Here is a 72,089-nt window from a genome sequence, read left to right on the forward strand (position 1 = left end):
TCACAGTTTTGATTGATTGAAGCTTTTATTAGTAGATTGCACAGTACAGTACATATTCAGTACAATTGACCACTAAATGGTAACACCCGAAGAAGTTTTTCAACTTGTTTAAGTCCGGGTCCACGTAAATCAATTCATGTTACGTGTTAAAAACAACGTTGAAAATATAAAACATTCTCATGCATTTTAATCCGTCCATCCATTTTCTACCCTACCAGTTCAAGAAGTCGCATTAAGAAGTATTTTATTTATTATTGGTTAGCTTCAGAATAACAATGTTATTAAAAAAAATAAGAGACTTATTATACTCTAAAAATGCACGCATTTAGTTCTATTCAGTGTTAAAAAATATTATATGGCTCTCAAAGGAATACATTTTAAAATATTTTGCTTTCGAGGCTCTCTCAGCCAAAAGGTTCCCGACCCCTGTCCTACATAAACAATGTATGAATACATTAAATATCTATATATCTTACGGACCTATAGACCAGAAGTTCTCAAATGGGGGTACTTGAAGGTATCCTAAGGGGTACATTATATATTTTTTTAAATATTCTAAAAATAGCAACAATTCAAAATCTTTTATAAATATATTTATTGAAAAATACTTCAACAAAATATGAATGTAAATTCATAAACTGTGAAAAGAAATGCAACAATGCAATATTCAGTGTTGACAGCTAGATTTTTTGTGGACATGTTCCATAAATATTGATGTTAAAAATTTATTTTTTGTGAAGAAATGTTTAGAATGAAGTTGATGAATCCAGATGGATTTCTATTACAATCCCCAAAGAGGGCACTTTAAGTTGATGATTACTTCTATGTGTAGAAATATTTATTTATAATTGAATCACTTGTTTATTTTTCAACAAGTTTTTACTTATTTTTACATCTTTTTTTTTTCAAATAGTTCAAGAAAGACCACTACAAATTAGCAATATGTTGCACTGTTGTACAATTTAATAAATCAGAAACTGATGACATAGTGCTGTATTTTACTTCTTTATCTCTTTTTTCAACTAAAAAATTCTTAGCTCTGACTAGGGGGTACTTGAATTAAAAAAATGTTCACAGGGGGTATATTACTGAAAAAAGGTTGAGTACCACTGTTATAGACTTTATCTCTGTTGCTGCAGCAGCAGAGAGCTTATTCTCTCTTGACACTTTGTATTGATATTTTCTATTACATTCTTCCTTTAAATGATCATGTTTACAGTGATTGTTTTATATGTATTTTTCATGTATGTTGCTTTGTATAAAAGTGTCTGCCAAATACTTAAACATATATAAACACCTGAAAGTCTTTATTTCAGCTAAAACCACCAATCTGTTTCACTGGATTCAGGATAAAAACAAATTCTGTCTTACCCAACAAAGTTAGTATTTGAATATTGTTACTTGAATACTTATCTGTGGTTACAATAAAATGAGAATGCATCATAATCAATGGCGGCTGGTGAATTTTGTTTTAGGTGGGCCCTTAAAGTTTGTAAACCAAATACCTGTAGGGGGGTCATCCTCCCCCAGAAGATTTCTTTGTGATTTTCACATACAAATATTGTAGTTCTTTGCTCCTGCTTAACTCTGTGGTAATATTCTTTTCACAAAATACAACCAATAATATGTTAATGTAAATTCTTACTCGTGAAAAGTAATCCTCCAATTCTTATTTTCAACAGTCCACTCATTTGAGCAGGAAAACGCTGAATACCAGCTCAGTATCTTTGTTTTCTACCTGTCAACTGTCAGTTTAGGCTGTTTGCCGGCTCCTCATCACCACTTCAAGATGGCGGCCAAATTGCTTGCGTCACAGCAGCCAATTCTGCGTCTACTTATAAGATGTCTACGGTTATAACGTCATTGTAACACGGCAATCTGTTGCGTCCACTGCAGTTCGCTACCTTATTCATACTTTTTGTCAAGTGCTTCTTTTTTTAAGCAGGGTTGCATGAGGTACCTACACACAACGTTACGTTGGTGAATGCATCACACACAGTAACGTAACATTAGACGGCGGTCAGCAGCACCGCGTATTTTAGCCACCTACAAAAAGACAAACATAGTCAAATAAAGGTCAGTTAAAATGTATACTATATTAAGAATATGTGTTCATATTCCATAGAGACCTGACATCTAAAAAGTACAGCACTGTTCATTGTTATGTTCATGTATTTGTTATGTTTTTCATGTGTATGTACACATAAACACATATATGGTGTGAGATGAGATCAATGAGATAAGGTGACAACATGATATAAACTGCTGTGGAACTAGTTACGATGCAATATTCCATGGAAATACAATGTTAACACTTTTGTGCAAATAAGTACAGTTGCACTTGTTTTTTCAAATGTGTTTATACTGTAAAGGAATGAGTTAAATGTTTAGAATAACTGATTAATAGTGCTATTATGAAGTGCAATGTCGGCACTATTTTTTTTAATAATAAATACATACAGTGTTTTAAAAGCATACACAATTTGTGTACATATATTAGTCTGTGGTTAAAAAGACTTGAAATGACTCGAAACTCAAAATGCAGGACTTGGGACTTGACTTGAGACTTTCCAGCATTGACTTTGGACTTGACTCGGGACTTGCCTGTCTTGACTCGGGACTTGACTCGAGACTTGAGGGCAAAGACTTGAGACTTACTTGTGACTTGCAAAACAATGACTTGGTCCCACCTCAGGTGTCGCAGTGTGACTGCAGCCAGGCACGTAAGAAAACTTTAGTCTCCATGGCAACGTCTTTGTCACTTTCACTCATTTGCCGCTTTTCCACTAACGCAGGGGTAGGCAGCCCAGAACGTTGAAAGAGCCATTTTGGACCCAAATGACACAACGCTGTCAAGCACCATTCATATAAAACTCGCGGGCCGCACTAACATTAAACTTTCATATTAAGGTGGGGGCCGCACATTTACGTCTCACGGGCCGCATGTCTGAGACCCCTGCTCTACAGTTTGCATATCATCCCCATGTAGGAGTGGATGATGCTGTTATCTAGCTGCTGCATCATGCTCTCTCTTCACCAGGATGGTGGGAGGGGCTCTGTGAGGATCATGTTTTTTGATTCCTCCCGTGCATTCAACACCATTCAGCCGATTCTGATGAGTGATAAGTTGCTCAGGATGGGTGTCCGTTCATCCATTGTTTCCTGGCTCACTGATTACTTCTCTGATAGGGCCCAGTTTATTTGACTGGGGAGCTCCCTGTCGGATACGGTGGTCAGTGGTGTATGTCTTGTCTCCTTTCCTGTTCCCTCTGTATACCTCAGACTTCCAGTATAGTTCCAGGTCCTGCCACCTGCAGAAATACTCTGATGACTGCTGTGATTGGGTGTATCGGATAAGGACAGTAATTGGAGTACAGGACACTGATCACTGACTTAGTGGAGTGGTCTCAGGCGGACCATCTGCTCCTTAATGTGGAAAAGACCAAGGAGCTGGTCATCGACTTCAAAAAGAGAATGACCCCTGTGAAGCTCATCAAGATCCAGGGCTGGGAGGTGGCACTAGTGGGGAAGTACAGGTACCTGGGAGTCCACTTGAACAGCAGACAAGGCAAATGCAAAGCTTTTTACAAGAAGGGCATGAGAATACTCTTTTTCCTAAGGAAGCTTCGGTCCTTTAATGTGTGCAGCAAGCTGTTGGAGATCTTTTATCAGTCTGTTGTGGCCAGTGCCCTGTACGTTGCAGTGGTCTGTTGGGGGACCAGCACCAGCAAAAGGGACTTAAACCGGATTGACATACTGATCCGGAAAGCAGGCCAAACTATTGGCACGCAGTTGGAGGTGTTTGTGTCAGTGAGGGACAGGAGGACACTGGACAAACTGCTGGCCATCATGGACAATCCTGCCCACTCAGTCCACCAGACAATTGAGGGAACAGCGGAACTTATAATCCAACAGGCTCCTTCAACTTCGTTTCCACAGTGTGCGATTCAAGAACTCCTTCATTCCGCACTCCATCCAGCTGTATAATCACTCGCCATACAGCAAAAGATGATATCTATTACCTCACCGCTTCTATGTTAGCTACCTCTCTTTGTTTATAATATCTATTTTCTGCTGGAACTACTCTATTTTATGCTGCAGCTGTTATATATACTGTAATATTGTACATGGTAATTGGGATTTGTTATATATTATATACAAATATAAAAAAATATATCAGTATATATTATATACTTTAATGCTATATGTAAATATTACATATATGTTATATTTTATATTGCTACTGTGTTACATTTTTGTTTTCGCCCTCTTTTTGTGCCCTTGTGTGCATTATCCTTTCCATCCTTTTTAACTGAGCTACTGTGTGGAGCAATTTTTCTTGTGGATCAATAGTTTGTCTAAATCTAAGAGCCACGGAAATCTTTTTAATGCTTTTTTCCTTATGCCGCTGGACCAGCTGATGACATTCATGTTCACAAAGTAAATGTAGTTGTACCCAATCCTTAACCTGTGGTGGAATAGTTGATTTAAGTAGTGTGCTCCCCTCACCCATATTCAAACACAGTGTTACTGTTCAAACTGTAATGATATAGTTGCCCAAAATATTAACATATACTTGAATAAAACATCTTTGTTTTTATTGAATACTTAGGCCTATTACGCTGCTGTATTCTAATGTTGGTCATTATGGGGGTACGATCCAAGTGTTTTCTGAGGTGGTACTTTGTGAAAAAAGTTGTAGAACCATTGTTTTAACTAATGCTTACTACTGTACTTTTATTTTTGTCATTACCAAGTGAGAGCAAAAAAATGGGACACATTCTGTAGACACAGCGCCCTCATATGGTCACTTCAGTAAAAATGTTGTAGCTGTGTGCACTTCTCTGGCATTATTGTTAAGGGGAATGTTCTCTGTAATTGCTGAAAATTTATATTTTAGATAGAAATATTTCATGTGAATTCCAAAATATGTTAAAACAGTTGAAACGTTCTTGTTTGCATGGCTTGGTTTCACTGAGCAATCAAGAGGATGCAGTACTTTTGGACATCTTTATTGAACATTTGTCAAGCTTTGCACAAAAAGATTGAGAGCGCACAACAGCCTGTGCTCTGCTGTAATATTCTGTCTGCGGTAGGAGCGTAACATCACATATCACATTCAGCCAATGACATAAGAGAACACGTGGAAATCCTGGCACTACAGAAGTGAGACGTGATGATTTTCTCCATGAGCTGTCTTCTACCCTCCTAAAAGCACACCAATTAGTTAAAGACACCCAGGAAAGTCTAAAGTCTAGAAAGAAATGATTGGTGAAAGAAAATCTGTGACGAAACATACGACAAGAGTGCTCAGCCTAACCTGACAAAATAGGATGCAGCATCGCCAATAATAACAACAATAATAATAATAATAATGGTGATAATAATATGTTTGCTGACTATATTCCAAAAAAAATTGCTTTGGTCAAGTAAAAAAACAAATGAAATCAAATTAAAGTGACTTCTTCCTCTGAGCAGTCTTATGTCTCACGGTCCACCAGCTTCTTGGCTCTCTAAGGCTGCGAAGGAGGTGTCAAGGCAATATGGTTATGGTGCCCCTTAGCACTCCATGCTGCAGCATGCTGGGAGTCGAACAAGAAGGACAGGAGTGGGGCGGAGGTGTCCTGGCCGACGGGTCCTCCTCAGACGGCGGGCGACGGTCCATCGAGGTCCGGCTCGTTACTGTAGTTGTGGCTGTAATGGTTCCCGCTGGGCGGGTGGTTGGGCAGGATGTCCAGTTCGTCCACCTGGGGTCCCGGGTGCATGACCACCAGCTGGTCCTGGGGGATGTCTGCTGCTGCCGCTGCCAGGTTGGTGATGGATTTGGATTTGACACACTGGAAGTCCACATGGCGACTCTTGCCCTCTTCTTTCTCCCACGACATACGGATGAAGGGCCTCTGGACGTAGTTGTAAATGACCTCCGGGCGACCTCCTGGGCGTTTCTTCACCTTCTCTTTATATGTGGGGTAACCTGGAATATGGTTACATGCATGTTGAACAACACATTTACACACACTGTGTATTCCTGCATAATGGTTTGATTTCATATCCATCCATGCAGTCAGTCTTTACAGTTTATATGGAGGTTCATTTGTGTCTTTATTACAAATACTTTTTTGGACACTGAATTTTTTTCCGTTTAAATTTTGTAAACTGAATTTTTAAAAAAATCTAATTATGCCGACAATTTCATTGAAAACACATTTGTAAGCAGAACGTGTGTTTAAAAATTCAGTGTCAAAACATTGGCTGCTTAAAAAAGCAAGACCCACTTCCAGTAAATCAGACTGAAGCAATTGATCCTGTTTCTGAACAAGCCAACGAGGTGTTAAGTTTGAAGTCACTTGACACGGGTATTGCAAAACAACATAAAAAAGGCAGTTAACTGGGCTACCTGGTCATAAAACTAAATAACCAACATTTCAGTGCAGCCCGCTGAATAATTTCAAAACTATAGAAATTATTCCAATTGTTAGAATCTACACTTTTGAGTGATATACGAAGCTCTGCTTCATACCGACCGGGCACAAACAGAGTGGGCGAGGCTTGCTTATTTAGCAAAAAGCCTGATAGCGAAATGTCAGACAGAGGCAGATTTCTACAGCAAACCTCCACAGAACAGTGGTATTATATTGAATATGTGGATTTTTATTGGGTTATAGATAGCAGCAGTGCAGACTTTTGTTTCGCACAGAGAGCTGTTTTTAATGTTTTCTACCTCTGAATAAGGTAACCAAAATATTATACACAGTACACTCAACTACAATGCTCCCTTAGAACAACGGTGGACGAAACTATCTGTCTTTACAGTGGAACCTCGATTTCAACCACTCATTTTACAAACTTTTTGATATAGGAACTACATACCAAATAATATGCTTTGGTGTATGAACCTTGTCTCCATGTACATGCAGTCATTCATTTCATCCACTGTTACGTTCCCAGATGGCTCTGGGACTAGGGATCGTAGGAGAAGGCAACATAAAAGTGGATAAAATAAATGGAGGTGTATAATAGAGACAACTAAGCTAAAAATTGAAAACAAAATTAGTGTTATTGAAAGGAAACCATGGAGGGGGGGTGTACAAGACACAACACTAGCCTAGCTCGGGCATACAGGTGCTGTTAAAGGAATGAACAAAACATACCAAAAGACACCTCTGACAAAAACAGGTAAGCTTACTAACTAAAGCTATTTAATTAGCAGAAACCGAAAACCTACCTAACTACTTTAGCCAAAGAGGGAGTCCAAAACCTACAAAGGTGACAGCCACCATTAAGCCTGGTGTCTCCATTCATAAAATTGATTCCATCTGCGATTCCGATGACGCGTAAATTTATAATTTGGTTTCCTTCCGCGTTCCCAGAAGTGGGGCGATAAGACCGACTCAGATTTGCTGTTTGCAGCAGCACCTTAATAAATGTGTCGGCTCACGTGTCATAATTACGACGGATAAAAAAAAAGAAAAAGTATTGATAGCAATATCATTAGTCCAGAGGTTTCACAGTCCGCTCGGACCGACCCAATTAGGAATCGGTACCTAAAAATATCGGTACTCGGTATATATCCCTACCCATGTGTGATGTTTGTAGAAGTGTTTTCATGAATATTTGTCGTGCTATCTTAATGTAATGATGCCAGCGTTGTTAGCATGAGCTAATATAACACATTTACAAGTGTCTGTTAGTATTATTACCTTACAACAGCATTCGTTTTGTATTGTTTCCTCAGAAAAACCACAAAGACGTCAACGTGAAGTTATTGAGTCTGTTTATCTGATTGGAGAGCTAGCTTTCGCAGTTAGTGGGTCCATTACAATGACATGTTTTGTTTGATCAGCCACTTTACTGCCGTGTTACAATCACCGATTGGAAACAATTAAGGTATGTAAATGAACATTTACAAAATATTTTGTATCGTATACTGTATTTTTCGGACTATGAGTTGCAGTTTTTGTTCATAGTTTGGCCGGGGGTGCGACTTATACTTAGGAGCGGCATGTGTGTGAAATTATTAACACATTACCGTAAAATATCAAATTATATTATTTAGCTCATTCATGTAAGAGACTAGACGTATAAGATTTCATGGGATTTAGCAATTAGAAGTGACAGATTGTTTGGTAAACGTATAGCATGTTCTATATGTTATAGTTATTTGAATGACCCTTACCATAATGTTACGTTAACATAACAGGCACCTTCTCAGCTGGTTATTTATGCATCATATAACATACACTTATTCAGCCTGTTGTTCACTATTCTTTATTTATTTTAAATTGCTTTCAAATGTCTATCCTTGGTGTTGGGTATTATCAAATACATTTCTCCCAAAAATGCGATTTATACTCCAGTGCGACTTATATATGTTTTTTTCCTTCTTTATTATGCATTTTTGGCAGGTGCGACTTATACTCCGGAGCGACTTATACTCCGAAAAATATGGTATATAATTGTGACTAATAGTCCGTTGCGGCTAATATGGAAAACTTTTTTATTTTATTTCAAAATTTAGTGGGCGCGGCTTATAACCCGGTGCACTCTATAGTCTGGAAAATACAGTATATATGATACAGATTTCCCTAAAGAGCTTTGCGCAACTCCACCCTTTTAGTTTGTGCTGTACTGAATAAGCTCTTACTTGTTGTGTTCAAGAACATATTAGGTTGGTAAATTGAGATTCCACTGTATATGGCAAGGAATAATACTTGGTAAGATAAACAACACATACCATCACTATATCCCAGATGAACCGCAGGATTTCTTCCAGCCAAGAAAGGTTGACAAGTACATAATGAAGTATACACAGGTTTATTATACACAATAGTGTTTAATTAAGTTGCATAAAACGGGTTAAAGTATGCAATGGGAGGTTTTCAATTATATCACAAGCTGCTTGATAAAAAATATTTTATGACTGACATATGACGGTAAGTTTCAAACGCACATGAAGCAGCACTCCAGCTTTGCTCACATAAGGCATCTACACCAGAGTATTTCTGTGAACATACCTTCAATGCCCAGCCTTATTTTCTTCAATCCCCTTTCCTTCAACACCGATTTGGCTACATCTCTATTCTCGATGTATTTGAAGAATCTGTAGAGCTTTGTACTGTAGATGACTGCAATGTCAAGAGCAAACGGAACAATACTCACACACCTGTTACACGGACATAAAGCACAGAGCCGTACTTAACATTATCACTATACTCACTTTGAGAGTACTCCTCTCCCATCTGTGGCGGGTATTCTTCATCCCAGTCCACTACGTCGTCGTCGGTGAGGACGACGATGTGACACTCTCTCTCGCCGCTCTGGGCACTCGCCACCATCAGAGGTAGAACCATTTCTTCAAGGTAAAATTCAAACTGTTGCCGAGCGCCATCGTTGGAGAGCTCGTGCATGAGAGCACCTGAAGACAAGCAGTCACTATGGTCATACATCTTGCTGGATGAACTTATAGACAGTGAATGCAAAATGTCATTCACCTTCTTACACCCCAAGTTTTTTTTACAGGTGAAAGCAATAGAAACATTTAGATGAATGGCAGAAAATACAAATAAATGTGTTAAGTGTCAAAAAAAGAATGATTCATCCTGAAAACACTCACTGAGGTCTCTGCATTTGATGGTGCTGTAGTCAAAAGAGATGCATAGATAGTCACACGCCTCACGTAACTCAGGGATAGAGATTCCATCAGGACAACGAATGATGCCCGATTTGTAATAATCCTGCCAATTAGACACAAAGCAAAGTCAGTTGAGTGTTTGTGTAAAAATCAACACGTCTGGACAAATCTTAAAGAGTCATCTTAGTTAAAACTACCTCTAAAAGATCATTAATACACTGTTAGTACATCAAGCACTTTTTGTGCCAATTGTCCCGTCTGTGAGCAACATGAAAAGAAAACCAAAGAATCTTGCTAAGCCGGAAACACAAGGTCAATGAACCCGCACGAAAGTGATAAAAAACACCTCATGTTAGTGAGACTTAGATACTTCCTGGTTAATAGTTAGCCAAGCAAAACATTTTTCTCCCCTCATTCAGTTATTTGTTTTCATGTGGCTTGTTTGCAATTAATTTTGAGTAGCGCTCAACAACTTTTCTTAAAAGTGATTTCTGATAACACATTATTTGGAAATATTCATACTGTACTCAAAATCGAGCTGCCAATCACACCAAATAAAAACTGTATTAATAGAAAACATAACATAAAATAATTTCTTATCATACAATACAAACATTACATTATTGGAAAACACAAGTGCAATGTAAAAAACAAAAAATTCACTGACCAGAATTGCTCTGAAAACTGTTGAGCTAATTCCTTCAGCAACTTCAAACTCTCCCTTCTCATTGGGCCGTGTGAAATTATGCTCTCGTCCCGATCCAAACATCCTGAAATAAAGAAGTTTTAGTTGACTTTCAACATTGACATAAAATACACATACATTAAAGGACTTTTTAGTAGGGATGTGCCAATTGATCTGCCACCGATCAGTGTATTATGAAAATGTATGTCATTCCCATGCTTGATAATGCCTTTTAATGTTGATCAGAAACGCTGATCTTCTCTGGCTGACAAGCAGCGAACAGCAAATGATGTGTCTCCATACAGTGTGGCGCAGCTGCCCTTAAATAATAATAATCCTCTCCATTATGGCAAATAAACTGCATTTCTTAATATTTTCATTATCATTATCTATTACTGTGGTTTTTGCTGATGACACACATGTTTTGCTCTGGGGAGGACTTGCAGCAGCACTTGGAAGCAATAAGAAAATTAATTATTAAAGTAAAACATTGGTCTGATAAAAATACATAGTGACTAAACTTGAACAAAACCAAATTAATGGTTTAGAAAAACTGCAAAGTACAAATAAATGTAAAAAAATCGAAATTAATAACAGAGATTTAAAGAACATATGAAAGTACATTTTTGGTTGTGGTATTAGATCACAAGCTGGGGCGTAAAACTCAAATCAAATATATGACTGTTAAAATAGTAAAAAGTATTGGAATCCCAGGAAAAACAAAACACACCCTGAACAATAAAAACTTGAATAGTCTATATAAGGGTTCGCCAAAACACACCCTGAACAATAAAAGCTTGAATAGTCTAAATCAGGGTTCGCCAACCTGCCAATCGCGATTGACCAGTGCATCTTTGAGACCCTAACGGTCGATTGCTAAAATATTAGAAACAAAAAAGATATTTATAGGACATCAGTTTCACACCCACCCTGAACACGCATCGCCTTTCTTCCTTCAGCTTCACATCTCACGGCTCTCGATACAGCAGCCACAACCCCCCCAGGTCCAGCCCCACACTTTACCCGCTCGTCTCGCAAACGCGCATTTTTTGACATGCATAAAAGTCTTGCAGCTGCAACAATGCATTAAGGCTGATTGTTGCACTGCATTGGAAATTTCCTAGCATCCAACATTAAACATCTTTTCCCTCAACCACGACCATCATCGCTAGCCTTCGACAGGAAGCTAACAAGCCAAATATTAGAGTCTGTGAGCATTGCTCCAAAGTATGAATTTTGTGTTGATTTAGTGTCCATACAAAAGTAAACATTGACATGTGCAAAGGTAGTAAAGTATGACAAAACAAAGCAGCAGCTGAAGGACTTCCCCAATAATCCCTTCTTAATCAAACACGAAAAACCCACCAGGTGAACAGCTGATTTTACCACTTCCAGCGCTGACATAGAATGAACAAATACATTACATTACTAAGACTATAGTGGCCATAAACAGTTAGTGTCTACAGCTGAGGTGCCCAAAGTGCGGCAAAGGGGCCATGTTTTTTAGTCATTAATATCAACTTGTCAGCTTGTTGTATTAGGTCAACATATACTGTTGTTGATAAGGAATCAAATTACTGAGTGATGAGGCAGGAGATTTTAAGATTTTTCTTTCACCTATTTCTTTTTGGACATGCCAAGTTTGTTTTTTTTAATATTTATTTTCTTTTATTTGTATACATGGTGAGTATTTTCAGACTAATACTCTCACTGGAGGACGAGACTCAACATTGTTACACATTTAGAGAAAACCAGGAGCCGGCATGGTAATAGCTATCCATATAGCGACTCATCCCTACTTTTTAGACATTCATGTGATTGTACATATAAATGGCCAATGCAGTGTGCATCATACCTGCCCAACATTGTATTAGGCTGTGCAGTGAAAATGGAGGGGTCAACCACAAAGCGTGTGTTGTCAACGATTAGGGTAACTCTCTCTGACGTCCGGATGTTTCGGTTGCAGACATTGGCACCGGCTGTGCCTTCCTTTGAGTTCTCGTAAACAAAAACCATATCTCCAACAGCCAAACTTTTGAACGTTCCTTCAGTGCTGGAGAGGCTGCTGTTGCGGCTGCTAACCACTCCGCTGCTGCTGGAGCCGCTGGGAGAAACTCTCTGTGGTCGAGGACTGCTGGGCCTTGATGATGGCCCGCCATCACGGTCACGGTCTACAAGCACGAGGAAGGATAGAAAAATTTTTTTTTTTCAGTCACAGAGGAACTACAAAGCACAGTAATACTCAAATTTGAAACACAACATTTCTGTGATTACCGTAGTAGTACCTGTTGGGAAGTCTAAGTGTGTGGTTGTTGTGCAACTCATATCATTTCACATATTTGTATTTATCCGCTAACTATGACCGGAAGCTGAAACCACCAAAAGAGGGACAAAGATAGATTTTAAGTTCCCCCGCTGCCAGATGCAAAATGAAAAAAGGAGGAAATGAACAAGGATGGGCCTTTTTTGACAAAAACGTCAAAGACGAGGTCATCGAAAAGAAAGCAATGATGTCATAGCAAAGCTTCAATACTAAGCGTGCAATCACTTTACTCTCTGTACACCCACCGCCTTCCGCCCGAATGCAAGCAAATACATTTTTAAGGAAAACTGCATCATTAACGTTTGAATTTTCAGTAATTTGTTGCACAAAAGTATTGTTGTAAAAGCTAGCATCTTAGCACTGTCTAAAAGATCAATGTTGTTAGCTGGCAATGTCTACAAAAGCTTTTATTTCTTTTTGCTGATTTCTGTGGTTTAAAACGTGCCTGCTGTTTACATGCTCACAGTAACAACATTAGCGAACTCGTTTTCACATTGTGTCCAGTATGGCAGGAAAGGAGACAATCTTACTGCACATTGCCAAAGACATTGGTCCCATACATTGGTCCCATTTAGACAGTAAAAAAATAGGGGTTGAGCCATGCGACTAAGGCTGCAACAACTAATCGATTAAGTCGATTAAAATTGATTATAAAAATAGTTGGCGATTAATTTAGTCATCGATTCATTGGCTGTATGAAATGCGCATGCGCTGAGGCCCCCCTAAACTTTTAATTATAAACTGCAACATTTACAAACAGCTGAAAAACAATAATCAAAATAAGTACAAAAACAGTACAAAACAGCGCCAGGGCGGCGCCGAGGCTACGTGTCATGAGGCAGCAGTAAGCCAGCCAATGATGTGTCATGTGCAGCTCACGTGACCACGCCGTCTCCATTGCTGGAAACATTCTAAAAATGGCGGAGGGAAACAGTACGGATAGTTCAGCGGAAATACATCTCGAGGTTATTGCTTCAATGGAGAAAAGTGTATGACCTAAGACGTCAAAAGTGTCAGAACACTTTACTTTAAATACTTCAAAGAAGGCATTTCATGCAAAATGTGCAGCATGGACGTCGCGTGGCACGGAAGGACAACATTGCTTCGGCAGCAGCTGAAGAGGAGCCATGGATGAAGGGAAGAACTCACGGTACGTAACTTTTTTAAGTCCATAGTCCGAGTATATAGATCCGTTGAGTCCGTCCGTCTTTGTGTGTTTTTAATCTTTTGTTAACGGGGACATTTTTTTTTAAGGAAGTGCAGCAGCAACTATTTTGTATTAACTTTCAGAGTGTTAGGAACTTTTTGGATAGTGCGGTGACGTAATTTTCTGTGTTGTTTTGTGTCGTAACAGGCATGCATTCATAAGTTCAGCTTTTTTGTGAGTAACGTTAACGTTATGTCTTGCGGGGCTGATAATGTGTCTCCGGCACATTTGACTCAGTTTTGAGAGAGAAAGCGCACGTATAAACGTAACAGACAGAAATATCTCAAGTTGGTTTCATAATGGATCAATGTAGCCGGGCCCAATAAAGCTATATAAATCTTATTTACAACTGAGCGACGCTTTAGTATAACTAAACATTATGAAGGTGCAGGAATATTTCATGCTATTATTCAGAGGTAGCCTAAGTGAATCCTTTATTATTCACAACAGAAACGTGTATTATATCTGATCCAGTTCTGATCTGATGAGTTACATTTCTGTGTTATTGGTGTATTCTGCAGCTCTAATGTCCATTTATTTAATTTAGCTGTTTTTTTTTTTTTATGTGGTGGCGTATTTGTCTTTTATGTCAGAAATTATTAATAAAATCAACTGAGAATGCATTGAGTTACATATAAATGATGCTACCATGTACGTTCATAATATGTTTTTTTCCATTCTGAAAGAAACAAGCCAGCATTAGCGACTTGGTACAAAGGAAGGTGTGCACACCACGGCAAGCGGCTGCACTGACTGATGCTATCCTGAATATGTCGGTAACTAGGGATGATGTTCGATAAGAAATTATCGAGTTCGAGCCTCTTATCGAACAGATTCCTTATCGATTCTCTTATCGAGTCCAGATAGGTTGTTGTACATGGGAAAAAAAAATATTTTGTTTAAAAAAAGCTCACTTTTATTATATAAGAAAAAAAAAATCTAATAAATATTGACTGTTACCCCCCTAAAAAAATAAAATAAAATAAATAAATATTGACTGTTGTTACCCAAAGTATATTAAGTGGGATTTTTCAGAAAAACAAATATATACAGTAACAAAAAAACAACCTGTCTCTGTGATCACTATACAGTAGGTGTATAAATAAATAAATAGTGTTAAATAAAATCAGTCCCTTGGGCACAAAACTGAAAATAATACAGCTCTCTAAAAAGTGCACTTTTGCTACTATTTGACATAACTGTTTGTTATGATGCTTTGACATTTTTGCACTTTATTTTTTTATTGAAAGAACATTCTATGAAGAGAAAAGTTGTTTGCAAATGTAGTTACAATGCTAAAATATGAAAAGTTAAAGCTATAAAAAGAATGACACTTTATTGAGTTAACATTATTTCTTCATGAGCTAGGGAATATAACGACTATACTACCCAGCATGCAACGGGAGTGACGAACATGAAAAGTGTTGTTGCATGTCGTCACCCGACAGTAAACGTCAACAACTCAGCCAACACGCCTCGTCTGCATTATTTATAATTAGACTGACAACACATATACAGTCTGATTTTGCTTTGTTTACAAGGAAAGAAAAACAAAAGTTAAAAAAGGGGGATATGCTGTATATATATATATATATATATATGTATGTGCTGCAGTTGCTTTAAGAACGTTGCGACAGCTGGCGTAAAGGAGGTGCGTTGCTAGCCTGGTTGCTATGTTTCCGGTTGGTCGTAAAAGTGTTGGTCATGTGTTTGTACAGTACCCTGCTCAAATCTCTCAGTAAAGTTATTCATTGGATTATGTCTTTTGTTTTGAACTTTATTACACCTTGGAGTGCTTTTTACCGTCCGTTTTCCTGCTTTCGCTATCTGCGCCTAATGACTGAGCTACGTGACGTCATTTCTTGTGATGTCTCACGGAGCATTTCTGGTCGGGACGGATTCGAATAAAGAACCAACTCTTTTTCTTTACTATAGTGGTCTCGATAATGGGTACCGGTCATCCAAAAGGGGTCAGAGTCCGAGGACTCGGTTCTTTTCTTATCGAACAACCGGGAAAACCGGTTTCGAGTTACATCCCTATTGGTAACTGACATGAGGCCAATATCAATTGTGGAGGATGAAGGTTTATACAAATGATTCATGTCCTCAACCCTGGTAACACTCTTCCCTCGAGGAACCATTTTACCAAACTGATGGAGAGGAAGTACGAGCGGACATTCCATGCAGTGTAAACTGACATAAAAGCCACCCGGAGCAAAATTGCTCTCACTACTGATGTGTGGACAAGTGTAGCCACCTTGGCAATACATGCCACTACATTGGAGACGAATGGAACATGAAGTCAATCTGCCTTAAGACCATGCCACTAGAGGAAACACATTCAGCATCCAACATTGCAGAATGGTTGGAATAGGTAATAGCCAGGTTTGAAATTCCCCTAAGCAAAATTATTGCTATTGTGCATGACAATGGTGCACTTTATAAAAAAAAAAAAAACATTTTTGTAACACTTGCCATGTTTTATTTGGTAATTCCAAAGGACATGGTGCCAGTATGCTGTTTTTTTAAATAAAGTATTGGAAATGATAAAAATGTAGTTTGTCTCTTTTATCCGATTATTAATTGATTTATCTAAGTAATAATCAACAGATTAATCGATTATAAAATTAATCGTTAGTTGCAGCCCTACATGCGACCCAAGGTATGTGTTTCCAAGCTGCAAATACAATATTTTAGACGGATCACCTTGCCTCAACCGTGTACATGCACGAAGTTGTGGTGCTCCATGACAATGTTTTTTTATGAAGGGTTATGATTACATGGATGTTTTTTTTCTTAAAGCAGACAGTTTTTTTTTGGGAATGGCAACACTTGCTTTGTTTGCAGGATGAATTTAAAACAAATTCCAAATCCCACCACTCACCCAATGACAGTTGGGGTAGGCTCCAGCTTACTAGTGACCGTGATGAGGCTTATCTGTATAAAAAAACGGCATTGGTCATGCAGACACGTGCATGTACGTTTCTGTATGGATAAAACACGAGCAACGACTATTAACACATTTAACAATTATTTTTGTCGAAAGTGTCAAATGAGGACATACATACATACTTACATACACACACACATACTGTCGCAATCAAAATATACCGTATTTTTCGGACTATAAGTCGCAGTTTTTTTCGTAGTTTGGCCAGGGGTGCGACTTGTACTCAGGAGCGACTTATGTGTGAAATTATTAACACATTACCGTAAAATATCAAATATTATTATTTAGCTCATTCACGTAAGAGACTAGGCGTTAAAGATTTCATGGGATTTAGCGATTAGGAGTGAAAGTTGTTTGGTAAACGTATAGCATATTCTATATGTTATAGTTATTTGAATGACTCTTACCATAATATGTTATGTTAACATACCAGGCACCTTCTCAGTTGGTTATTCATGCGTTATATCATGTACACTTATTCAGCCTGTTGTTCACAATTCTTTATTCATTTAAAATTACCTTTCAAATGTCTATTCTTGGTGTTGGGTTTTATCAAATAAATTTCCCCCAAAAATGCGACTTATACTCCAGTGCGACTTATATATGTTTTTTCCCTTCTTTATTATGCATTTTTGGCAGGTGCGACTTATACTCCGGAGCGACTTGTACTCCGAAAAATACAGTACACTTGTAAAAAACATAATGTCCTGGCTGTCTTGAGTTTCCAATAATTTCTACAACTCTTATTTTTTTGTGATGTAGTGATTGGAGCATAGACTCGATCACAAAAAACATTCATGAAGTTTGGTTCTTTTATGAATAATTTTATGGGTCTACTGAAAATGTAACCAAATCTGCTGGGTCAAAAGTATACATACAGCAATGTTGATATTTGGTTACATGTCCCTTGGCAAGTTTCACTGCAATAACGCTCTTTTGCTAGCCATCCACAAGCTTCTTGTTGAGTTTTTGACCACTCCTGTAGGAACACCAAACTGCGTCCAAGTCCCAACCTCCGGGCTGATGATTTTAGGTTGTCCTGAAGAATTTGGAGGTAATTCTTTTTTCTTATTGTCCCATTTAAAGCATCAGTTCCAATAGCAGCAAAACAGGCTAAGAGCATACTACCACCACCATGCTTGACGGTGGGAATGGAGTCCCTGGGATTAGTGTCCCTGGAAATAAAGGCCTCATCTTTTCTCCTACAAACATTTTGCTGGATATTATGGCCAAACAGCTCAATTTTTGTTTCATCAGACATCACATACACAAAGATAAGACCTTCTGGAGGAAAGTTCTGTGGTCAGATGAAACACAAATTGAGCTGTTTAGCCACAATACCCAGCAATATGCTTTGAAGAGAAAAGATGAGGCTGACACCAGGCCGACCGTCAAGCATGGTGGTGGTAGTATTATGCTCTGGGCCTGCCAATGGAACTGGTGCTTTAAACGGGACAATGAAAAAGGAGGATCACCTCCAAATTCTTCAAGACAACCTAAAATCATCAGCCCGGAGGTTGGGTCTTGGACGCAGTTGAGTGTTCCAACAGGACAATGACCCAAAACACACGTCAAAAGTGGTAAAGGAATGGCTAAATCAGGCTAGAATCAAAGTTTTAGAATGGCCTTCACAAAGTCCTGACTTAAGCCTGTGGACAATGCTGAATAAACAAGTCCATGTCAGAAAACCAACAAAATTAGCTGAACGCACCAATCTTTTCTGCTTCCTGCCTAGGGGTCCAGCATTGTCTCCTTAATGGTCTTGTTTTCCCGGGTGAGTTGTACCACTCCGTCTGTGAGGGATTTCACGGACTCACAAAGAGCAGCATTCTCTTGGGCGTGAGAGACGACTTGTTGTTGTCCGAAGTCCAATATCTGTCAGATGGCTTGGAACTCCTTGTGGATCACCTCGACAAGTGCGAGGCGGCCCTCCAAACAAATAAGCTGGTGACACAGAGCCAAGTGAGTCTTCCGCATGGCTCCTTTTTGATATTGCCGTCTTCGAGGGCTTCCCCTTGACGAGACGATCAAAGCACTCTTCAATATAGTCTTCGAGTGCTTCCAGATATTTATTTTTTAATTTTGTCTGCTTATTTTTTTCATAGTTCAATTTTGGCGGATGTCTGAATGAAATCAGAATTGTTTGACAGCCTTGTGATCCGCTTGACTGTTTTTTTCCCGCGTCACATGTGCTATCGCGAGATTACAGCGTTACTGACGCCTCCTACCTTACGGACATCTTTTGACAGCCGGGATAGAGAGAGTCCGTTGAAATAAAGAGTTCTTCTCACATTCCTGACGGTCATTTTTTTCTTCTTCATATTAAGCTCACAGCAGCTGCCATCTCACAAAATCCTTGGGTGCCAAGTGTTTCAATCAAGTGACAAATGTGAAATCATAGTGATTGCTCGCTCATTTTTAGGTCTATAATGCCCCATGATTGACTGAAGCCTCTTCCGCAATTCGACCGGTAGATTGTGATCGATTTAATGGGTAGAGAGGAAGGATAATATAACAGTGATGTTATAACATCAGTTGATGTGTGTAGCGCCCAGGCTACACTTGAAAGGAGGACAATAGCCATACATCGGTAGTGTGGATACCAGAGGTATAGCATTGGTATGTGATAAATACTAGAGTGGTTAGATTGATATTTTTACAAAAAACTTTTTTGTGTTTGGAAAGGCTTATAAAATCAGGGAAGAAGTCCCCTGACACAAGAGCATTGAGGGTAAAAAACTAATTATTAAAAAAAAAAGTACTAGATAGTAATGTTTCCTTTTCTTAAGTAACTGTTTACTATGTACTTAGTTCTTCCCAAAGAATTGTGTGTAACTAAAAGGGAATAAATAACTACTTTGAATATAATTGATATTTTTCCACTGCCAGTAGCACTCACCAGAAATACATTTGAAAAATTATACTTAATATAAGTGATCAGTATTGGTATTTGACAATCCGGATGAGCGGTATCGGAACTGGCAGCATATTACTCTGATCGGAACAACCCTACTTGTCTTTGTGTGCGTACTCACCTATGTTGTTTTGGCGGGTTGGTGAGGTGAGGTTGCGAATGCAAGGGGTAAGCTGCCCCTCTCTCTCATGCGAGGAATCCCTGGAGCGATCGCTAGAGCGGCGGCGGTCACGTGAGCGGTCGCAGCCCCCACTGGCACCAAGCAGGCTCATTTTCCTCCGTTGTGCCTCCACTCGAGATGACCGGGCTTGACTGCTGCATTCCAACACAAAAAGCTTACTCAACATCTGTAATAACACAACTTTTACTCAACTGCTATTAAGTCACTACAAGCATATGTACAGGAGATTAAAGGGTTGTCCCACTTGTACTAATCTTATTTGGATCTAAAGAAAGTGAAACAACCTGGACCATGTGAACATGTTTATATGCAGATCTAATTAAAAGTATGACAAATGTGTACATAATGCAGTCAAACCACATTGACGAGGAGGTAACAAACAAAGCAAAAGTATGGCCTGCCTATTAAAATTAAAATAGACAAATCTCAATGTTATACTATTAGATAATGGATAAAAAAATATGATTGAAGCATACATACCGGTAACCCAACGGATCTAGACTCACTGGTCACATAGGGTCACCGGCACAATCAAATTAAAATCGAATGCAAGAGCTGTATTTGTATGACAATTATGCCCCTCTCGATTAAAATAATGCTTACATTTGATCAAAAGGGAGTCATTTAACTATTTTTTTATTGTATTCTGCCGCTTTCAATCAGCTATATAATTTATTTTGGCGTCTTGCCATAGCGAATCAATCACATGTTTGATTTGTCGAATCAAAACCTCCCATATAACCAGGCTTTGGATTGGCACACAATAAATGTCTCACAGTATGCCAGTTGTATACAACTATAAACTTGAATCCTTGAAAGTAACTACAACCACAATAATATTCAAAACATTGTTTTAAACCAGAATGTTTCATAAAATCACCAGTATGAAAATCCAGTAAATTAATATCGTAGTTCATGGCTGTTAAAGTGGACCTGCACTTTTTTGGAGGAATTTAGCCATCCATCCATCCATCATCTTCCGCCTATCCGAGGTCGGGTCGCGGGGGCAGCAGCCTAAGCAGGGAAGCCTAGACTTCCCTATCTCCAGCCACTTCGTCTAGCTCTTCCCGGGGGATCCCGAGGCGTTCCCAGGCCAGCCGGGAGACATAGTCTTCCCAACGTGTCCTGGGTCTTCCCCGTGGCCTCCTACCAGCTGGACGTGCCCTAAACACATCCCTAGGGAGGCGTTCGGGTGGCATCCTGACCAGATGCCCGAACCACCTCATCTGGCTCCTCTCGATGTGGAGGAGCAGCGGTTTTACGTTGAGCTCCTCCCGGATGGCAGAGCTTCTCACCCTATCTCTAAGGGAGAGCCCCGCCACCCGGCGGAGGAAACTCATTTCGGCCGCTTGTACCCGTGATCTTATCCTTTCGGTCATGACCCAAAGCTCATGACCATAGGTGAGGATGGGAACGTAGATCGACCGGTAAATTGAGAGCTTTGCCTTCCGGCTCAGCTCCTTCTTCACCACAACGGATTGATACAACGTCCGCATTACTGAAGACGCCGCACCGATCCGCCTGTCGATCTCACGATCCACTCTTCCCCCACTCGTGAACAAGACTCCTAGGTACTTGAACTCCTCCACTTGGGGAATTTAGCCATTTATTCACAATTCTTACGCGAGTCAAGGACAAAAGTCGTCCTTTTTAAATACAATCAAACTCGTAAAAGAAAAGCCCGCTTACAATGGGGGTTGAAACCCAGTGTCTTTTTGGGTGTTTTTCAGGACATCATTGCGTCCATTCCGATCATAAAACCCCCTAAAAAAACAGCGAAAAAGTGTCAACAATACGGCATTTACATTTCATGACCTATATATTAACCAAGTATTAGCAATATTGTTAATATAATCGCTACATTTAAGGACATGGATCAAGAAAGGTAAAAAAAAAAAAACTTCTGCTGCCGTACTGACATCATGAGCTGGTGAGCTGCTTTATTGGCCCGGAGCTCGTGAAAGTTAATTCTGGATTATAAATAATGTCTCCCACCTTGATAGTATAAGATTGTGGCCATATACCAAGAATTTGGTCAACTTTGACAGCCAACTTAGACCCGGAAATGGTGAAAAACACCCAAAAAGACACTGGGTTTCAACCCCCTTTTTTCTTTGCAAGGATTATAAATCATTCTTCATCTAAGCTGCAATATATCAATATATTTTTAAAAGCGCTTTATAGGGAGAAGAGAGCGACTCCCATTGGCTCTATTTCAAGCCGACTTTCAGTCGTGGTCAAAAGTTTGCATACACTTGTGAAGGACATAATGTCATGGTGAAGGACATAATGTCATGGCTGTCTTGAGTTTCCAATAATTTCTACGGCTCTTATTTTTTTGTGATAGTTATTGGAGCACATACTTGTTGGTCACAAAAAACATTCGTGAAGTTTGGTTATTCTATGAATTTATTATGGGTCTAGTGAAAATGTGACCAAATCTAATGGGTCAAAAGTGTACATACAGCAATGTTAATATATGGTTACAAGTCCCGAGGCAATTTCACTGTAATAAGGCGCTTTTGTTAGCCATCCATAAGCTTCTGCCAAGCTTCTGGTTGAATTTTTGACCACTACTCTTGACACAATTGGTGCATTTCAGCTGAATTTGTTGGTTTTCTCACATGGACTTGTTTCTTCAATATTGTCCACATGTTTAAGTAAGGACTTTCTGAAGGCCATTCTAAAACCTTAATTCTAGCCTGATTTAGCCATTCATTTACCACTTTTAACTTGTGTTTGGGGTTATTGTCCTGTTGGAACACCCAACTGTGCCCAAGACCCAACCTCCGGGCTGATGATTTTAGGTTGTCCTAAAGAATTTGGAGGTGATCCTCCTTTTTCATTGTCCCATTCACTCTCTGTAAAACACCAGTTGTATACTTTTGACCCACCAGATTCAGTCACATTTTAGTAGACCCATAATAAGATCATAAAAGAACCAAACTACATGAAGGTTTTTTGTGACCAACAACTATGTGCTCCAATCACTCTATCACAAACAAATACGAGTTGTAGAAATGATTGGAAACTCAAGACAGCCATGACAATATGTTCTTTACAAGTGTACTGTATGTAAACTTTTCACCACGACTGTATGCTAAAATTTAAATACTAGTTAAGAGTGAATAACAACGTGTGTTCTTGTCTTTCAAAAGGATTGTGAAAGATAGGCAAAATTTCCCTATAAATGTTAACAGTGCCAACCCTCTCATCTCTGCTTGCTGAAGTTCTCCCTGATATTTGGCTTAAAAGGGCCACCTAAAAATAAGACGCATATCATGACTTGCACAGATTAAACGCCTCACACAGAAATTGGTCCAGTTCCAAAACAGTTAATAACAAATAAGCAGGTGGGATTCAAATCTCATATCGACGTGGTTAAGAGGTTTCCTACGTATCTAAATCATATCACAATACTGCTTTGCATTTGCCCCGGGAGGTGTTGGGCTTGCTCACCTCGAATGTTTACACATTTTGCGAGGTCGGCATGTTGCTTCCTGAAGTCAGTTTTCGGTGTCACTGGAGTTAGTGCATAAGACTGCAGACTTGCTTTGCTGCTCTCACCCGTACAGGGCATCACCCGTAAACATCAGCCGAACAGGTAGTACATAACCCTTAGAGGGCATACATCACCCGTAAAGTACAGTCCTTTTTGACAGTACTTAAATATATAGTCGTCATTGGCGGTCACTCAAACGAGTATGACGATCCTCCTGGTAGGGGTGTAACCCTTTACGGAGGATGCCTGTGCGTGACTTTGTTTAGCGTGGGGAGACCGGTGCACAGACATAATAGACTGTATTTATATTATTCACATGTGAATAATGCTGTTTAATAGACTTTATTTATATTATTCACATGTGAATAATGCTAAATAATAGACTGTATTTATATTATTCACATGTGAATAGTGCTGTATAATAGATTGTATCTTTATTATTTACATGTAAAAAAATGCCCAAGTTTTTATTGTCTATTGTGAGCGAACTTTGGTACTGAATTTCCCTAAGGGATCAATAAAGTACTTTCTATTCTATACAGGGCGTATATCACCCGTACAGTACAGTCCTTTTTGACTATACTTAAACGTATAATAGACTGTATGCATATTATTCACATTTGAATAATGCTGTATAATAGACTGTATTTATATTATTCACATGTGAATATTGCTGTGTAATATACTGTATTTATATAATTTACATATAAAAAAATATGGGCAGCACGGTGGAACAGGGTTTAGTCCATGTGCCTCTAGGGCTGGGCGATATATTGCGGGTTTGTCTCTGTGCGATATAGAAAATGACAATATCATAATATTCGAGTATATGTTCTCACGCATTTTTTTTTAGCTGCGGGCATTACACTACAGGCTCTTTCCACTCCTTCTTGTGTCTCCTTCTCACAGAGTGTTAGCGCAGGTTCTTACATACGTCACATACTGTCATGTCATACGTCACATTGGTATACGCCCTCACCCAGCAGAGAGGTAGGAGCGTGGCTAACGTTAGCCGTGATGCTAGCGTAGTGTTGCGAAGGTGCAAATCTGGTAACAAATGAAGGAAGAATTAATTCCCAAGAAAAACAGCAAGGGATCCATCGTCTGGCGGTGGTTCGGCTTCAAGTGGGAATATGTCGAACAGACAACTTTAATTTGTCAAGTATGGGGCACAAGCGGGCCTTGTGATGAGGTGGCGACTTGTCCAGGGTGTACCCCGCCTTCCGCCCGATTGTAGCTGAGAAAAGCACCAGCGCCCCTCGCGACCCAAAAAGGGAATAAGCGGTAGAAAATGGATGGATGGATGGGGCACAAGCGTTGCTACCAAAGCGGTAGAAAATGGATGAATGGATGGGGCACAAGCGTTGCTACCAAAAATAGCATTATTGCTAATATGTAGCATCATTTGAAATCACAACTAAGTCAATTTTGGTAAATTGACTTAGTTGTGATTTCCTTCTCTGCATGAAAGTTTCAAATGATCATATATTAATGCAGTATGAACAAAAATGTTTTAATGCAGACACATAGAATCATCATCCTGCTGTGATTATATGCATCAAGTGTTCATTCAAGGCTAAGGCAAAATTCTGATGTTTTATATCGTATATCGCGATATGGCCTAAAAATATCCCGGTATTAAAAAAAGGCCATATCGCCCAGCTTTATGTGCCTCACAATAGAAAGGTCCAGAATTGTCCGGGGTTCAAACCCGGGCTTGGGATCTTTCTGTGTGGAGTTTGCATGTTCTGCCCGTAACTGCGTGGGTTCCCTCCGGGTACTCCGGCTTTCTCCCACCTCCAAAAACTTGCACCTGGGGATAGGTTGATTGGCAACACTAAATAAATAAATGATAAATGGGTTGTACTTGTATAGCCCTTTTTTACCTTCAAGGTACTCAAAGCGCTTTGACACTACTTCCACATTTACCCATTCACACACTGATGGAGGGAGCTGCCATGCAAGGCGCTAACCAGCCCCCATCAGGAGCAAGGGTGAAGTGTCTTGCTCAAGGACACAACGGACGTGATGAGGTTGGTACTAGGTGGGGATTGAACCAGGGACCCTCGGGTTGCGCACGGCCACTCTTCCACTGCGCCATGGCGTCCTAGTGTGTGAAAGTGAGCCTGAATGTTGTCTTTCCAGTGTTTCCCACAGGTCAGGCATCTATTTGTGGTGGTGTGGTCGGGCGGCGGTTTGGGGGGGTGGCAGCGGCGGCGATGACCAAGAAGAACGCGGAGTTGGAATATAATTACAAAACTTTATGTACATATTTATATACATATTTATATAATATTTACATATTTATATAATATGTAACTACAAGCTCCATTCACAGATAAGAGTCCCATTGCTTTTATGAGCGGTCGAGCGAGTCAAAAGCCCCCCCCCCCAAAAATATATATATATATATATTTTTTTTTTTTAATTTGTGGTGGCCGTAATTCTTTCGTGGCGGGCCGCAAAAAATAAATTAATGTGTAGGAAACCCTGCTTTCTATCTGTGTTGGCCCTGTGATGAGGTGGCGAGTAGTACACGGTGTACCCCGCCTTCCGCCCGAATGCAGCTGAGATAGGCTCCAGCGACCCCCGCAACCCCGAACGGGACAAACGATAGAAAATGAAAGGATGGATGTAAAAAAATACCGATTTGTTTATGGTCTATTGTGAGCAAACAGTGGTGCTGAATTTCCCCAAGGGATCGATAAAGTACTATCTATTCTGTACAGGGGCGTACATCACCCGTACAGGGGGTACGAGCGGTAGTCTGGTCCGGATGTGTCAGCCTTCATAATCGACAGGTCAACTGGATCCATTCATCCATTTACTACCGCTTATTCCCTTTTGGGGTCGCTGGTGCCTATCTAAGCTACAATCGGGCGGAAGGCGGTGTACACCCTGGACAAGTCGCTATCTCATCGCAGGGCCAACACAGACAGACAACATTCACACACTAGGGCCAATTTAATGTTGCCAATCAAACAACTCCCAGGTGCATGTCTGTGGAAGTGGGAGGAAGCCGGAGTACCGCTGATGAGAAACTCCTGACAAATCCACCGCTAGCCGTTCACAGTTATCGTGAATTGTTCGATTGTCACCAGTGACGCCGACTTGAATAAAACAGCGTCTTGCTGGCAGTCTCAAATGCGACATTTTAATGAGAGTCAGACGACATAAACCAAGTCACGGTGGCCATTAGCTTAGCGAGCTCCCCGTGATAGCACTGCTACTTAGCTACCGTTAGCGGCCGTTGCCAGCATCAACTAACAGTACAGTCACAATACAATTTGGGATGATGTACTGGAAAAAAGTATCACCCCAGCACTGCTGTGACATGAATATATGAGCGTGTAACGTACATGTGGCAAAATATACAAGCATAGCTACCAAACTGGAGTCTTTCTTCGCCGAAGTGTAATCCCTACAGCTAGCGTGCTAGCCAGCCTCCCGCTTTCAAAACACTCATCAAACTGACGTTCAGCGCGTGACGCTCCATGCGGTGACGCACCAACACCCACTACAAATACTTATATCCACTCATTGTTTTTTTAATACTTTGTAAGTATTTGAAAGTATTCACATATGACGGGGGAATACATGTTTAAATAAATTGGTTTATTACAACGGCTGTTTTTGTTGTATATTTCTTCGGAAAAGCATCGAAAAGTTGCTCGTGACAAGTGTCGCGATATGTTGGGGCTACGAGATGTGGGTTGATATTTTTTTTAAAGTACATTTTTCCAAAATATCCAGTCCTAGACAGTTTTAGTAAAAACAAAAATAAGAATATTTTACAATACATTAATAATTATTCCATAATATTACAAACTGACGCTTGACACAGTCAAATACACGCAATAATAATAATTTAATACACTAATTATCTTATTTAATTAATTATAATGGTCTGAAAATATTCATATTTCATTAAGAAATACAAGTGTAAATACATTGGTTTAATATGATGGGTCTTTTTTGCATTAACCCTAAAAAAAAAGTTAGTAATGTTGCCTGCGACAAGTCTCGCGATATGTTGTAGCAACGCGATGTGGGTTGATGTTTTTTTTCAAAGTGTATTTTTTAAAAATGTCCAGGCAATGTCAGTAGTAACAAAAGAAGAACATTTACAATACATTAACAATATTTTACAAGTTATCTGCACGTCTTGCTGCTTTGTAATTTGTCTGACATATTTTGAAGGGCTCAGAATAAATATATGTTCATGTTGATATCAAAAGAATGTTTGCTGCAACTCTTAGTATTTTTATATCACTGTTAAATGTACACATTATTATAATATTTAATGACAAATAAGCACAAAAGGCATAAAGACAATGACTACACTGTTTGAGTGGAGATATGTTTTGTAAATAAAGTACAACTGAAATATTGCAAGTCAAATAAAAAAAACACAAATAGCTCACCTCACCTTTTCTTTTTGTCAACCTAGGCCTTGATAGTAATAAAAGTTCTAAAGTCATGTGCTCTAGTTTTTATATTTTATAAAGCATGCTGTGAGGTTGTTGAAATAAATAAATAAAAAAAAAAAAACAGTCAAGAATGAGATTACTGCTAAATCCAAAGCAAATACATGAAATTATGCTGCCAAAGAACAAAGGAATCTATCAATATTTGTAAGATGAGTTCTTTAATTGGTCCATTCTACATTTAAAATGCACAAATCCCTGTAGAAACAAAAACAGTTGGACATGTTTGATATTCAGAAGAATATAAACATAAATAATTGACAAATTATCAATGACAAATAATAATGAAAAAAGTTAAAAAAAAAAAAAATGTTGCTTGCATAACTGAATACAAATGGCACTGCATTACAATTGTTACATTAAAGCATTAATAAATAAAGTAGCACTTTGTACGATAATTTCATTAATAAATTAAATAAAAAAATATTATATATATATATATATATATATATATATATATATATATATATATATATATATATGTACAGTATATAATATAACATGTTTCTGTTACAGAAGACACTGAAAATATATTGAATTCAGATTTTCTTTTTGGATCCAAGAACTTCATTTGGAAATATATTTTTCAACCTGTCTGATGACTGTCCATGTTGGGGTTTGACACTGGTAACAATAATGTCCTTTAACTTTTCCTGGAGCCATTCCTGTCTCTCTCCCACTTGTTTGTGTTCCCGAACATTGTGCATTAACTGTACCTCGCTGATGGTTCTCTTTCTGTACACAAAAATATCACAGTGTCACTGCGAGAAAAAGATGAATAATCAACCTTTAAAAGAGGATATTGCACAAGGGTCAAGTGGAAAACAGCATTTACCTCAGGGGTTTAGCATCTGCGTGCAAACTTGAGAAGATGAGTATTAGAATGGCTGTATCCAAGCAACGTTTCACAAACATGTTGATGAACTAAAATTCAAAACAATTTTTGATTATAGTGTTGTCCCATACAAGGAAATCAAAGTTCGAGATACTTTTTGTCAAACAACACAGACAAAAACTGTCATGTTAATGCATGTCTTACCAGATTTTGTGTGTCCTTCTATCCAGGAAATGATGTTTTTTTTGTTGGGACAGGACAACATGGACAAGACAGAGGCCTCAAACCTGTTGATCAGATTTTTGGAAGGAGTGGGCTTCTGTCCTTTATATATAGACACACAGCCTAGCCCTCCCCTGGTCATCGATGAGCAATTTCACTGTTGATGCTGATGTCACCGAACCAATGCATTGATGGGAACGGTCATCCGTCCTTGTGACACCACCGCCACAACTCACTACTAAATCAGCTTTCAACACCTCTGGCCACACTGCCCGCCCGCCCGCACTGCTGTTGGTCCTCGTCCCGTTTCACCCTTCATTCGAAATAATGTCTCTCATTAGCGCATCAAACACCCAGTGAAATACTTTTGGCGGGCCCATGGTTAGCTATGTGTCACACAGTGGGACTGAAGAGTAAACATAAACCCTTTGAAATGGCAGGGACTGTCACTTGAATTTATTGGCGACGCAATTCGTTTTGTGGTTCACGCCGCATACTGTATGCATGTAAAGGTCGTGCAGGGGTGCAAAGGAACAGGCCAATGAGACAAAGCACCAATGACTAATGCACAAGTAACTCATTTCGCTTTAGAGTTCCTATCAATTATAATCCAGTTATTTTTCAATATTTTCATTATGACATCGCGACAACTACCTTTGTTGCACAGTGCAACCTCCAAAGTCAAACACCACATGCTTTCTCATAACAAGTCCTATAAATGTCTTTCAAGGCGCACTTTATTGCCATTATAAAACTTTTGTTAACCATGCAGACTAAGTTTTAAGTAACACTCTAATATTACTGTCATTCACAGGTGTAAAAAGAAGTGGACCACTGTACTATACAATTAAAATGATGTAAAACTTACCATGAGGAGACATCCAACACACATAATTATATTAGATGCTTTAATTGTCATTGTGCACAATGTGAAACGAAAACACAACAAATCTTAATTCAGAGCTCCACTTCAATTTCCAGCAGCATTAATAGGACATGCTAAAATAAATTCTATAAATCTGAAATAAAGTGTACCGATACCCAAGATATGCTAAAAAGACAAATGACATGTTAAAATTCTAATATATAAAAGGTTTTAAAATATACTTAGAAAATTAATTAGAAGCGTGTTAGTGTCGGCCAATCAAACGTCAGTCATGTCAAAATAAAAGTACATCAAATATGAGCAAAGATAAATAGAGGAACAGAATTATATTTGCATATAGAGACTTCAGGTCAGCTTGACTTTCTTATCTTGCAGTTTCTGATGTTATCATTGTACTTTTTCCCTTGGACATCACTGCTATTATTTTACGGTGGCTTTACAAAAACTGAAGAATAGCAAAACAATCATTGAAGGTTGGCTCGAACCAACTTTTTTGATACACTTCCTCTTTGACATCAATAACACTGCTTTGGTTTAAGTGACGTGGAATGAAAACGCCTGACATGCATTGCTGACGTAAAATGTTGACATCGCAGCCAATGATAGTAATTGCAACTGTCAAGTTTTTGCAGAACCACTTACGGCAGTGGTTCAACACATGGTAGCCCAGTTGTAACTTAGAGGAATCACAAAGGATGTACCCAAGCATTTCCACGTACTGGCCGTGTTTTAGTGGCCTGGCGACGGTCATAGCAATGACTCTTGGAGGATCCTCCGAGCTACTGTAACCTACAGTGGAACACAATCCAGGCTACTATATTGGGTGACTATATGGCTGTTATTTATTATTTGTGGGCTATTTTAATGTTAAAAAAATTGTTTTTTTTTTGTTGCAGCTGTTTCATATACTGTAATATCATACATGGGAATTGGGATGTAATATATATTGTATATCCATCCATCCATGTTCTACTGCTTGTCCCTTTCAGGGTCATTGGGGTGCTGTCGCCTATCTCAGCTGCATTCAGGCGGTAGGCGGGGTACACCCTGGACGAGTCGCCACCTCATTGCGGTATATTGTATATATTATATAAAAATATAATATTATATAATTAATATAATATATCAGTATATATTTTATACTGTGTATATGATATATAAACAATATGTTATATTTTATATTGCTACTAAGGTACATTTTTAGCCTACTTAATACCTGAATTATCCTTTCCACTCTTACCTTATCCATCCTTTGAAACTGAGCAACAGTGTGGAACAATTTCCATTGTGGATCAATGCAGTTTGTCTGAATTTAAGTCCAAGTCTAAAAAAGGTGTTAAGTGGAGCAAAATGTTAAAGAAGGTTGTACACAGTTATTTTGCTGTAACTGTAAAAATATTTGCTAAATAAATAATAATCCTATTTTGCAGATATGTGTTTGTTGTGTATTGTACATGTTTTAATACACTCAAACTCTTAGTAGCTCAGACCCCTGATGTTTTGTTGTTCTTATTTCTGATATACAGTATCTTAAATAAGTTGCGACTGACTCAAGAGCGCCTCAGGTGGTTGCAGCTAAGTAGTGCACTTTCTCTACATAGTGCAGGTTTACACATTACATTTTGGGGACAAAACATGACTAGAAATGAAACTGCTTCTTCAAAACAAACTTTTTCCACGATGCTAAAATAGGACGGTACATCCACAAGCAGAAAGAAGCTGTTTTCCTGTAGATATACATGACTTTATTTGAGTCTCATACATGTTTTTTAAAACACTTTTAACACACTATCCGAGCAAGATGACCTTTTCACAGTGTCCACTGGTGCGTTAGGTAACCACAAAAAATATTTTCTAAAAGTGGCAAAGGAATGACACTGCCATGAGTGAAGAAAAAGACAGCACGTTGCCTTTTTGTCTTCAATACATTAAAATATATTGCATATTGTGAGTACTTTCAACGGGTTATGTTTCCGGGTTTACCCTTTCTGCAGTAATGATCTTATTTATGGATTTTAAAGCACTCTTACTAGCATGTGTCCTTACCACCTGTGGACACGGAGTGGACTACATTTTTTGAAACAAGTGTGGTCCTCCCCAGCGAGCCACTTTGGTTAGCTCATGCATTCACAATGTGAGCCATGCCAGTAATGGTATGTTGTCGCTTTGCAAGAGCACTTGACAGGGAGGGATGTAAAGAATTGCATGCAAATCATTAACTTGGGTCCCCCACCGTGTTCAAACCTGCAATCTTTGCTAAATAGACACAGTAATAGTCATGGACATTTGCCATAATGGAGACATGTTACAATGTATGTTTTAATAAAGTGCAGGTGATTTCTTTTGGAACATGAACATGATAGCACTTGTTTCTCCAGGAATTGTGTGTTGTTATTTAACGATATGGAGGCTTCCCCTTGAACTCTAAATATGGCGTTACTTTTTCATGAAAATGAGGTCAACGCCAAGGTATCATGTGTCAAAATGGTGTAAATTTAGACGCGACATCATCCCACCTTTGCCTGCGAGACCAAACAAACACAACACATCTAAGTAACTTTTGGATCACACCTGATCGCTTTTGAGGGCAGTGACAATCCAGCGCAGCGATGAATCATCCAAATGCATGTGATGCAGCGTCGTCTTTGCGGCGCTGACACTGTTTCACCGTCAAAATCTAGGGTTTATCCCGCTGTTACAAAGGCTTGCAAAGACATGCAAGTCTTGTCAGAGTCCTTTTATGTGAATTCTCGCACATCAATCCGTCACAAGCTCTTGATATGAACATCTGACTAGCCAGCACAGGTGGTGCTGGTGTCAAGTTAGTAGTTAGAATCTCATCACTGTGCCGCACATCTTAGAGGCCCACAGACAAATGACCTCGCTGGGAACTTTTCACTTTTGGTACCTTTTGAATTGAAAGAATGATACAAGATTTGAGATGGCATTGCAGTTGAAAATGTGTCAACACAATTGTTACCAGCTTAGAAAATATGACTGTCTGCTAAGAGACAAGCATTTATTAAACCTAAAGCTACGTATTAGAAGCTTTAAATTGTTTGAATGCTGAGGGACGAGCATTCAAACAATATTTATTGGGCCTTCTCGCATGAACGCAACCCATCTTATCAACCCCCACACTTCATATGTAACACTTTTCTTCATCTTTATCTGTTATTTGGAGTCAAATCTAAAATGTGTAAGTTGTGCCGCCAACCCAATACATAGTTCCCCAGATGTGGGCACTCAATGCACTCGTGCCAACCGTAGTACCCAAACAGAAAAAATAAGAAGCTATCCATGCTTGGACTTAGACTTGGACTTAGATTTCCTTTTTATCGTCATTCATTACAAATAAGAACAAAATGTCATAGCATTAGCTCATGGTAGTGCAGGATAAAAAAATTAATAAGTTGCAGATATAAATAAATACATTACTGTACAGATAAATATATTGCACTTTTGCATATGCATCCAGGTTTATGGATGTATGTTATACTGTCTTTTTATTCCAGCGAGTTAATCCATTTTGGGGGGAATTGAGGGGATAGTTATGATGCGTTTAAGAGTCTTACGGCCTGAGGGAAGAAGCTGTTACAGAACCTGGAGGTTCTGCTTCCGAGGCTGCGGAACCTCTTCCTAGAGTCCAGCTGTGTGTGTGGGGGGGAAGTTGGGGGGAGTCTTTGCAGATTCTCTGAGCCCTGGTCAGGCAGCGGCTTTTTGCGATCTCCTGGATAGGAGGAAGAGGAGTCCTGATAATCTTTTCTGCCGTCCTTACCACTCTCTGGAGAGACTTCCAGTCTGAGGCATTGCAGGCTCCAGTCCAGACAGAGATGCTGTTTGTCAATAGGCTCTCTATCGTGCCTCTGTAGAATGTGGTAAGAATGGGGGGACGGAGCTGTGCTCTTTTCCTCCGACGCAAGAAGCGCATGCGCTGTAGAGCTCTGGTGTGTAGGGACCAGGTTATATTGTCAGTGCTTAATTTTGGTGCTAAATATATGCAACCAGCAACAAGTGCTTTTGCGGTGATATTGTGCAAATAAGGTCTTGTAAGTACTGGAGCTTTCGACAGAAGCACACAACTGTTAAGTTAAGTCCAATGATTGTCACACATACACTAGGTGTGGTAAAATTTGTCCTCTGCATTTGACCCATCAACTTGATCACCCCCTGGGAAGTGAGGGGAGCAGTGCGCAGCAGCAGTGCCACGCCCGGGAATCATTTATGGTGATTTAACCCCCAATTCCAACCATTGATGCTGAGTGCCGAGCAGGGAGGTAATGGGTCCCATTTTTATAGTCTTTGGTATGACTCGGCCGGGATTTGAACTCACAACTTACCGATCTCAGGGCGGACACTCTATCGCCATAACAATGCAATCCAATTCCAAAACCAAAACTGACCCAGCAACACTCAGAACTGCAATAAACAGAGCAATTGAGAGAAGACACAAACACGACACAGAACAAACCAAAAGTAGTGAAACAAAATGAATATTATCAACAACAGTATCAATATTAGTTATAATTTCAGCATAGCAGTGATTAAAAATCCCTCATTGACATTATCATTAGACATTTATAAAAAAAAAAGAACAATAGTGTCATAGTGTCTTACACTTGCATCGCATGTCATAAGCTTGTCAACACACTGTGTCCAATGTTTTCACAAAGATAAAATAAGTCATATTTTTGGTTTGTTTAATAGTTAAAACACTTTTACATTATTGCAATCAGTTGATAAAACATTGTCCTTTACATTTATAAAAGCTTTTTAAAAAAAATCTACTACTCTGCTAGCATGTCAGCAGACTGGGGTAGATCCTGCTGAAATCCTATGTATAGAATGAATACAGAATCGTTTTGAATTGGAAAAATATAGTTTTTGAATCGAGAATCGCGTTGAATCGAAAAAATGGATATATAACTGAATCACGACCCCAAGAATCGATATTGAATCGAATCGTGGGACACCCAAAGATTCGCAGCCCTGATAATAATATGAATGATCATACGTTTAATTCATAAGCACCTGTCAAAAAAAACAAGGACACTTTACAATATAGATTAAAAACTTAAGATATAATTATAAAGACAACAAAGTATGAAATCCAACATGTACATATAAAATGTTTAAGATAATGATAAAATCAAAGGATAAGATCAACATGTAACAAACAAACAGAGGCAGTGTAGAGCCAGTTATTCTAAGTAAGCAATTTTAAACAGGTGGGTTTTGAGTCTTGCAGGCGGCTGTCAGGTGGGAGACAGTTCCAGAGTTAGGGAGCAGAGTCGCTGAAAACTCTGCTCCCCATGGTGACGAGGCGAGTTGATGGCACTGCAAAGTGGATGGAAGAGGAGGATTTGAGGAAGCGTGCTGGAGTAATGATGTGGAAAAGGTCAGACAAATAAGGAAGGGTGAAGATGTGGATGGCCTTAAGGGTAAATAGAAGGATTTGGTAATTTATTATTTACCTGGCCCGTAGCCAGTGACATTTTTGCAGGATGCAGGTGATCTGGGCAGCACGATGGAGCAGGGGTTAGTGTGCCTCACAAGAAGAAGGACCTGGGTTCGATCCCTGGCTTCGGGGTCTTTCTGTTTGCATGTTCTCCTTGTGACTGCGTGGGTTCCCTTCGGCTTCCTCCCACCTCCAGTCCTGAGGTTGAAAAATTTAAATAATGAAAAGAGCGTCTTGGTGTGACAATGGTTTGAAGCGATAAAGATGGAGTAATAATGTGATTTGGTTTTGGGTGACACAGTCCTTATAACATAGGGTACGGCTTTTTTTGCATTCCATCATGGACGGTGAAATCGGTCTTTTTATGGAGTCGCTCAAGCTGGCGACATGTAGTCTTAAATTTCCGTCTTTAAATGTGGCCCCTGAAAGCCTGTAAATGTGTATCAATAAAGCAGCTAATTTCTATTTATGTATTCTAGCTTTCAATTTTGGCAGAGAAATGTATTGCATGTAACGCTCTAAACATTAATATTATCTGATCATGCAACAAGATATTCATCCAACATGTTTTTGTTATAAGAAAAAACCCTAAGTATCTCCTTGTTACCTCGACCTATGAGGTCAAAGGACGTTAAAGCCTGTTCAGTGGCCTTGTGGTTAGAGCAGAGGTCGGGAACCTTTTTGGCTGAGAGAGCCATGAAAGCCAAATATTTAAAAATGTATTTCCATGAGAGCCATATCATATTTTTTAACACTGAATACAACTAAACGCGTACATTTTTTAAGTAAGACCGACATTTTTAGAGTATAATAAGTCTATAATTATTTTTAACAACATTGTTATTTCTTGAACAGGTGGATGGATGGATTTAAATGCATGAGAATGCTTTATATTTTGAACGTTATTTTTAACACTGTGATTACCAGCGTAATTATTCATTACTTATCGTGTTAAGTAATGTCAGCTAAGATTTATCTGAGAGCCAGATGCGATCATCAAAAGAGCCGCATCTGGCTCTAGAGCCATAGGTTCCCTACCCCTGGGTTAGAGCGTCCGCCCTGAGATGGGTAGGTCGAGAGTTCCAACCCCTGCCGAGTCATACCACAGACTATAAAAATGGGACCCATTACCTCCCTGCTTGGCACTCAGGGGTTAAATCACCAAAATGATTCCCAAGCGTGGCCATTGCTACTGCTCACTGCTCCCCTCACCTCCCTGGGGGTGGAACAAGGTGATGGGTCAAATGCAGAGGTTAATTTAATCACACCTAGTGTGTGTGTGACCATCAGTGGTACTTTAACTTGATATAAAAGTTAAAATAATCTAATGCATAGACAGTCTGTAATTATGAGGTGATCATACATTTAAATTGACATGTGTTCACTGTTACAAGCGACCTCCTACGGGCAGTCATAACTGCGACGTGGCCACTAATAAAAATGCAAGTATTGAAATGTTGTCATGATCTGTGGTCTGGATCATGTTTTTTGTTATTTTTTGTTAGTTTTGGACTGTTTTAGTTCCTGTTTACGCTCCCTTGTTTAGTTTCCATGGCGACTCATTAGTTTCACCTGTCGCTGGTGTTTGGACAAGCACCTCCTCTAATTATAAGACTGTTATTTAAGCCTGTTTTTGCCAGTTAGTCGGCCAGGCGACATTGCTCTGTTCATGTCATAGTTTCATGCTTGTTTTCACGCGATTGCATAGTTTCATGTTTCATGTCCGAAGTTTTTTGCCTTTGCTTCCGCGTACGATAGGCACGCTCGCCTTCGGGTTGATTTCTGTTTTTTTTGTACCCTTTTGAATTTGGAATTAAGTATGTTCCTACCTGCTACCCTGGTCTGGAAAAGTCTGTTTGCATCCCGGGAGAATAATCCTCGCAGTTAGCTGCAAAAACCCCCCACCTCATGACAAACGTACATTTGATTTCAGGGAAAACATTTACTCAAAATATTTAGTACATCAATATGTTGGGTAATGATTGATTGATTTATTGAGACTTTTATTAGTAGATTGCACAGTACAGTACACATTCCGTACAATTGACCACTAAATGGTAAACCTGGATACGTTTTTCAACTTGTTTAAGTCTATTCATGGTATAATGGAACATTCCTTCAGTCACAAGACATTGACACAATGTTGATTACATATTTACTCTTTAAAACTGACTTCAAAACAACATTGTAAAATAGTTGTGTTAGTACATTGAGACTACGTTGATGTCTAACGTTGGATCAACGTTGTTGGTTGGGAAATGAACAAAATTCAATGGTCAAATCAACATCAGAACAAGACATCAAATAAACGTTGTCAAAAAGCATGTTGGTTCAACGTTATTTTGGAGTAGATCAACGTCAGGACCTAATTCAACAAGTTCTTAATGTTGTTTCAATATTTTTTCCCTACTGGGATACTGAATGGGGATCCAAATGCATGGAATAGTCCCAGAGCCAAAGTAATTATGTTGCACTAATGAGTGGTTTTACTGTCTCTAGTGAAGTGTTGTGACAAAGCCACGGCTCACTAATGAGGGAGAGCAGGTCCATGTTGAGTAAGTGGGCATTGCTCATTTAAATCTCTTTTTTTATCTCTTATATTCAAACACTAGAGGTCACTGTTATCTAACGTTTAGTTAAAAACAGAGCCAACCTAAATTGAAAAAAGTAAAAACCCATTATAAATAAACTTGATTATAAATTTGTATATCTAGAAATCCGATCTATTTTAATAGACAGTTAACGAAGCTGTAAAACAGAACAGCTAAACACATACTTTCTACTTGATTTTGACATATATTGGATTTCAGCTCTAAGTATGGTTCTTTATTTGCTCGACTTAACACAGCCTTGACTTGGTGTTTAAAAAGATATTTGTACAAATGAAATGTATATAGTATATATTTGACATAAAAAGGGCTCAGACACTGCTATAATTACGTTGTTAAAATGTACAGAAAAAACGTGTGTTTTTTTTATTAATAGTAACAACAGATTAAAATTGGCTTACTGCAAGTGTGAGTATATTGAAATGCAGCTCAAGGTTTGTGCTGATGTATCTCACTCAGACTTTGCATTAAATATAATTCCCCATAGTTTCTTTATGATTTGCACACACCACATTTACATTAGAAGCAGCCGGCACTCCCAGTAAATTACACATTAATTCTTTATCACACATACAAACTACTTAACATTCTAACAGATACTGCATGCAATAGATTGGCTATAGTGCTCAGGTTCCTTATGGTCAAAGGCAGCCCGACGAGCACATGATATGGAAGGTAGCAATCGATGTTGAATTATTCATAATATGATGTTACAGCACTGTTGCACATATAATATAGAATCAATTCCAGGACGAAGCCTTGGCTAATAATTCATGTTCTTCACAAAGTCTTTTTTTGAATGTAATTTATTTTAAACCAAGCCAACAACCTTGATAATTACAGTTCAAACTTCAATATAAAGAATACTGCACACATATATTGTCTCTGTTTATTGCTACAGTGCATTCATATGAGAGTTCCAGGGTGAGGGTTGTTGTATATCACAGTGGGACTTGGACTGACATTAAAGGAGATGTTTAAATTTACATCTCAAAATGCTGTCTCACCCTTGTCAAGCACCACATAAACAAGAACATTTACAACCACAATATTTACTGTACAGTGCATTACACTACATCATACATTTTATTATCTGATGACTTTTTGAGTGCTATCAAGAATACATTATGGGTCTCATCTATTATAGCAGTGGTTCTAAAACTTTTTTTTTTATACCAAGTACAACCTCAGGGAAAACTTGGCTTTCCATGTTCCACCATAATGGGCAACATTAAAATACACTAGCATAGCAGGCCCAAGTATTTATTAAAAACAAAGCTGAGGTTTCATTTAACAAGGATATTTGATATTTTTGGCCACTGTAACATTTCACACAGTTTGAACAGTAACACTGTGTTTGAATATAGGAAAACACTGAACTTTAAGAAAGTACACAGTTTGAGGATCATTGTACTACAGGTTTGTGCATATTAAAACAATTACAAACTTGATAGCGTACACACAGTTGATCAACTAAGGTCATGCGCAAAGGACTGTATCAAAATAGGGAGAAAATCCATTTAGCGTGGTTGTCTTCTGTATATGCAGATTATCAGAATGCTTACAATACGAAGGAGAGGAGATGCAAATATAATAATTTAGTGCATGCGACATGATTTATCAAGACTAAAACAGTTTCAGCTAGCAGCTGTTTTCAGAATTATTTTATTATCAGAAGTACTTTATTAATCTCCAAGGTGAAATTCAAGATCAGACACACATTACAGGGAGACAGATCAGGATCGGTGACGAGTCTGCCAACTTTCGGCGCCCTTTACAAAAAAAGGTGAGAAACAGGTTAGGGAGGGGGCAATGGGAGGGAGTTAAAGTAAAGTTAAAGTTAAAGTACCAATGATTGTCACACACACACTAGGTGTGGTGAAATTTGTCCTCTGTATTTGACCCATCCCCTTGATCACCCCCTGGGAAGTGAGGGGAGCAGTGGGCAGCAGCAGTGCCGCGCCCGGGAATCATTTATTGTGATTCAACCCCCAATTCCAACCCTTGATGCTGAGTGCCAAGCAGGGAGGTAATGGGTCCCATTTTTATAGTCTTTGGTATGACTCGGCCGGGGTTTGAACTCACAATTTATCAATCTCAGGGCGGACACTCCAATCACTAGGCCACTGAGCAAAAAGAAAAACACATTCAGTCTAAGCCTGGTCCCTTGGAAAGGAGGTACAGACTGAGGCCAAGAAAAAAACTAACTCATAGCCATAGCAAACATGTGTGTAAGAGGGAAACTTCAAAGAACAAAAACGATGTTAAAGACAATAAAAGAGCACAGTTGATGCAACCAGTTGCCACTCCAGCAGTGCCATCTCTACATACGGCTACAAAAGTAAAAACAAAAAACAAAAAACAAAAATTAACCAATAATATATATTGCACACACACATGATTGAACCATGCATAGACAAGCAACCAAACAAAAATATAATATCAACACCCATACACACTGTGGTGGCCTTTGCGGTATTCCACGGCATCGTCTGCTGGGGTGGGGTGAGCATGGCCAGAGACAGGAGCAGACCCAACAAAGCAACCAAGAGTACCGACTCCACCCTTAGTTGCCCACTAACTCTCGGCCAGAGTCCAGTCTGCGTGGATGAGCGAGGATGTGTCTCAGGACACCGAGGTGTCCGATACCTGCTCAGTCATGTGAAGCTTGTTCGTCCCGGCGCTCTGTGCTAGCTCTGCAGCCCTGTCTCATCATCTGCATCTGCTCCAGTCCCTCCAAACGGACTCTGGTGTTGCAGAGACCCAGCAGCTGGTCTCCATGGCCAAAAGGCTCCCAAGAGGCAGATCCAGAAGTTCACAAGAAAGCACAGCAGAAGACACGAAAGTGCCACCCCTTGTCACACAGTCCCAAAGGGTCCTCAACCAAAAGGCAGAAACATCCATCCATCCATTTTCTACCGCTCATTCCCTTTGGTGTCGCAGGGGCCGCTGGTGCCTATTCCAGCTACAATCGGGCGGAAGGCGGGGTACACCCTGGACAAGTTGCCACCTCATTGAAGGGCCAAGGCAGAAACAATCCCCCCAAAAAACACATAAAGACACGAGGAAAACATCAGGAGCACAAAAGGATAATACAAGAGCACAGCGCTCCTGCCTCTAGCAGCCACCACAGCGGCGCCATCTCGCGTCTATATTTAGCATGTTTGGAAGGGACATGTAAACTGGCACAGTTACGCACAAACGGGCCAAAGACACAGAATTCTTTGTCTGAGTACATGTCAACATATTTGGACTGTCAGAAATGTACTTTTTAGCAATATTGTTTATCTGGCAATGCCATTTTATACCTGCTGGATAACTTAAGAGGCTCATGTGGAGCCAATAGACACCAAAAAGAAAAAATTTTTTTTATTTGTTTTGGTGTTTTTTTTAATGGTATTTGTTTCTTCATTCCTCTTGCGCATGTTCCACAACATAGCAAAACACCACATGTTGGCGCATGTTGCAATGGATATGGAGGTAAGCTGTTTCCATGGTGACAGGCGGTACTACCTGCAAAGACCTCATTTAAATAAGGCGCTCTGCTACGTGCCCATTAATACGACACATATTTATACTTTGCACACGCTATTTGGCACTTAACAGAGGCTTCGAAACATCTTATCATGCTGGAACTAACACTCCCGTCCAAAGGCAAAACCTAGTAACTCACTTCTAGCTGATTTTGACAAAACAAAGGAAAACCAATCTATCTTGATGCTGTCTTACAAAGATCTACAAAGTCATCAAATGTATAGATGTTTTCTTGAGCTTTCATTTTCTTGCCGATTGAGCCATGGATTGAATCTGCTCTCATGAACGTGTGCCCTTTCTCCAGATATTTGATCACAATCTCGGGTGGGCCCCATTCTGCGTTTGCACATTAAGCAAGAGCCGTGTACAGCGTCCAGTTTTTATTTTGACCTCCACAGTTATCTGCCCAAAAGAGTATGCAAGGGGAATAATCAAGAACAATATGTGATGACTCTTCTTCGGCATTGTAATGCCGGTGTGGTTTTCCCGTGGATGCGTCGAAGCAGAACACAGCATAGGTAAGATAAAGGGTATTTAATAACAAAAGTCTATGAACAAAAATACTGGTGTAAAGAGAAAAAGTAAACAAAAGACGCTAGCGTGAAAGCTAGGATAAAACAAGGAAAACTAGAACTTGGTACGAGGACACAAAAGAGTAAACAAAACATTTAGCATGAAAGCTAGACAATAAAGTGGCTTGGCGTGAGAGCTAGCGAGAAAATACATACGAATGATGAGAGTCGTCACTGATGCGCGTGGGCAAATTAGGATCCGAGAATGAGTAAACAGAAAAGGTGAGCTTAAATAGGAGGGTGAAAATTAGTAGCAGGTGTGCGGGGCGAGACTAACAGGTGGACTGATGTGTAACCATAGTGATGGACAAAAAACAGGAAATAAACGGGTCAGACAGAGAATGAAAAAACAAACACGTGAAGATCTGAGCAGCAGATCGCAACAGTATTCCCCCCCAACAAAAGACAGATACCAGATGTCTTAAAAAACAAACAAAAACTTGAACCCCCTCCCCAAAACCAGAAAGTTCACAAACGAAGGGAGGGCGGAGGGAGTCCACGGTGGAGGGTCGCCAGATCGCATGTCCCCGAATCCACCGAGGACACATCATGTGGCGGCGGCGGGTGGAACGCTGCTGCCGAAAAAGTTTTGGCGGGCGACCTCGAAAAGGCCACATTAGTGGCCGCATCGCAGGATGAGGTGCCCGGCGAGGCGGACGACCCGGGCACGGCCACATCCGTGGCCGACATGGAGGAGGGAGTGTCTGGCGAGGAGGATGACCTCGCAGAGGCCACGCCCGTGATCGACGTGGTGGACGACGCCTCAGCACCGAAATCCCAGCAGGCTTGGAAGCAGCAGACGAGGGTGCGGGGACTGCAGCCAAAGCAGGCCCGAGTGCAGCTGGCGAGGATGATGCGGGTGCTGCAGCCGAAGAAGGCGTCGGAGGCGGCCTGGGAGCCGCAGGAGTCGTCGGAGGCGGCCTGGGAGCCGCAGGAGTCGTCGGAGGCGGCCTGGGAGCCGCAGGAGTCGTCGGAGGCGGCCTGGGAGCCGCAGGAGTCGTCGGAGGTGCTGGTGTGGGTTCCAGCCCCGTCGTCGACGCTGGTGTGGGCTCCAGCCCCGTCGTCGACGCTGGTGTGGGCTCCAGCCCCGTCGTCGACGCTGGTGTGGGCTCCAGCCCCGTCGTCGACGCTGGTGTGGGCTCCAGCCCCGTCGTCGGCGCTGGTGTGGGCTCCAGCCCCGTCGTCGGCGCTGGTGTGGGCTCCAGCCCCGTCGTCGGCGGTGCTTGGCGGCGCGGAGCTGGCACCGGTGCTTGGCGGCACGGAGCTGGCACCGGTACCTGTCGTGGTGCTGGTACCGGAGTGGGCTCCAGCTTAGGAACTGGTGCTAGAGTGGGAACCAGTTTAGAGTCTGAAACTGGCGTGAGAACAAGGCTAGAAACATTCTCTGGTGTGAAAACCAGGCGAGAGTCTAATTCTGGCGTGAAAACCAGGTCAGAGTCTAATTCTGGCGTGAAAACCAGGTCAGAGTCTAATTCTGGCGTGAAAACCAGGTCAGAGTCATGTGCTGGTGTGAGAACCAGACTGGGAGCAGGTGTCGGCTTCAGCCGAGGAGCAGGTGTCGGCTTCAGCCGAGGAGCAGGTGTCGGCTTCAGCCGAGGAGCAGGTGTCGGCTTCAGCCGAGGAGCAGGTGTCGGCTTCAGCCGAGGAGCAGGAGTCGGCTTCAGCCGAGGAGCAGGAGTCGGCTTCAGCCGAGGAGCAGGCACAGGGGTCTGCCGAGGAGAACTAGGGGACTGGCTGTGAGCAGGACTAGGACTATGATGAGTGATAAGACAAACACTAGGACTCGGGCAAGGACTTGAGAGAGGACCAGGACTTACAATCACACTAGTGCTTTGAGAAGGGCTTGGGCAACGACCAGGACTTACAGTCATACCAGGGCTTGGGCAAGAACTAGGACAAACGGTCAAACTAGGGCTTGGGCAAGGACTGGGACTAACAATCAAACTGGTGCTCGGGCAAGGACTAGGACAAAGACTAGGACTTACAGTAACACTGGGGCTCGGACAAGAACTTGGGTAAGGACTAGGGTTCGGACTAAGACCACGAGGGGAATCAGTACTAATATTACAAAGGCAAGAAACAAGACTCGGGACCGGACTCGAAACAGGACTCGGACTACGGATCAGTCTACGAGTGGAACTAGGACTACGACGACTACGAGAAAGACTAGGACTACAACTAGAATCAGAACGGAAACTCGGACCAGGACTTGGACTACGACTCAGTCTACAAGTCGGTCTACGAGTAGGACTAGAGCATGGGCTACGAAGAAGGCTGGGACTCGAACTCTGAGAGAGACTGTGACTAAAACTAGAACTAGGGCACGGACGGAACACAGGTGGAGGCGGTCTAAGAGGGCGTGACTTGACCGGGGAGAACACCGGTGGAGGAGGTCTAGGAGGCCGTAGTGGCTTAACAGGTGTAAACACCGGTGGTGGAGGTCTAGGAGGCTTAGTAGTAATACTGGCCCTCCCCTCGAGACCCGGATTCCAGACGGGGTCCCGTTGGATAGAGGCTGACCGTAAGGGCGGGCGGTGGGAGGTTTGGAGGAGGGCAGACTCCACCCCATTAGTCTGTATGAGGAGAGGATTGTTCTGAGCAGCAAGAAATTTCTCCTCCAGCTCCAGTTCAATCAAAACTCTCCTGTACCACTCGTCCATCCAGGCAGGACTATATTTTTCTAGGTCAGTTTCAAAATCAGGTGACGTAGGGGTAGGACGTGAAATAGGCTGAGATGTGGGCGGGGCCAAAGTAATGGGAGGCTGATCTTGACAATTAACAATATACTGAGGGTGACTAGAATCAATATAAATGTCCTGATACTGTGTGAAAGTATTATTACTGTCCAAGTCTTTGGAAAATGGCTGAGATATATCGTCCACAATAAAAAAATCTTCTGAAAAAATGTCATCAACAGAGGCCGGTGTTGCGACACCGGTGGGCGTTCCCCAAATGACGTCATCGCTTGTGTCAGAAAAAGTGTCATGGCAGCTTAAGGAATGATTTGAAAAAAAACAAGCAGGATTACCGGTAATGACGGGTGAATCCTGGACGGGGTGAAACTTGCTGTGTCCATGGGGAGGAATAAGTGGTGCTGGAACATTACTGCCGCGCGGGGGACCTCTCCACTGGACCCCCCGCTTCTTCGGGGCAGCGCGAACGGCTTCGGAGGAGACTTCAGGCCCACAGTCGAGTCTTTCCTGCTCCCAAGCCACGAGCTCCAACCACAACCCTAAGTCGAAGGGTTCCTCCCGTGGTTTCGACGCGGAAAAACAACTTGATGCTCGGATCCTACTGTGATGACTCTTCTTCGGCATTGTAATGCCGGTGTGGTTTTCCCGTGGATGCGTCGAAGCAGAACACAGCATAGGTAAGATAAAGGGTATTTAATAACAAAAGTCTATGAACAAAAATACTGGTGTAAAGAGAAAAAGTAAACAAAAGACGCTAGCGTGAAAGCTAGGATAAAACAAGGAAAACTAGAACTTGGTACGAGGACACAAAAGAGTAAACAAAACATTTAGCATGAAAGCTAGACAATAAAGTGGCTTGGCGTGAGAGCTAGCGAGAAAATACATACGAATGATGAGAGTCGTCACTGATGCGCGTGGGCAAATTAGGATCCGAGAATGAGTAAACAGAAAAGGTGAGCTTAAATAGGAGGGTGAAAATTAGTAGCAGGTGTGCGGGGCGAGACTAACAGGTGGACTGATGTGTAACCATAGTGATGGACAAAAAACAGGAAATAAACGGGTCAGACAGAGAATGAAAAAACAAACACGTGAAGATCTGAGCAGCAGATCGCAACACAATACATTTAATGAAGGTGCTTGCAACGTCCTGGGCCAATCTTCCAAATATCCCTTCGTGCCATAATATCACATAATCAGGTTGACCGTCCCCCATTCGTGCAAATTCTGTTTCGGGCTCCAGTACTCTGGAATGCCCTCCCGGTAACAGTTCGAGATGCTACCTCAGTAGAAGCATTTAAGTCTCACCTTAAAACTCATTTGTATACTCTAGCCTTTAAATAGACTCCCTTTTTAGACCAGTTGATCTGCCGTTTCTTTTCTTTTTCTTCTATGTCCCACTCTCCTTTGTGGAGGGAGTCCGGTCCGATCCGGTGGCCATGTACTGCTCGCCTGTGTATCGGCTGGGGACATCTCTGCGCTGCTGATCAGCCTCCGCTTGGGATGGTTTCCTGCTGGCTCCGCTGTGAACGGGACTCTCGCTGCTGTGTTGGATCCGCTTTGGACTGGACTCTCGCGACTGTGTTGGATCCATTATGGATTGATCTTTCACAGTATCATGTTCTCATAGTCATCATTGTCACCGACGTCCCACTGGGTCATTATTGTCACCGATGTCCCACTGGGTGTGAGTTTTCCTTGCCCTTATGTGGGCCTACCGAGGATGTCGTAGTGGTTTGTGCAGCCCTTTGAGACACTAGTGATTTAGGGCTATATAAGTAAACATTGATTGATTGATCTACGCGGTTATGTGGTAGTTGCTAGGTCTTGCCATGCGCGTAACAGCTTACTTACGGAACAAATTACAATATTGCATACACTAATATAAAGCATATCACCTAGGAACTCCAAAATTATTATCAGCTCAGTTTTGACCAAAATTGAGTTACTGGGTTTTGCCTTTGGACGGGAGAACAGTGCCTTGGGAGGAGCGGATTGAGGAAGCCAACAAAAGGAAACGTGCCAAGTATCAGGAGCTGGTTGAGGACTGCAGGGGCAGGGGCTGGAGGACTTTCTGCAAGCCAATAGAAGTTGGCTGCCGTGGTTTTGCAGGACGCTCCCTCTGCAAAGTGCTTGGCCGATTGGGAGTCACAGGGGCGGCCAGAAGGAGGGCCATTCAATCCGCTAGTGAAGCGGCAGAGAACGCCACGAGGTTGTTGTGGCTGAAAAGGGCAGATCCGTGGGTTGCTACTGGGACACAAGCAGGGACTTGATCACCCCGGCTGGGTCGCCTGGACGAGGGTGTCTGATGTTGCGAGACCCGAAACACCCGATGAATCCAGGTTACATCACTGATGATGTGTCCCAGTGCATCCAGGAGATGTATCTTTCAACGTAGTTTGACCACGCTATTTGGCACTTATTATTTGGGATGAGACCCTATATGGACAAAAATTTAAGGACACTCATGGCCATTATTACACAAACAAAACAATACTAAGTTTGAACCCACTTTGGAGCTGTAACCAGTCTTCTAAGAGCACAAGAGTGCGTGTTTTTAGAAGTGTTTGTCCATTTGTGAGGTCAAAGGGCACTGAGAGAGGACCTGTTGGTTCACCATCTCTGTGCTAGTTCATCTCGAAACTGTTTGGTGGTTTTCTTGCAGGATAAAGTCACAGAGAATGCACCACTTATAGCTTGGTGCATTGCACACAGAACATTCCCTTCCCCAAACTGTTTCTCCGAATTTGTCCAAAACTTGAAAGATTAAGAAAAGCATCTCAATTCCATTTATCTTTACAGCATATTGTGTATGTTTGCTTTTAAAAGTTTGCTCATCCAATATGGGACAAATCTCTTTAGGGGGTATAGAAACTTTTTTCCAGCTGATTCATATTTCAAGTAAAGAAAGGTGACTTTACGAGATAGCAAGCAGGCCATATCTGTCATCGAGAGACTAACTGGATTGTTATTGTCAAGGGAGACATTTTTCTGCTTCTGTGAAATGAATATCTATAAAAAGTGAATAACAAAATCACGTGAAGAAAAAAGAGAGACACAGCGATCTTCCACAATTTTTTTTTATAAGATAGGAAAAGGTTTGGCAACTGCCTCCCTTTCGAAACTGGTCTTCATCTACACTCCTGCACTGCAAATGAATTGCCACTTGCCAAGATTTAAATTTTTTTTTCTAGAAATGCTCCTAGTTTTAACAGCTATTTGCTTCTGTTTAGTCATTGACCAATCTTGATTTTAGCCTGAATAATTATGCTGTGTCTATTGTAGTTTAAAAATCGTAAAATGGAGAAAATATTTTGGTTCCCTCTGCATAGAAAATTGTGCTTAAAGATTCTGCAACATCTCGAGGGTGTTTAATTTAAGACTAGCAAGTTGAATAATGCTAGTTTTAAAATTAAAATACTTGTTTCTAGTATAAAAGTCCTGCTGATTTTTAGATATACAAAGATTAATTTAGGATTTTTGAGCAAAAAAAATATCTGTCCATGTAGCTAGTTAATCACTAGTTTTTAGTATTTTTTTCCTAATATCCAGTCCTTTTAACTTGTATTTATAGTAACATAGTAACATCAATCTGTCACTCACATCTTCTGTTTAATCAAATGCAGGCATGCATATCTCTTTTACCGACTTTTCAGTGAGTGACATTTTAATAACAACAACAACAATGTAGCAACACAGCGATTCTAGTGATCATAACAGCGTGGTCACAGTTATTTCTTAAGTGACTGCAAAGTTTGCTGGGAGCATCCCAGCTGCTACTTTGGCAGGTTCTAAAGAAGATTGTTGTGTGGAAGGAATGAGATGCACGGATGGATGACCTTCTCAAGGTCTGAAGTAAGGAAGGAAAGAGAGACAGAAGCAGGCCAAAGCGCTGTGCTGTGGATCGGACCATTTCCTGGCTACTTGTCATATGTCTGCTGAGCTGCACTTAAGTGGATGTGTGTTTCCAATTTTTCACCCGGTTTTCATTCTTAAATTATTAACTTACAACACTAAACGCTGGGAACTTGCATTTGCAAGCAAATCTCATTTGTTACACCGACTGCACTGTGCACTCAAAGTGCAATATTGATGCTTCACAATTATCCTGTTGTGATAAACATCAGTTTAATTGCAACACAATATTGCTAAGCCCTTATTTTGAATATAATGTGTATGTGAAGCATTCTGTATTACATATTCCATCCATCCATTTTCCGCTTGTCCCGTTCGGGGTCGCGGGGGGTTGCTGGAGCCTATCTCAGCTGCATTTAGGCGGAAGGCGGGGTACACCCTGGACAACTCGCAACTTCATCGCAGGACCAACACAGATAGACAGACAACATTCACACACTAGGGACCATTTAGTGTTGCCAATCAACCTATCCCCAGGTGCATGTCTTTGGAAGTGGGAGGAAGCCGGAGTACCCAGAGGGAACCCACGGAGTCACGGGGAGAACATGCAAACTCCACAAAGAAAGATCCCGAGCTCGGGATTGAACCCAGGACAACTCAGGACCTTCGTATTGTGAGTCACATGTACTAACCCCTGTTCCACCGTGCTGCCCCATATATATAAAAAGTGCTGGTTTATTTCAGGCAACTTAACTTAATCAACAACAATGTTTGTAATGTAACCTAAAAAATAAGAAACGGGTTACAAAGGCTGCTCAAAATGATTGAAAATTATCACACTGATACTTAAAATGTTCAAGATTATTGAATGATTCAATTATTGATCACAATAATAATCAGACAAAAACACAGTATGGTGGTATAACATCCCATCCATCCATTTTTTTACCGCGTATTCCCTTAGAGGTCGCGGGGGGCGCTGGCACTTATCTCAGCTACAATCGGCTGGAAGGCGACGTACACCCTGGACAAGTCGCCACCTCATCGCCGGGGTGGTATAACAATGTTAATTAAATATTTAAATTATTTTCTACTATTGGCTCTGATTTAAATCATTTGGTTTCTGCCCTTAAAGTCCTCATGTGTCCAGTGACTTATTTCTTGAATTTGTATCAATAAAACAAAAAGGATGAAAAATATAAGGTTTGTGATATAACAAATATTTATCTGATAACAGTGGTATTGGCCTTACACTATTACTATACTTGGTATCGTTACTGTCCATATTTGTATCGATCCACCCATTTCTGTTTGCATTCAAGAGCTCCAGCTTAGTGGTTAGCATAGCTTATCGTATCCTCCTATGGTGTGTAGTGTAGCATGTTGAGCTATTCCTCGTCCTCCAGTGATAATAAAATAAAAAAAACATCCTTTTTTTGCTGCCATTGAGGGGTTGATTGCTGACTTAGAAGCGGCTTTGCACTGAGGAGGGACATTAGCTGCTGTAGGACGCTATAGGACGTCGAGGACATGGTCATTCGCTTGTTGACAGTGTCATCAATACGTGTTATTACGATATGACGATAGTATTAAAATAGTTGGCCAATTTTATATAACTTCTATTGTGTATTTACCAGATTGCACAATCATAGCATTGTGTAACTCTTTGAACTGGGCCCAAAACTGTCAACAAAGGTTCTCCTATGTTGTTGCCTGTTCTATTATTTTACTAATGATAAATATTAACACACCACATAGGTGGTGACTTGTCAAGAACGGGACAAGCGGTAGAAAATGGACGGATGGATTATGGCATAGTTACTAAATGCCAATTTTGACCCCATGTTACTATATCTGAGATATTGTGCAGAAATATGGGGAAATAACTACAAATATGCGCTTCATTCATTAAAGGTGTTACATAAAAGATCAATTGGAATAATACATAATGTTGGATATAGAAAAAATTCAAACCTTTTATTTATTGAATCACAAATATTGAAATTCAACGACTTAGTGATTTTGCAAAAGACTAAATGATGTACAAAGCGAACTATAACTTGCTCCCCAAGAATATACAACAATTATTCCCAACAAAAGAGGAAAACTGTAACCATCCATTCATCCATCCATGCATCTTCTTCGGCTTATCCGAGGTCGGGTCGCGGGGGCAGCAGCCTAAGCAGGGAAGCCCAGACTTCCCTCTCCCCAGCCACTTTGTCAAGCTCTTCCGGGGGGATCCCGAGGCGTTCCCACAGCCGGGAGACATAGTCTTCCCAACGTGTCCTGTGTCTTCCCCGTGGCCTCCTACCGGTTGGACGTGCCCTAAACACCTCCCTAGGGAGGCGTTCGGGTGGCATCCTGACCAGATGCCCAAACCACCTCATTTGGCTCCTCTCGATGTGAAGGGGCAGCGACTTTACTTTGAGCTCTTCCCTGATGGCAGAGCTTCTCACCCTATCTCTAAGGGAGAGTCCTGCCACACGGCGGAGGAAACTCATTTCGGCCGCTTGTATCCTTGATCTTATCCTTTCGGTCAGGACGCAAAGCTCATGACCATAGGTGAGGATGGGAACGTAGATCGACCGGTATATTGAGAGCTTTTCCTTTCGGCTCAGCTCCTTCTTCACCGCAACGGATCGATACAACGTCCGCATTACTGAAGACGCCGCACCGATCCGCCTTTCCATCTCACGATCCACTCTTCCCCCACTCGTGAAGAAGACTCCTAGGTACTTGAACTCCTCCACTTGGAGAAGGGTTTCCTCCCCAACCCAGAGATGACACTTCACCCTTTTCCGGGAGAGAATCATGGACTCGGACTTGGAGGTGCTGATTCTCATTCCGGTTGCTTCACACTCGGCTGCGAACCGATCTAGCGATACCTGAGGATTCCGGCAAAATGAAGCCATCAGGACCACATCATCTGCAAAAAGCAGAGACATAATCCCGCGGCCACCTAATCAAAACCCCTCAACGCCTTGACTGCGCCTAAAAATTCTGTCCATAAAAGTTATGAACAGAATGGTGACAAAGGGCAGCCTTGGCGGAGTCCAACCCTCACTGGAAACGTGTCCTACTTACTGCCGGCAATGCGGACCAAGCTCTGACACTGATTATACAGGGAGCGGACCGCCGCAATAAGACAGTCCGATACGCCATTCTCTCTGAGCACTCCCCATGGGACTTCCCGAGGGACACGGTCGAATGCCTTCTCCAAGTCCACAAAGCACATGTAAACTGGTTGGGCAAACTCCCATGCACCTTCAGGAACCCTGCCGAGAGTATAGAGCTGGTCCACAGTTCCACGACCAGGACGAAAACCACGCTGTTCCTCCTGAATCCGAGGTTCAACTATCCGGCGTAGCCTCCTCTCCAGTACACCTGAATAAACCTTACCGGGAAGGCTGAGGAGTGTGATCCCACGATAGTTAGAACACACCCCCCGACACCCCTTCTTAAAGAGAGGGACCACCACCCCGGTCTGCCAATCCAGAGGTACCGTCCCCGATGTCTACGCAATGCTGCAGAGTCTTGTCAACCAAGACAGCCCCACAGCATCCAGAGCCTTAAGGAATTCCGGGCAGGTCTCATCCACACCTGGGGCTTTGCCACCGAGGAGCTTTATAACTACCTCAGTAACCTCAGCCACAGATATAGGAGAGCCCACCACAGATTCCCTAGGCACTGCTTCCTCATAGGAAGACGTGTTGGTGGGATTGAGGAGGTCTTCGAAGTATTCCTTCCACCTATCCACAACATCCGCAGTTGAGGTCAGCAGAACACCATCCGCACCATACACAGTGCACTGCTTCCCCTTCCTGCGGCGGCGGATGGTGGTCCAGAATCGCTTCGAAGTCTTCCGGAAGTCGATTTCTATGGCTTCCCCGAAATCCTCCCATGTCAGAGTTTTTGCCTCCCCGACCACTGAAGCCGCACACCACTTGGCCTGTCGGTACCTGTCCACTACTTCTGGAGACCCATGAGCCAAAAGAACCTGATAAGACTCCTTATTCATCTTGATGGCATCCCTCACCGCTGGTGTCCACCAACGGGTTCTAGGATTACCGCCCCGACAGGCACCAACTACCTTGCGGCCACAGGATTACCGCCTCGACAATAGAGGTGCGAAACATGGTCCACTCGGACTCAATGTCCAGCAACCTCCCTCGTGACATGTTCAAAGTACTTCAGGAGGTGGGAATTGAAACTTTCGCTGACAGGAGACTCTGACAGACGTTCCCAGCAAACCCTCACAATGCGTTTGGGCCTGCCAGGTCTGTCCGGCATCTTCCCCCACCGTCGCAGCCAACTCACCACCAGGTGGTGATTGGTAGAAAGCTTTGCCCCTCTCTTTACCCGAGTGTCCAAAACATGAGGCCGCAAATCCGATGACACAACTACAAAGTCGATCATGGAACTGCGGCCTAGGGTGTCCTGGTGCCAAGTGCACATATAGACACCCTTATGTTTGAACATGGTGTTTGTTTTGGAAAAACTGTGACGAGCACAAAAGTCCAATAACAAAACACCACTCGGGTTTAGATCCGGGCAGCCATTCTTCCCAATCACGCCTCTCCAGGTTTAACTGTCGTTGCCAACATGAGCGTCGAAGTCCCCCAGCAGAACAAGGAAATCACCCGAGGGAGCACTCTCCAGTTCTCCCTCCAGTGTACCCAAAAAGGGTAGGTACTCTGAACTGCTGTTTGGTGCGTAAGCACAAACAACACTCAGGACCCGTTCCCCCAACCGAAGGCAGGAGGCGGCTACCCTTTCGTCCTCTGGGTTGAACTCCAATTTGCAGGTTTGAGCCAGGGGACAACAAAAATTGCCACCCCCGCCCGTCGCCTCTCACTGCCGGCCACGCTAGAGTGGAAGAGAGTCCAGCCCCTTTCAAGAGAAGTGGTTCCAGAGACCTTGCTGTGCGCCGAGGTGAGTCCGACTAGATTGTCGCGCACTTGCTCAGGCTCCTTCCCCCCCAGTGAGGTGACGTTCCAGGTCCCAAGAGCTAGCTTATGTAGCCAAGGATCGGACCGCCAAGAGCCCTACCTTCGGCTGCCGCCCAGCTCACATCGCACCCGACCTCTATGCCCCCTGCTATGGGTGGTGAGTCCATTGGAGGGGGGACCCACGTTGCCTCTTCGGACTGTGCCCGGCCGGGCCCCATGGGAACAGGCCCGGCCACCAGGCGCTCGCCATCACGCCCCACCTCCGGGCCTGGCTCCAGAGGGGTTCCCGGTGACCCGCGTCCGGGCGAGGGACATCTGGGTCCTTTGTTTTTACTTTTCATAGAGGTCTTCAAGCTGCTCTTTGTCTGGTCCCTCACCTAGCACCAGTTTGCCTTGGGAGACCCTACCAGGAGCCATAAAGCCCCCGGACAACATAGATCCTAGGGTCATTGGGACGTACAAACTCTTGGCAGCTCAGAGAGGAGGAGAACTATAACCTAAGAGGAAAATCTAATTTAAAACATTTGTGTGCATACAACACTTAAAACATTTAGTATATCTGTAAATGGAATTAAATTATGGAATGGATTAACCAAATAATTCAAACAAATCACTAATATGATTTATTTTAAGCGACTGTTCAAACAGTGTTCACAAAGTACAAAGAAGAACAATTACAATTAACATTTTGAATCTTATTTTAATTTTTAGATACATATTATTTATGTATTTAATATTTGTTTACTTACTATGGTATATGAATTATTTATTATTTAATTATTCACTGTTCTGTTACAGAGAACAAGGAAGTTGAATAGAATGGCTCTGGTATTAAAAGGGGTAGGATTAAATATACTCTGCTTCTTCCTACTCCTTTTCGGACGTGCTGTAATGAAACTACTGGAAATATGTGATGCATTACTTTGTATCGTATGCGTGTTCGAAATAAACTGAAACTGAACTGAACCGAACATCAGTATGTGTAATTTTTCACAAAGTTGAATGAACTCTATAAAAAAAACTCACTTTAACCAAATCACCAAAAGGGGACTGACAAGCCCATGTCTGTAAAAAGTGGGCAATAGTGTTTGAAAGACATGGTTGTCATCAAGGGACTTTGTGTGTGTGTGTGTGTGTGTGTGTGTGTGTGTGTGTGTGTGTGCGTGTGTGTGTGTGTGTGTGTTTGTTGACATTTGTTTAAACATTTGTTTACTGGATTTTTGATCAGAAATGACACAGGGGGATCAAATGCTTCATATTACAGCTGTTACGTGTACAAGAGGAGGAGACTTCGTATGTCGCTCTATGTTTTATTTATATATAAATACAATAATTATAAATTATAAATGAAGTGTGAAACTAACCCAATTGTGTGTGGTGTGTGACTATGTGTGGTGATTAGTTGTTGAGTGTTACCATTAGTGTTGAGCGGGAGGCGGAAAATCAAGAGGGACAAGGCAGCGCATGGAGGTCCGTGAGCAGGCAGGAAGTCCGGGGCTATAGCGAGGCGTCGAAGGTCCGTGTCCAGGCGGGAGGTCGAGATCCAAGAGGCATTCCGGGACACAGAGGGAATGCGGGGAAGCCTTAAAACGCACAGCTTGTAATCCGTGAAACGGAGGGAGGCTGCTGGATCGACAAGAAAACATGAGACAAATCAACACAGAGAGGGAGAAGCACAGAGAGAGATTATGCATAGAGCTAGAGAGGTTTGGCTTACTGTACAGGACAGGTAGCTATGTTCTGGCCCTGGATAGCAGGTTTTGCAGGCTTATGAAGGCAGGTCCCCTAATCAGCTGCAGGTGCGCTGATAGCTGGCGATTGATTGCAGCGCATGGCACGATCCTGGTAGTGCGCTCAGCGCAGCGCACACATGAATGCGCACTCACTTGCGCCCGGGCCATGACAGTACCCCCTCTTATTGACAGATTGCTGATGTCCTAAAACTGGAACCAGAAGAACACAGAGATTAGGTGTCAATGGAGGGTGGAGGGGTGAACTGGTGGCCCAAGTGTCCCCGAATCCACCGGGGACGAGTCTGGTGGCGACGGCGAGTAGAACACAGTTTCAGTCTGCAAGGCGGGTGACCAAGGAATGGCCACCTTTTTGGGCGTCAGGCAGGAGGAAGTGAGTGGCGCCAGAACCCCAGTGGCCTATGAGTTCCACATATCTGTCTTCGGCGTCACTGCTGTTGGCGCAACAAGCGTCCATGCACTGGCCGCACAGGGTGCCGCGTGCGGGCGCCTGCTGGCTACCTGTGCGGCCGGCCAGCTGGGGCCACGGGGGAAACAATGCTGGAGACGAGGAGGATGACGGCACTGTGGAACTGTCCGATGAGGATGATGTCGTTGGAGTCCAAGACAAGGAGGACGACGTTGTCAGGGTCAGAGACGAGGAGTACGATGTCGTCGGAGCCAGAGACAAGGAGGATAATGTCGTTGAAGCCAGCGACGATGCAGCGGGCTAAGGAGCTGGCCAAGGGGCTGAAGCATAAATTGGCCGTGGAGCAGAAGCGGGCGCTGGCCATGGTGCTGAAGCAGGCACAGGCGCTGGTGCTGAAGTAAGTGCTAGCTGTGGTGCTGAATCAGGTGCTGGCCGTGGTTACTAATAAGGGAACCAGTCTGGATGCTGGTGCTGGTATGTGGACCAGCCTTGGAGCAGGTGCTGGTTTGGGGACCAGTATTGGAGCAAGTGCTGGTTTGAGGACGAGTCTTGGAGCAGGTGCTGGCCAAACAGCTAAATTTTTGTTTCAGGTGTTGATGTGACCACGACGTCTGGCAACCTTAGCCAGTTAGCAGCTAACAAAGTAGAGCTAAGGCCAATTCTATTAAGGCCTACTTCACTAGTAGTAGTAGTGCTGAAATGCTGTATCTATACATTACTGGAGGATCTTTTTTTTCCCTACGTATTTCCACTTTTACTTCGTTAGATATTTTTGGATGTTGCCAGACGTCGTCGTCACATCAACACCTGTAAAAGCTGAGTGACTGACTAAACTACCTTTTAGATACAACCATAGCACTACTACAACACACCTATAACAGTTATAAATACTAGTTAGTACATACTCATCGATTTAATCCACTATATGACCCTCCCTTGTGTGCCTCTGATTGGCTTGCCAGTGTCTGACCATGTCTGTGACCCAGACCGTTTTGGCTGCAGTGCCCTCTGCTAGTTGTTCAAGGGTGTGTGTAACTCCACATTTGTTTGTGCGTCTGGTTTGTGGTAGGAATGTCTCATTGAAACAAAAGCAAAAAATTGATCCACATATGCAAATTCACTACAACTACGAATACAAAATCAAGCCTATTTATATTCAAATCTCAAAAATATATGTACAAATACACGTTTATTTGTACAAATTATTGACTTATTTGTATATCACATTTTTATATTTATACATTTTATTTGTATATATTTTCAAATCTCAAAAATATATTTATAAATATGCGTTTATTTATACAATTTTTTTCGCATTTGTATTTGTATATTTATTAATATATGCATATGCATTAATATCATATTGATATATATACATTAATGTGAGACAATTCTACTCCCATAGATATCGCACGCTTATGGGATTTGTAGTCCTCTAACTCCAAAATGGTGCTGGCCAGCTAGCATGCCAGAATGCCTCCTAGACCGAATCTTGGGCATGTCCCCTCTTAATTTTTTTGTTCATAAAGTTTGCCGCCTTTGCTAGATGATCAAATCTGTGCGTCTGACTGTTGGACAGAGGTGGGTAGAGTAGCCAGAAATTGTACTCAAGTAAGAGTACTGTTACTTTAGAGATTTATTACTCAAGTAAAAGTAAGGAGTAGTCACCCAAATATTTACTTGAGTAAAAGTAAAAAGTATGTTGTGAAAAAACTAGTCAGTTACTGATCAGTTACTGAGTAACTGATGAGTAACCTGATTACGGCAACAAATAATGCACAAAAACATAAAAATAGCAATGAGCAAATTCAGAGCCAGGAATATCTCTTAACCAACTAAAACAATAATATATATTAAATAATAGTACATTAAAATAAAATGAAAAAATGTCACATTGAGCCACAATAACTTAACAGCACCATAGCCTCAATAGGCATTCATTGATTTGATTAAAACTTGTATTAATAGATAGCACAGTACAGTACATATTCCATACAATTGACCACTAAATGGTAATACCCCAATAAGTTTTTCAACGTTTATCAATTACTTAGTAAATGACCAAGTCGAGGTGATCTACCTCATATATACATATACATACACACATATTATTTATACACACACATATCATACATACACACACAAATCATTTATACACACACATATCATATATATATATATATATATATATATATATACATATATATATATATATATATATATGTATGTATATATATATATATATATATATATATATATATATATATATATATAGGGCTTCACGGTGGCAGAGGGGTTAGTGCGTCTGCCTCACAATACGAAGGTGCTGCAGTCCTGGGTTCAAATCCAGGCTCGGGATCTTTCTGTGTGGAGTTTGCATGTTCTCCCCGTGAATGCGTGGGTTCCCTCCGGGTACTCCGGCTTCCTCCCACTTCCAAAGACATGCACCTGGGGATAGGTTGATTGGCAACACTAAAATTGGCCCTAGTGTGTGAATGTGAGTGTGAATGTTGTCTGTCTATCTGTGTTGGCCCTGCGATGAGGTGGCGACTTGTCCAGGGTGTACCCCGCCTTCCGCCCGATTGTAGCTGAGATAGGCGCCAGCGCCCCCCGCGACCCCGAACGGGAATAAGCGGCAGAAAATGGGTGGGTGGGGGGTATATATATATATATATATATATATATATATATATATATATATATATATATATATATATATATAAATACATTTATATATAAATTATATAATTTATATTGATTTATTTTGCCGTTTTTGTTGACATGTTGAAGGTGTTTTAATGAATATACATGCATGTTTAACATATAGATTCCTATCTTTCATGAAGACAAGAATATAAGTTGGTGTATTACCTGATTCTGATGATTTGCATTGATTGGAATCAGACGTCCACGTTTTCAAATGGAGAAAAAAAGTTCCTCTTTTCTGTCTAATACCACATGAAAGTCGTTAGTTTTTGGCATCTTATCTGTCCAGCTTCCATATTCGTTTTTATACACTTTACAAGAAATACATTGGCGGCAAACTCCGTCGTTTGCTAGCTTGTTTGCGCTGGCTTTCGGAGACTCTTATTTTGTTAGCGCAGGCGCGATGGAGCGGCACTTTTATTGTGAAGACAGGAACTGTGCGATCAGTCTTTAGGCTTTTGACGGGAAGTACGGCTGAAATAAAGAGTGTCTTTTTTCCTTTACACTTTTGATTGATTGATTGAAACTTTTATTATTAGATTGCAGAGGAAAAGTACATATTCCGTACAATTGACCACTAAATGGTAACACCCCAATACGTTTTTCAACTTGTTTAAGTCGGGTCATGTGACCCCCTGGCTCTATTTGATTGGTCCAACGTCACCAGTGACTGCATGTGATTGGTGAAACGCAGGCATGCGCAGATCCTACTTTGAAGCTCTGTCATTAACCAAAACAAACATTAATAGATCGATATAAAAAAGTAGCGAGTAGCGAGCTGAATGTAGATAAATGGAACGGAGTAAAAGTAGCGTTTCTTCTCTATAAATTTACTCAAGTAAAAGTAAAAGTGTGTTCCATAAAAACTACTCGTATAAGTACAATTTTTCCCAAAGTTACTCAAGTAAATGTAACGGAGTAAATGTAGCGCGTTACTACCCACCTCTGCTGTTGGATAAAGTGATCTGCAATCTCGCTGGAAAGAGAAGGACAAACCTCGCATTGGAACATCATTGCAGCCTTCTCTTCACTGCAGCAAAGGTGGCTCGTCTCTGAGCTACGGCCGGAGTGAAGCTAAGAAATATTGAAATCCTCTTGTCCATGTAGCATAGCAGAAAAGCCTTGCTTGCCCTTTATAGAATCTGGATCCCGACTTTAAATAAATTCACTCGTACAACGAGCGGCCGACGAAATTCACCATCTTTAGGCCTGCCGCGGATAGTCCGGTGAGCAAGGTCCAAAATGGGCTTGTCCTCAAGTTTCAGGACCTCCTGCAAGAATTGAACTCAGGGGGGCCCACCACTCGGACATTATTCCACCTCGAGTGGCCCCTTCAGATGATCGCATTTTTTAGAGAAGAGATCCACGGTGGCGGGTAACTTGTTGACGCTAGTTTGGAGTTCGGTTAGCTCTTAGCATTAGCATTATCAGCGCGCACTGGGTGAGCGATTGCCCGGCTACGGGACAAGATAATGCTCTTGTATGGTTCCATAACAGCTGCAATCTCTCCTCTGACAACGGATTTAATATTGTCGAGGATGTCAGCTCGCATTTCGTCCATTTTCTGATTTATTCTCTTCAAAAGGCTAAAGTCAACAACCTACTCTTCCATGATATCTGGATCTGGAGAAGCACAAGGCTTTTAACAGCCTGGCCTGTCGGATTTCCCTCAGCCAGACATAGCGCAACTCACAGGCGCAGTCCACAAAAAAGAAGCTGCACGCAACAGGCAAGTAAAACGTATGGTAGGGTTGACAGCTGGAGTTAGTCAAAAATCCAATAAAATATAAAAAGGGTCACATTTTCACAGAGCCCCCGCGACCATGCTCAGCCAGAGGTCCCGTTGTGTGTGTTGATTTTAAACCTTGCTGTAATGTTTGGATAAAAAAAGAGATTGTTGAGCCGTTACCCTCTTGTTATGTTGGTTTGATGTTATGTATACATAAACTGTAGGGTCTTAAAATTGTGCAGTTTTCTTTACGAAAATAGGGATTTTTGTCGAGGCTAGAACCAATTATTCATGTTTACATTGATTTTTATGGGGGACTCTGCTTCACTCTATGCACTTTTCAGTTTACAAACCATGTTCAAGAACCAATTAAGTTTATAAATCGAGGTTCCATTGTACACCTAAGCTAAGGTACCACTGTATGTGACTTATACAATATGCACTTACCAGCCACAACAATAAGTTAACATGCCCAATCTTATACTATGTGATCCCACACATGAACCATCGGTACGTCCAGTTGTACACTACTAAATAGTACACACATCTTATAACATGTTGAAATTATACCACTCGGACACTGGATTCAGATGAGTATTCAGTTCTATTCTTGGACCTCTTTAGATTTTATAATATGTGATATATGAATAATTGAAGGAACTGAAATGTGCAACTACTGTGTCCGATGTTCTTATGAGTTCTGATGACTTTGCAGGGGTTAAGTCTTCAGAAGAAACTTGGACTAAGCTTCTGAACCATTCCCATCTACCTTTAACCTTCACATGACTGAAGACTTGTTCCCTCTACATATCAATTTTCATGTGAGCGTTCAAGATCTGCTACATCCTCCCAAAAAATCCTCCCTGCATATTCTCTCTCTGGCATCAGGGGCCTTTTGAATCCCCCAACGATGTTGCCAGTGCAGACAAACAAAGCTTGCACCTGGAGTGGGATTAAAAGTAAATGTCACATCTGAGGGGAATTGTGCCAAAAGATTCAACGTCTGCTTGATTACAGCATTTTCACAACTGCAAAACAACATACAACATTGAATTGCTATGCAGTATATGCTATTGTTATAAAGCTCAAGTTGCCAATCTAGCAGACACACAATACTGAGTGTTCAATAATGCATGGTTCACCTTTTATAACCTATCAATACTGAACACATTCCCCACTTGGAATTACTGTAAAATAACACGAGCCCGGCATCCGCATGTTTCATTAGCATAAAAAGGTGTAAATGAATATTTTCCACTGAAGTATGACTTTTCCAATCGCATAAACTGAATTTCAAAGTGGGTCCTCTAAACGGAATGTTTTGAGGCTGTAATGCATAAGCCACTACAAGAATTCAACAAAAACAAAAAGGAATTTACCTGAGACAGGAGAGAGACAAAACAGCTTCTTCCCCTTTCTTTCATTTCATTTCATCTTTAAAACAACATGAGTTAATAAAAGACAACAATTACCACCAAGATTGACACTGTCTTGTAGTCCTTACAAAATGTCAAATACATAAATACTGAATGATAACAGTTGTACGTGTTTCAGACATGCCTAATGAGTTACATTAGTGAATTAGTGAATTATATTTATATAGCGCTTTGTCTCTAGTGACTCAAAGCGCTTTACATAGTGACACCCAATATCTAAGTTACATTTAAACCAGTGTGGGTGGCACTGGGAGCAGGTGGGTAAAGTGTTTTGCCCAAGGACACAACGGCAGTGACTAGGATGGCGGAAGCGGGGATCGAACCTGCAACCCTCAAGTTGCTGGCACGGCCGCTCTACCAACCGAGCTATTCCACCTCGGTATTAAGGGACATCGACTTTACATTTGCCCAATTCAACATGTCTGTAAAGGAATAAGACAAGGCAGAGTTTATTTATTCATCCACTGTCTTCTATGTCTCACCAATTACTGAGAGTTAGTGTACTTCTAGGGTAATAATAATTTTAATAAGGAGAGAAAATAAGATACATAGAATGTGAAACAGTTAGGGATGGATACAGAAACTACTAGGTGTCGATTCATGTAAAAATAAACGGTATCATATTTTGACACTACTGACAGTTTGCGGAAAAACAAGCACTCAATCAGTATTCAGAGCCAAACTGCCTCTTTGTAATGTTGCAATTTTCCATGCCAACAAAGCAAGTATAGCTGATAGAAAACGCTCAAACATAATGTGGGGCTCCACTTTTCCAAAATGCACTAGCTCAATGCTAATTTACATTGGCTCCATCATTAATACGCTACTCATTAGCATTAACAATTTACATGGCAAACAGCTGGGATAGTCTTCAGCACCCCCGCAACACTCAAGAGGGACAAGTGGTAGAAAATGGTTGGTTGGACACCTAAACTACAATTAAGATGCACTTTGTGATCAAACAGTTGGTGTGTGATTAGTACAATACTTACAGTATAAAGACTTTGTAGGGTGTAACATAAAACTAGACTGGCATTCAGCTTCATGGCAAGGACTACTTCCTGGCATCAAACATCTTGGAAAGTTCACTTTATAAAAATGTACAGTACATGAGACTGCACGTGAGACTCAGAAGTGTAAGAAAACAAGATATAAAACTGGCCAACGCAGTTTTTATAATCTGTAACTGTCCTTCCATCCATCCATTTTCTACCACTTGTCCCTTTCGGGGTCCCTGGAGCCTATCTCCTGTGTTTCGGGCGGAAGGCAGGGTACACCATGAACAAATCGCCACCTCATCCCAGAATCTGTAACCATACTTCCCAACCTTGAGACCTCTGATTTTGGGAGGTGGGGGATGTGGGGTGGGGGGGCTTGGTCGGGGGTGGGGCGGAGGCGTGGCTGGGCGGTGGGCGTGGTTAAGAGGGGAGGAGTTTATTTACATCTACAATTCACCAACTCGAGTATATATATATATATATATATATATATATATATATATATATATATGAAATACTTGGCTTTCGGTGAATTCTAGCTATACATATTTATTTTATTATATATATAAATAAAATAAATAGTTGAATTTCAGACGGCACCTATCAAATACACAGTAATAAAAGCACAGTTGTTCTACTAACTTTACTGTGCTTGCTGGTTGCTAAAAGAAAACAACAACACTTACTTTTCACTATTTGAGTAACGTCACTTCCGAGTTTCCAGAAGACACCGCCAGTATGTGCTTTGCCCCGCCGTTGCTCGCTGTCAGCTCTGTTCGTTTTTGTGTTGTTTGCGTCTATTTTCGTCTCTGTCACCTCACTGCTTGTGTATGACCGCCAAACACTGTTGGATCTTTGCCCCTTTCCCACTGATATGATCAACTTCGACGTTGGTTTTTCGACGTCCCAGTCAGCTTTTTCACCTGGCCGGATTGCTGCCTTCCTTTCCCGCCTCGTGGCTCCTCTCCCCCACCACCTGCAGGCTGCGTGTCGGGCCCCACCTGGATTAGCTACGCCCTTGGACGTGCTGCCCCCCGCCAGGTTCGGTCTTGTGTACGCAAGATCTTTGACAAACCAAATGTTTATCCTGAAGGATATCTTCACTTCCGCGGACTTGACTTCCTCTGTGTGACGGAAACATGGCTAAGAGCTGGTGAGTCCACCCCACTTAATGAACTTCTGCCTCCGGAGTGTTCCAACTTTAATTCTCCGCGCTCGTCCGGTCGAAAAGGAAGAGGATTGGCAGTCGTTTTTAAAAATGACTTTAAATGCTTCGAACTGTGCATGTTTGAGCTGGAAGGGGCGTGGCCTCCAGCTCCAGCTGAATTTTGAGAGATTTTCAGGAGAAAATTTCCTTCGGGAGGTTTTCGGGAGAGTTGCTGAATTTCGGGAGTCTCCCGGAAAATCCAGGAGGCTTGGCAAGTATGTCTGTAACAGTTCAGTGTTAAATAAAAAATATACTTAATTATTAAACAATTAACATTTATACACACATAATCACACACGTTAGGAAATGTTCAATGGTGGACCCCGGGATGCAGAGAAGGAAGGCAAGGTAGTTGTACAAAAAATGAAAAAATTTAGTAAGTCCAAAAGAGTAACAGAAAGCGATGGGGCAAAAATGGACACCATGTATATAAACAAAACAGTTTCTTCAGTGGTTGGCGGAGAAAAGCCAGGATGCACTAAGCGCAGCAAAAAATGTCTTCTTTAAAACAAGATGGCTAGGAAACAAAACACAACGACGTCAAGATTAACAGGATTTAAGAATAGGTAACGTACCAGGACAGGTGAGTCGAAGCAGGCACATGTAAGTGCGGGGTTCAGGAAACAATAACCGGCAGGGACCAGCTGGGGATGAAGAGCTTAAATGATACCGGGTAGCGATTAGTTGCAGGTGTGCCTTGCTGAGGACTAATTGACTGCGGAAAGAAACTGACACAAAAAATAGAGAAGGCAGGGAGATGACAAAAACACAACAGTACCTCCCCCCTTAATGGAGGAGGGTCGCTAGGCAAAGGAACATTTTCGGTAAGTGGCTGTGTCTGCGGGACTTCCGGGTCGGTCGTGGGAGAAGACATCACCTGCAGCACGGTGAGTACGCTTCCTAGCTGTCTCTCCAATGCGTCAAGGCAGGTTTCTTGGCGTTACGTCATAGTGTCGACGCAAGCCCCAAGAATGCCAAATTGTTCTTCCTGTTGCCCAAGACGATTAGCCTGTTGCTGCAACGCCCGGGCATCGGATCATAACAGGATCCCCCCCTAAAAGGAGAGATACCCGATGTCCCAAAAACAAAAACTTGAACCCCCCCACAATAAGAAAGTTCACAAATGAAGGGAGGGCGGAGGGAGGACATGGTGGAGGGTCGCCAGGTCGTGTGTCCCCGAATCCACCGAGGACAAGTCAGGTGGCGGGGGCTGATGGAACGCAGCTACCACAAAAGTCTTGGCGGGCAACCTCGAAAAGGCCACGTTGGTGGCCGCCGAGAAGGTGGGCATGCGTGGCGCCAAAAGTTGAGCAACTGGAGAGTTCTCTGAGAGGGCCACCTGCAGGCTCCAGATTGCTGCTTGCGCAGCAGGCCAGCTCGAGGACGCTCAGACGTCGTCATGTGAGCAGGAGGTGGAGTCGTCGTCGTCGAGGAAGCAGGCGTCGTCGTCGTCGTTGCCGTGGAAGTAGGAGGCGGAAGAGTCGTCGTCGTCGTGGAAGCAGGTGCGGGTGCTGCAACCAAAGCAGGCGGCGTCGTCGTGGAGACAGGCGTAGTAGTCGTCATCGAAGCAGGAAGAGTCGTCGTCCCTGTGGAAGCAGGAGCTGGTGTGGGCTCCAGCGAGGGAGCAGGTGCTGGAGTGGTCTCCAGCCTTGGAGCAGGTGCTGGAGTGAGATCCAGCATTGGAGCAGGTGCTGGAGTGGGCTCCAGCTTTGGAGCAGGTGCTGGAGTGGGCTCCAGCCTTGGAGCAGGTGCTGGAGTGAGATCCAGGCAAGGGTCAGGTGCTGGTGTGAGAACCAGGAAAGGGTCAGGTGCTGGTGTGAGAACCAGGCAACGGTCAGGTGTTGGTGTGAGAACCAGGCAAGGGTCAGGTGCTGGAGTGAGATCCAGGCAAGGGTCAGGTGCTGGTGTGAGAACCAGGCAAGGGTCAGGTGCTGGTGTGACAACCAGGCAAGGGTGAGGTGCTAGTGTGAGAACCAGGCTTGAGTCAGGTGCTGGTGTGAGAACCAGGCTTGAGTCAGGTGCTGGTGTGAGAATCAGGCTTGAGTCAGGTGCTGGTGTGAAAATCAGGCTTGGACTGGGGCTAGGAATCGGACTAGCTATAGGAATCGGACCAGCTATAGACTCCTCCCCTCTCGATTGTCCAAAATTTCCTCTTGAAAAAGAGGAAAAAAAACACTGACTTGGGCAGGGCTTGAGACCTTAGGGGCGGGGTCAAAAATGTAGGTGACTGTGGTTGACCAGACCTACACTTACAAAAAATGTCCTGAAAGTGTTTCATTTGATCATTAATGTTAAAGTCATTAGAAAATGGCTGAGAGGAGAGGGTCTTTAAAAAAAATATTCGGTGACGTCACCGGGGGGCGTTACCGAAATGACGTCATCTGTGCTGGTCTCCAGGTGACTGTTTGCCCAGTCTGTGAAATGTTTGGCAAAGTGTGTAATGGGATCACCAAACAATTAAGGAGGGGAATCTTGGATGGGTTGAAGCTGGCTGTGTTCTAGAAGGGGAAGTCGTGGAGTAAGAGCGTCACTGTCGCGAGATGAAGCCTTCTTTTGCAGCTTCAGACTTCGCCGACGAGCGCGAGCGGCTTGGGAGGGGACATCACCGTACCAGGTGGAATCGATCGGGACCAAGTAACCATCCGGGCCCCACATCATGTCGTCACCTGGCTCGCAGCGGCGTGTTTCAGCCTCCATCGCACGAAGCACCATCCACGTTCCTTCGTCGAAGACGTCCTCATTGCTGTCCGACGCGAAAGAACCTTTCAATGCCCTGTTCCTACTGTGAGACTTGGTGGGCATTGCAATGCCGGATTTGTTCTTCTGTGGATGCAAGAACACAGCGAATGGTAAGAAAATAAAGATTTATTTAACTAATAAAACAGGCAAGAACAAAAACACTGGTGCCAGGCAGATAAGGCAAACAAATGGCGCTAGCATGGGAGCTAGGGAAACGAACAGAAACACTACACTTGGCACGAAGGCACAAAAAAGCAAAACAATAGCTACTAGCATGGGAGCTAGAGAAAAACTAGGCGTAGCGTGAAAGCTAGCGAGAGGAAAACAATGAATAGCAGTCGTCATTTGTTGCGTGGAAAATGGGTTGTACTTGTATAGCGCTTTTTTACCCCTTTTTAAGGAGCCCAAAGCGCTTTGACAGTATTTCCACATTCGCCCATTCACACACACATTCACACACTGACGGCAGGAGCTGCCATGCAAGGTGCTCACCAGGACCCATCAGGAGCAAGGGTGAAGTGTCTTTCCCAAGGAAACAACAGACGTGACTAGGATGGTAGAAGGTGGGGATTGAACCAGTAACCCTCAAATTACTGGCACAGCCACTCTACCAACTTCGCCACGCCGTCCACGGTGTAAGCAAATTAGGAACCGAGGACGAAATAACAAAAGGGGCAGGCTTAAATAAGGCAGTCATCAAGAGGAACGGGTGTGCGTGGAAAGTAAGGGGCAGGTGAAAACTAACAGACTAAACACAGTAAATAGGGAGGTTAAACTACAAAATGTGATATAAAAAGGAACAAAGCAACAATATGGTATGATCCGGGCATCGAATCATAACACATGCCTTTATTTAAAACCAGAGATAAACATACATTTGGTAATTATATACCAGTATCTCTCTTATCTCAATTTTCAAAAGAGCTTGAAAAACTGTTAATAAATTAGACTGTTTTATTGAAAAACATAAATTATTAAATGAAAATCAGCATGGATTTCGATCAAATAGGTCTACGAGCTTGGCCATCATGAACATTATTGAAGAGTTTACAACAGCAGTTGATCAAAATAAATACACAATAGGAGTGTTCATTGATTTAAAGAAGGCATTTCACACTGTAAATCATCAAATTCTCATTTCTAAATTATATACTTTTGGAGTCAGAGGAGTTGCACTGGACTGGTTAACCAGTTATTCAACGACAGCAATATGTTGGGATCGATGATCATAGGTCAGAATGTATGACTATTGAATGTGGAATTCCACAAGGTTCAATTTTAGGACCCACACTTTTTACTGTATACATAAATGATATTTGAGAGGTTTCGAACATTTTACAGTGCGTATTATTGTTCAGGAGATGACTTGAAAATCTTAGCCGAGAATATTGAAGAGGAAATGGTTAAACTAAAATTGTGGTTTGATATAATCCAATCCAATCCACTTTATTTATATAGCACATTTAAACAACAATAACGTTTCCAAAGTGCTGCACAGCCATGTTAAAAACAATATTATGCTCCACCAATGACTGAATAAAACAAAAAAGGAATAAAAATAAAACCAATAAAAACAATATAAAAACAAATATGATTAAAAACTATTTTAAAGGGTAAAATCAATTAAAACAGTAAAATAAAAATAAAAGTGTATAAAAAACACAGAGGACAACAGAGGACAGAGGACCACACAACTCACGTAGTGTTAAAAGCCAAAGAATAAAAGTGGGTCTTAAGACGAGACTTAAAACACTCCACTGTGGAAGCAGTTTGAACATGGAGCGGCAGAGTGTTCCAGAGCTTAGGGCCGACCACAGAGAAGGCCCTGTCTCCCCTGGTTTTAAGTCTGGTCTTGGGCACCACGAGCTGGAGCTGGCTTTCGGACCTCAGAGCGCGCAGGGATGTAAATTTGGATGAGGTCCGAGATATATTGAGGTGCCAGTCCATGTAAAGATTTAAAAACAAACAGCGATGTTTTAAAATCAATTCTAAAATGAACAGGGAGCCAGTGCAAACTCTGAAGAATTGGGGTTATATGCTGGCGTTTCCTGGTCCCTGTTAAAAGTCATGCTGCCGCGTTCTGGACTAACTGCAACCGGGAGAGAGCTTTTTGGCTAATGCCAGCATAAAGTGCATTGCAGTAGTCCAGGCAACTTGAAATAAAAGCCTGCACGACTTGTTCAAAAAGGTTAAAAGGTAAAAACGGTTTAACCTTTACTAAAAGACAAAGGTGATAAAAACACGATTTTAAAACGTCATTGACTTGTTTGTCTAGTTTAAAATTGCTGTCTATAGTGACGCCAAGGCTGGTGACTTTGAGACGCACATAATTTTGCAATGGTCCCAAGTCAGTGGGGGCCGGACCAAAAACTAAAATTTCCGTTTTTCCCTCATTCATTATTTAAAAATTCTGGCCTAACCAAGCCTTGACGTCACATAGACAGTTAAGAAGGGGTGTCAGGGGGCCGTGGCTTTTTGAAATTGGCATATAAATTTGGCAGTCATCTGCATAAAAGTGATAAAACACTCCATGTTTCTTAAAAATATCTCCAAGAGGGAGGAGATAAAGAGCGAACAAGATGGGGCCTAAAATAGATCCTTGGGGGACACCACAGTAAAGCGGGGCAGAAGAGGAGGTGGCGTCCCCCCAGCCTGACAGAGAAGGACCTCTGATATAAATAAATGATCTTTAAATTTGGAAAAGACTAAATTTATGGTATTCACTAACAAAAGAAAGATAGAAGTTAGTTTATCCAAAAACAATGTGAAAATTGAGAAGGTGTCTGAAATCAGATTTCTTTGGGTCATCTTAGATGAAAAGTTGACATGGAAAGCTCATATAATGCATGTGAAAAATAAGGTATCTAAAAGCTTATTTATTATGAACAAGGTTAAATATAGTTTTCCATATAATACAATGAAATGTTATATTGCTCAATTATTCTACCTTATTTTAATTATTGTGCAGAAATATGGGGAAATACATAGCCCAGCAACATAATGCCTTTATTTCTTTCACAGAAAAGAGCAATTCGTATCATTTTTACAGTAGGATACAGAGACCACACAAATCCACTCTTCATTAGGTCAGGATTATTACAACTAAAAGACATGGTAGAATTGAATACTCTATTAATGATATTCAAAGCGAGAAATAAAGTTCTCTTGAAGGACATACAAAAGTTATTTGTGTTCACATCTGAAGATGAAAACCACAGAAGGCCGTATGATTTTAAAGCAGGGGTCACCAACGCGGTGCCCGCGGGCACCAGGTAGCCCGTAAGGACCAGATAGGTCGCCCGCTGGCCTTTTCTAAAAATAGCTCAAATAGCAGCACTTACCAGTGAGCTGCCTCTATTTTTTAAATTGTATTTATTTACTAGCAAGCTGGTCTCGCTTGGCTTGACATTTTTAATTCTAAGAGAGACAAACTCAAATAGAATTTGAAAATCCAAGAAAATATTTTAAAGACTCGGTTTTAAATAAATTAATTGATTTTTTTTACTTTGCTTTTTATAACTTTCAGAAAGACAATTTTAGAGAAAAAATACAACCTTAAAATTGATTTTAGGATTTTTAAACATATACCTTTTTACCTTTTAAATTCCTTCCTCTTCTTTCCTGACAATTTAAATCAATGTTCAAGTGAATCTTTTTTTTTTATTATTGTAAAGAATAATAAATACATTTTTATTTAATTCTTCATTTTAGTTTCTGTTTTTTCGACGAAGAATATTTGTGAAATGTTTCTTCAAATCATGATGAAAATTTAAAAAAATTATTCTGGCAAATCCAGAAAATCTGTAGAATCAAATTTAAATCTTATATCAAATTCTTTTGAATTTCTTTAAAAAAAAAAATTCTGGAAAATCTAGAAGAAATAATGATTTGTCTTTATTAGAAATATAGCTTGGTCCAATTTGTCATATATTCTAACAAACTGCAGATTGTATTTTAACCTATTTAAAACATGTCATCAAAATTCTAAAATTAATCTTAATCAGGAAAAATTACTATTCATGTTCCATAAATTCTTTTTTTTTATTTTTTTCAAAAAGATTCGAATTAGCTGGTTTTTCTCTTCTTTTTTTTGGTTGAATTTTGAATTTCAAAGAGTCGAAATTGAAGATAAACTATGTTTCAAAATTTAATTTTCATTTTTTTTCCTGTTTTCTCCTCTTTTAAACCATTCAATTAAGTGTTTTTTTTTCATCATTTATTTTCTACAAAAAACCTTCTGTAAAAGAAAAAAAAAATGAACGACGGCATGACAGACCGAAATACCCATTTTTTTTAATATATATAGATTTATTTATTAAAGGTAAATTGAGCAAATTGGCTATTTCTGGCAATTTATTTAAGTGTGTATCAAACTGGCAGCTCTTCGCATTAATCAGTACCTAAGAAGTAGCTCTTGGTTTCAAAAAGTTTGGTGACCCCTGTTTTAAACATCCAAGAGTGCGAACAAATTTGAAACAAACGTGCTTGTCTGTTGTTGGTGTGACTTAAGACTTAAAAGGCTGTAAGAATATCTTTGTATTTAAAAAGAGTTATAAAAGGACAGAACTGGAATTATATCAAACTGAATTTTGATTTAGATTGGACGTGTCATTGTGAAAATGCTTAAAGGAAAATGCAAAAGTATGCTGGAGTTTGGGTGTTGGTGGAGGGAACAGTTACAAAGTCATCTAAAAATCATTTGTGTTAAAAAGGGGGCAGATAAACATAAGAATATTACTCTTCCATCTGCTCCTTTCTGATCATGGAAATGTATAAGAAACAAAAAAAAACAATTACAGTGTCAATTGTACGTGGCTTGTATATATGCATTTTCATGAAAGTAATAAAAATAAATGATGAGGATGATGATGAGATGTGCCTCGCTGGGGACTAATTGACTGAGGAAAGAAACTCACACAAAAAATAGAGAAGGCAGGGAGATGACAAAAACACAACAACACAAGTAATAAACATCGGTACTGTTATCAATTGCCAAGTACTGGGAAATGTTATTGACTCAAATGTGAAAGCTAACAATAGATAAACGCAATGAGGAAAGAAAAGAAACCAGAAAGATTCAAAATTAAGTTTCATTGTATACAAATATATTTTTAGAAATAAATAAATAAGAGATTAGAAATATTCATTAAAAAGTCTAAATAAATAAGAAATATTAAAGATGAATGAATGATTAAAGTTCAAACAAATAAATATAGGTGTGAAACATGACAGAAACATTGTGTAATGTACAACAATGCAGCATACAGATGAAGCAATAACTCAATAAATAATAATCCATAAATCATACTAATTAAATAATTGCTCATTTATTTTCAGATTCAAAATTGCTCTATATTATTGCTTTCTATGTGACTGACTTACTCCTGAACTTAAAAGTTTTTGAGTGGAGTCACTGGGGGCAAAAGACCACTTTAAGGAAAAAAGTTCAAAACATTTCTTGTTAATGCTTCTTCTCACAATATGTAGAGAAGAACATCTGATGGAAATCAGATGGGCTCATCCATTATCCTGCCTCACTTGGCAGCAACACGCGTTAAGTTGTGTGTGGTGTGTGACGTACCACAAATATATAGTGGAGCCTTGCAGTCGCCAATATCAAATCT

General features: G+C 41.3%; 1 protein-coding gene across 2 annotated transcripts; it reads right to left on the reverse strand.

Moving 5' to 3' along the window:
* Positions 1-4,996: 4,996 nt before the first annotated feature.
* btbd10b (BTB (POZ) domain containing 10b) lies at positions 4,997-26,980 on the reverse strand. Of its 2 annotated transcripts, none has more exons than XM_061882866.1 (8): positions 26,753-26,980; positions 19,832-20,025; positions 12,172-12,487; positions 10,299-10,401; positions 9,614-9,734; positions 9,218-9,415; positions 9,015-9,125; positions 4,997-5,974 (listed from the first exon to the last, which is right to left on the reverse strand). In XM_061882866.1, the coding sequence occupies exons 2-8, from the start codon at positions 19,980-19,982 to the stop codon at positions 5,643-5,645; spliced, it is 1,332 nt and encodes a 443-aa protein (XP_061738850.1). In that variant the 5' UTR covers positions 19,983-20,025; positions 26,753-26,980; the 3' UTR covers positions 4,997-5,642. The 2 variants fall into 2 exon arrangements, with proteins under 2 accessions (XP_061738850.1, XP_061738844.1); XM_061882860.1 differs by having other exon boundaries at positions 26,781-26,978.
* Positions 26,981-72,089: the final 45,109 nt, after the last annotated feature.

Source organism: Nerophis ophidion, linkage group LG02, assembly GCF_033978795.1.
Source record: "Nerophis ophidion isolate RoL-2023_Sa linkage group LG02, RoL_Noph_v1.0, whole genome shotgun sequence".
Taxonomy (NCBI): Eukaryota; Metazoa; Chordata; class Actinopteri; order Syngnathiformes; family Syngnathidae; genus Nerophis; species Nerophis ophidion.

Coding starts and splice junctions, on each gene's coding strand:
- btbd10b (XM_061882866.1), bottom strand. CDS start 19,982: ATGAGCCTGCTTGGTGCCAGTGGGGGCTGCGACCGCTCACGTGACCGC. Junction 10,402..12,171: donor CCTAATACAATGTTGGGCAG/GTATGATGCACA, acceptor TCTTTATTTCAG/GATGTTTGGATCGGGACGAG. Junction 5,975..9,014: donor AATAAGGCTGGGCATTGAAG/GTATGTTCACAG, acceptor ACCATATTCCAG/GTTACCCCACATATAAAGAG.